The sequence below is a fragment of the Phaseolus vulgaris genome, chromosome 1 (assembly GCF_000499845.2).
Source record: "Phaseolus vulgaris cultivar G19833 chromosome 1, P. vulgaris v2.0, whole genome shotgun sequence".
NCBI lineage: Eukaryota > Viridiplantae > Streptophyta > Magnoliopsida > Fabales > Fabaceae > Phaseolus > Phaseolus vulgaris.
In genome coordinates, this window is record NC_023759.2 from 48,651,587 (window position 1) to 48,716,400 (window position 64,814).

Here is a 64,814-nt window from a genome sequence, read left to right on the forward strand (position 1 = left end):
TTAAGCCATGATAAAAATCAAAATGAAGAAGAGGAATAAGATAGTATTTGTGTAACAAAAGGAAAAGATGTATATAGTTTGAAGTTTGTACGTTTCTCCAACATAGACCAAAGTTAAGGAAAACGTGATGAACCAGGTTCCTTGTTTTAGATTACTTGAATATAGTCAATAATAATCATAAATAGCAGTAATATTTATCTATAATTTATAACAATAATAATAACAATGAAAATAATATGTAACGGATATATACATTATATTTGTATTATTAATTTTAAAATTTGGTAGCAGGAGTGTTCATGAAATTTCATAATAAAAATATAATGTTATGTAAAATTTAAATTTAATTTTGTTGGAGATCCCACTTTAACTAAAGATGAAGACATTTCTTTGTATATAAGTGAGTGCAAACCTCAATCTCATGATACGGTCTTATAAAATTAAGTTAGACTTAAAGTTCATCTCGTAACTACACTTGTAATAAGTGAATCAATAAATACTAATATGTATGTTTTATTTAAAAATTAAAATGTAAGTTATTTAATTTAAAAGTATATAAAATTAAAATAATAATTTTTTTTTATATTTTAACTTATTAAAATAAATAACAGGATAAAAAATTATAAAATGGCAATATAGATAATGTAAGAGAGTTTATATTATATTAGAAGATGAGAATAAGATGAAAGAAGTAAGAAGAAAGAAACAGAAACCAATGACCCATCGAAAAACCCGAACCCGTCACCGATTGTTATGCGTGGCCGAGAGGTCATTGAGGAATTGACACATTTGGAACAATAAAAGACAGTGGGACCCACTGTCCTTGGTGAAGAAAGTGATGTGAATGAGTCACAACACAGATAAGATAAAGTAATAAAACAAAAAATGTTAATACCTGCCAACATACTTTAACACCAAAATGTTATCCTTCAATTATTATTATTATTATTCAATGGTATGTATGGATAAATAACTCTTTCTTCCTCTTCTTTTTCCCACCACATAATCTAATCCAATTTTACAACCATTCATTTCCTTTGTTAATTTTTAAATTTGTTGTTAACTCTATACACATAAAGTATATTATCACCAACTAAAATCATAATTTTGGTGAAATCATAAAAATAAAAAATATTTTATAATACATAAGTGAATATAATTTTTTATAAATTAATTTTATAAATAATAACAATATTATTTAAAATTATTTTTATTAAACTTACTAGATCACTTACTAATTATGGATAATATATAAATGATTACAAATTTAATTTTTGAGTTAATTTTTTAAGATTTAGTTATTAAGTTTTCCAATAAAATTTTTTTCTTTATTTTCATAGAAGAAATCATTCACGAGAAATAATTGGTATTCTCAAAATTTAATTACACTGTTTTTAAGATCACTTAATTGTTTATTGATCATTTGAATCTGAAATCCTGCTGGTAATTTCGAAGATGCAGGAGGTGGCTGTTTCTTTAAGTTTAATGTAAGATTTACTATTGAGCCTTAGATAGAAGAGAATAAATAAATAAATAAATGAATTTGGACATTCTTAATTAATTGTAAAAGCATGATAAGATATCTTTTAAGACATAATTAAGGAATGCAGATAAACTTTTCAATTATATATCACCTTAATTACTCAATTAAAGAATTAATAATACCAAGCAATAATGACAATGACAATTTTTTATTTTTCAATAAGTTTATTACTAACAAAATATTTACAAAAATTTAAAATCAATTTATAATCTTTGTATAACACGTGTGGATTAAGATGTAAGTCAGTTCAACTATTACATATGTTATAACATTAAATATTTGGAAAAAAGATTTTAATATTTATTATAATTTTATCTTACTCAAAAATATTTATTTTCCAAATAAGATACATATGTCCTTAAAAAAACTTTGTTTTTATTTATTAAAGTTGTTAAAATTTGGGATAATACTCAACCCATGCAATGTCTTTTTTGTTCTTAATTTACCTATAATAAGTTTTTTTATGTGATATATTTTTCTATTTTTTTTACTCTAACAGTGATGTCGCTTAAAAATAAAAAAGAAACGTCAACTTTGTACTAAAAAAGTAAGATTTTAATTTAAAAAAACTGATTTTAAGTGTAAACTATTCCTACATTAAAACTTTCAACTGATTTTTACTATTATAAGCAAATTCCAATTAGTTTAATAGTGTAAGTGTAACCACTTAGATCCGCAATAAAAATATTTAATAATTTACCGTGAATCTCAAAGTAGTAAAAATTTAATTATTCAAGTACCATTGGATCTAATGCTATTTAACCCCGAAAAACTAAATGATTTTAATGAAATAATTTATTTTATTTTTCGTGAAATTCTCTTATGCTTGCATGTTGTGCTTCTCCAACTCTCTTTATTGGTGTACTTTATTTAGTACTTTCAAACTTGAGCACTGAAAAGAGCAAACTAGGCATTATTATTTTTTCTTTCATTTAAAACAACACAATACAAAACTGCATTTTTATATTTAACTTAATTAATTTGCAATTTTAATCCTAAAAAATTATATATATATATATAATAAAGTTTACTGAATCAAAGATTAAATCTTTTCATAATATTATTATTTATCTGATGACTTTTTTTACACACCGCATAAAACACGTGCTCGTAATAACAAACTTTAATAAAAAAAAAAGGAACAAAAGATAATTGTAAATATTTGGGACATTCATTTGACATAGTTGAATTTTCAAAAATGAAGTTGACTTAACTAAACACAAAGAGCAAAAGGATATATTAATTAATATAATTGAAAAATAAATAAAAAAAATGCTATATTTGATGAGTTCATAGTGTTGGAGGCTCTGAAAGAATCCATTTGAAGGAAATATAATTTTTGGTATAATTATAATTTTGTACAGAATGAGGAAGGTAGCAGAAACTGCAAAACAAAGTGATGAGTGGCATTGTTTATCTAAAAATTTGGTGATGATGAGGTATGAACACCAAATTATTATCACCATCTACTCAACAAAACAGTACTTGTGTTTATATATATTTTTAAAAAGCCCTTCAGGAAACAGTAATTGGAAAGGGAGCAATAAAAGAACCATAATAACTAAACTGAACCCACAGAAATTCCATTACAATCAGAAATCCATGAACACATAAAAAGAAAAAAAAAAGGAAAAATGGAGAAAGAAAGGACCACAAGAGAAGAGAAGAAGAGATAAAGAATGAAGGTAGTAATAATGGACATGACATTGGAGAGACACTCTCTACCACATCTTCATAGGAAGAGCCAAAACTCCCATGCTTCTTTCTAATCCTGTACAAGGACGAGTGGGGATGACACGTGGCACAAGGTTGAGGCATGAGGGGTTAAGAACGGGTCTAAAGAGGGTTTTTAGGTGGGAGAGATGATCGGTATAGGCGGTAGGATATACCCTTTAACTGGGTGGTCCGGTTGTATGGTCAAAACCATTGGATATAAAGGGTTTAAGGCTACTGTTGCGTGGTTTTTGTTTACGGTATTGGTGGGTTTTTGTCCCGTAAGACTCTTCTATCTAATCTATCTATTATTCTATCCATTGTTTCCTTCCATCTCACAAAAAAAAAAGAAAAAGAAAAAACATAATGAGAATTTCACGTTGTTGAAGGATATAGAGAGAAAGAGAGAGAGAGAGAGACAGAGAAAGTAGAGGACTTAAATGTTTTCAGTTCCTGAATTCCCTTAGATCTCTTGCATTTCCAAACAGTTTTTTCGGGGGTTTTGCTTTGCACGCAAGTTGTACTTTTTCCCCTGTAGGAAATTGAGTTTAATCAGAAACATTGTAACTTGATCGTGGTTTGGTTCCTCGGATCGTTGTTCGAATGTTGTTTTTCCAAGAGGTTAGTTGGTGTGAGAGGTTCTGTTGCATGTCAGAGGTTTTGAATTTCGGTTTTTTGTGTTTTTTTTTTCTCGTCATGTTTCTCGGTGCGATCTAATCATGATTTAGCGGTGGAGATTATTTTTTAACTCTCTCTCTCTCTCTCCCTCTTGTTGAATTTCGGAGATGGGAGAACGGAATTGTGGTGGGTTATACGCAATTTTGTTCTTACTTCTGAAGATTCGGTTTCTTTTTTGGGGAAAAAATATGGGTGTTGTTGATTTGAGAATTGAAGATCCGATCGTGGAAGTTTGGTTGTGTTTGATGTATGCAACTGGTTCTTCTTTTGTTTCTATGAAAAATTTGAGTTTTTTTTTGTGGGTGGGGGGTTGTTGGACTTTCTAGTGGTTCAGGTTCTTTGATTTGGATACAAGTGCGGCAGATTCTTGGAAATTGCTTGATTTGTGTTGATCTCGCGCAATTAGAGCTTAGCAACTGATTGCAGCGTGCTTTTTCTTTTACGATGATGTTGATTTTTTATGATCCTTCCATGTGTTTGTGTTTCTTTGGCTTTTTGACTCTTTGATCATGGATTCATATGCAATTCTTTAATTTGCTGACATCTCGGGAATGATTGTGAAATTGGGAATTTTTTTTCCCGCAGTTTATTGAAATTCTTCCGAATCCATGTTGGCATTAGGATTTCGTGCGATCAATTTCCTGTTTCCGTGATTACCATGATGTGGATTCACCGATTCAACTTTTTACCCCTTTTATGTGTTGTTTATAGCATGTTCTATTCGATGAAATTGAATCCGAAAGTCAAATGGGTCTTTTCTGGATTTCCCTTAAATCTGATCTTGTTTATTCCGCAAGTATTCATGTGGGACATAAATGGTACTTTATTGTAACAATTAGATGCATTTTGTGTCAGATTTGGTTTCTCTGATCTTGTTCTTTAATTTGCTGGGCCAAATTAATATTGTGAATTTTCCTTTTGCCTTCATGCTGTACATGGTCTTAATTATCTTCCATATAAGTTCATGTAGAATAGGAATTGTCGTTGTCGTTAAACCTTAGATTATTCAAGTTGCTTTCCTTGGTCTGGTAGAATGTGAATAATCGGTAACTGTTGTTGGGATATATGTATTTTTTATTAAGGCAACCATTGAATCGAAATAGCTGCAAATTACTTATTGCAGTGCTATTGTGACATTGCTTTTTTAATTTGCACAGAGTAGCAAAATGTGAAAATTAACCTGATATGTTTCTTCCTTCAATACTATGGCAGTGAAAAGGATCTGGTGTATTTACGCTTCTGGTTATTTGATGAGCTGTATATGTTTTAACTATGGTGTTGAAGAAGAGGATAGATTATGGATTTAATGGCTTTCGAGTTCCTATTATACCTAAAGCTCCTAGATCTGTAAGGGTAAGTACTGTGTATTTTTTGCAATTGTGGCAATTGTTTTTATGTATTCCATTTTTTGTGCATTGAACTCTATTTTGATCCTTTTTTGTGATTGTTCAGAGGAGGGGTCCTTTCAACAAAGCAACTGAGGATGGTCGAGTTTGTGCTATTGAACTACTGGCATCTTTAGCTGGTCAATTGCTGCAGGAGAGTGAAAGTTCTGCTTCCAGCAACGCATCTGAAGGAAATCGTCAACCAGCCTTTAGCCAAGGTGTCATTGAGCAAGACAGACAAGGTGAAGTTAAACCATTAAAAAAGGAGGAAATTCACCAGGGAAGCTGTGCTGAGAGTACTTTTAAGACTGAGGTAGGGTCACAAAACAGTAGCCAGAAACCTCTTCCACATGCCAAGACTGATTTTTCACAAGGACATGTTTCAGTTAATAATGATTCTGACATTTGGGAGAAAGTTCAAGCTGATGTGAAGTCTGAAATTTTCAAATGGGATAATAAATTTGGGAATTATTCTAATAGATTAGTAGAACCATCTGAAAAGTTTAGGGAGTCTAGTGATGGTAAGATGAAGATTGGATTTAAACAGGAAAAGAAAGCTGGCAGTTCATGCTTTAGGGGATCAAATTTGGCTGATAAATGTAGTTTGAAAGACCACATAGAATTGTATGTATCTCCTACACTAATTAACTCAAAAAGTAATATTAAATCTCCATTTCATAGGAAATCTTCTCCCAGTGCTTCCTTTTCCAGGCATGGGAATGTTTTTAAATTAGGTTCTAGAGATGATGACGAAAACTTTTTAAGGTGCAAAAGAGTTTGCACAAAGTCAAAGGCTTTTAGGTCTCCAAGGCGCATTGCACACAGAAGAATCAGGAATTTGATGTCTTCTAAATACTGGAAGACAGCTCCAAAGCTGAAAGACTGTGAACTTTCTAGATCTGGTAATGTGGCTTATAAATGAGCAACCAAATGCTTTATTGTCTGATGCATGCTATATCTACGAGTTTGATTGTCTGTCACTGAAAGTAATATGAAATTTGCAGATTTAGGAGTACCTCATTATCATAAGAGGAAGACTTGCTATGGTTTTGAAAGATCCCAGCACAACACTATTATTAAGAAGAGGAAAATCGTTGATCGGGTTTCAGGAGTAACTTCTGATGGAGGATTCAGCAGTGAGAGTGTGTCCAATTCACCTCAGAAAGGGACGGATGGAGACAAGCCTAGCTCATCTGCAAAACTGCATCTAGCTAAGGCTAAGGATTCCCATGGTAAATAAGTCTTATATTCATTCTTTCTGCTTATGTTGATTGTTCACTACTCTCAATCGTAACATATTTGTTCTTTATACCTTGTGAACAGTAAAGTTTAGCATTAAGTCGATAAGGATACCAGAGCTTTATATTGAGGTTCCTGAAACTGCAACTGTTGCTTCGCTAAAGGTATAAATAGAGATAGCAAATAGATAGCCTCACTTTTATTTTATTGTAGTCAAAGCTTCCCACACGCATTTGCTGTCTTGTCTGGCTCTAACCTTTGCATTGCATATTCTTACAAATTTTTGTAGAGGACAATCATGGAGGCGGTGATGGCTATACTTGGAGGGGGCGCGCATGTTGGTGTTCTTCATCATGGGAAAAAAGTTAGAGATGACAGTAGGACACTTGTGCAGACTGGTATATCTTGCAACGAAAATTTGGATACCCTGAGTTTCATGTTGGAGCCCGTTTCTCTTCAAGCTTCTCCAACCGTTTGTGTTGGTGATCCTTCTTCTCAATGTGATACATCCCAGCTCACCAGGTGAGTCAAACTCCATAGCATAGTTTATTTTAATCAGCATAGCTGATTTAGGAAGGGAAATGGCCAAGAATAATTTATTGGGTAGAAATGGTGATTCGGTTTTATTTAGTGGATTTTTTATGTTTATACTATACCTAATACCATTATCTGATTTTTCTAGGCCCATAGAAACTCCTGCCTTAGATTCAGGGATTACTGATACCTTGCATGACTCACCCTTGGTGACATATCCGGGCAACCTAATTGAAAGTAACCATGATTCTACTTATTCACTCGCCGCCACTACAATTGACAAAATAACACCTGATTCCAGAGCGCTGGTTCCTGTTCCAGCTAGCACAGAAGCATTAGCTGTGGTTCCTGTGAGTCAGAAAATCAAGCGCTCTGAGTTTGTACAGCGTCGAACCAGGAGACCATTCTCTGTGTCTGAGGTAGAAGCACTTGTTCACGCAGTTGAGGAACTTGGAACTGGGAGGTACGATGTTATCAATAATATCCGCTTACCTGTGGATAGACTGCAAAACTGGCTTGCTGATAATGTTTATGCCATGCAGGTGGCGTGATGTTAAGTTGCGAGCTTTTGAGAATGCAGACCATAGGACTTATGTAGACTTAAAGGTATGTTATTCTTTTGGTTCCCGCTCTCTGCACTAAGCACTCTTTAACGTGTGGGGTCACTTTACACGGTTCTACTACTAGAAATATAATACACAACAAAGCACATTTGGGTTTCTTATGGTTAATACGGTTTTCCCTTGTGATTATTTTCATTGGTCACGGTTCCTATTTGTTCGACACTCAGTTGGTACCTAGGATAATATGACCTGTTTATTCAGTCATCTTCTGTTTCATGGATATCATTCTAATGCTTTTTGTATGGGGGCATTATGCTTATTTTCTCAAGTTGAAGAAATCCCTCTTTTATTTGCTTTATAGAAGTGTGCAAAAACTTCTATACATTTTGTGATCCAATGATAAATAATAAAGGTATAATATTTTAACTAGTTTGTGAAAGACAAGCAACTTACTATGTTTATCAAATTGTGAGTAGATGACTGTACAATTACACTCCCAATGCATAAACTATGCACTCTTTTAAAGTATAAATGTTGAAGAAGAAAGATTAACACAATTGTACTGATTGAATCCATTTTATGGTTATAAAGCTACTACAATTTTGCTTAATTGCCACTTGATGTGCACAGGATAAATGGAAAACATTGGTGCACACTGCAACCATCTCCCCTCAACAAAGGAGAGGAGAGCCAGTGCCTCAGGAGCTCTTGGACAGAGTTTTGGCTGCTCATGCTTTCTGGTCTCAGCACCAAGCCAAGCAGCATGGAAAGCATCAAGCTGGATCTGGAACCTTGAAGATTACAGAAGCCTCAGCTGAAGGACCGTGTGTTTGTTGAAGGTGTCCAGTCCAATCACTTGTGATGATGGTGTAGAAAGGAGTGGTGGTGTTGACAGGACAAGAGGAAGACAAACTTGTACATTTTGATTCAAATTCATGTAATATTCTTACACCAAATTCTTTGCCTGCCATTAATTGCATGCAGGTTGGCATTTGTAAATGATTTGATGCAATAAGATTGTTCTAACAGGAACTTATACTGTTCTTTGATTTTTACTTTATTCTTTTTACATTTATGAATGTATGTAGAAGTGTAAAAAGAACATAGAACATGACAGACAGCACAAAGGAAAGGTGAAACTGTTCTTATTATCTTTCATTTCACATATGGAAGTTACTCTTTCCACTTGTTTGATTATCTCTCTATTTACTGAATTGGTACCTTTTTACTATTCTGTTTGTTTAGTTTTGGTTTTCATGGTGAAGATGTACTACAAGCAAGATTGATGAAAAAATATATTTTTTGAAAGTAATCAATGATGAAATTTGAGTCCTTGATTTTGTTTTTGGTGAAAGAAAAATTGAAAGCGTATCTTAGAGTACAAAATAGTTGAATATATAATTTGAGGGGCAGGGTCCACCATTAGTATGTGGTGTGGCTATGATTTCTCTTTATAAAAGTAGATGAAGACAAAGTGGTCTTGTGGATACAGTGGTTGTAAGGACGAATATTCCACCTCCTTGGGGATCCTTATCCACACTTTCCGAATATTCCACCTCCTTCGGGATCCTTATCCAGTCTTATGTAGTTTTTTTTCTTTTCTTAATTTTATTATTATAACAAAGATTGTTGTTGATAGCTGTCAATTTTTTTTTATAGTTATTGGATGTGGACTAATTAGAAAACAGGCTGTGTAATTTTATAAGTATACATGAATTTCACTTTCATAGAATAATAATAATAATAATAATAATTTCAAATATTTTAATAACAGTTGACTGTAACAAGAGAGTTAGTAACAACCTATGACATACAAATACATCTTCAATTATAATGTGAAAATGATTAATTAACGCACGCCCATATATACATGTATATATCATATAGTCTTCAATGTTATAATTAACAAAAAAAGAATCCTCAAAAAAATATAACATTTTTAATAATTTTAAAAATATTAAAAAATCATATATAATAATAAAGTGTTGAAGTTATATAAATAGGAATTTGAATCCTCAGTATAATCCTGTTTTGTAAATCTTTACAATTTATTATGTTTGTTATTAAATCTAACTATTAAAATAAAAATTAAGTTAGTTAGTTTTTGTTTTTGGTATGTATATAAATAATTAAAATATTTTTAAACAGGATTATACTGCTATTGTGAACAGGGAATGGTCCAAATTCTATAAGTATTAGTGGAAATATGGTCGCATGTGTATCTGCAATCTATTATATTAAAATGCTATAATTTTTAAAAGTAAAAAATAATAATTTTGTAAAAATAAGAATGGAGAAATTATATGATTTTTTTAGTTGAAGTATTATATGGTTGTTCTTTAAGCTGAAGAGTTACGTGGTTATTTTGAAGTTAAAAGAATTAGACTGTTACTTTTGAATAGAAAGACTGTCTGATTAATTTTTTTCATTAAATAATAAAATTATTTTAAGTAAATAAAAGATAAAGTAATATAACTATAAATGACACCAAAACAGTTAAAAGACATCATTTATATAATAGTATAAATATAATAAAAGTACTAATTTTCAAGGATGAAAAACTTACAAATTACCACAACCATTTAATAGGTACTTTTATTCAACTAGGAAAAAAATATCAAACTTTAGTGATAATTAATATTTGATATGTAAAGGAAATTTTAATATACAAAAATTTAGAAGCAATGAGAGTTGAGGTTTGACTCATAAAAGAAATCTTAATATAATAAATATTAATTAAAAATAAAATATAGAAATAATTAATTATTTGGTCAATAAAAATAAAAATAAATTAATGAAGTTACATAAAAAATAAATATAATAATAGTTATTGATCTGAAAACTGTTTTTTTTTTTCAAGTTATAGTTGAGATTTGTTTTGTTGAATGATGTGATTGATGTGTGTAAGATAAAATAAAATGAAATGGACCATGATGCCTGTTCGAGCCTGCAGGACCTTTTGCATCTCTTTTTGTTGAAAAAATAGGGCCCAAGCCTGACACTGATGTTTTATTCATTTAAAAAATTCTATTAATTCTTACTCTTTAAATTCTTGTTTTAATGGCATATCTTTAAGAAATATAAATCATTTTATTATCTTATTATAATTAATTCATTTTAACAAAATTTTGATACAGATAAAACAATTATAATTCAATAGTTTGATGTATAAAATTAACCTTTTTTACTTAAAATTTTGGTAATGTAATATTTGTAATTATATATATAATATTTAAACTTCAAAGTCAATACAAAATGATTGTTTCGATAGATGAATAGGAAGAATAACCATTATGAGATTATTTAAGTAGTGCATGGTTGATTGGGTGACCTAACATACCCATTATGAGATTATTTAAGTGGTGCATGGTTAATTCATTAATTTTAATTTATTTTTTTTGCAACTATTAGGGGATAGTGACTGCACTTATTTTCCTTGAGCTCCCTCTAAAAAGTGGGGATGAAAACTTGTAAAATGTGAAGGAGATTGTAAAACTGATGGCAAAATTTCTCATGATAAACATTGGGGATGCAGAATTTACAGCGTTTGATTTATGTGGCAAGCTTGTGAATTATTCAAATTTACAATGAATTGTGAACTACTGAATTAGATGCAGACTTTCTACTTTGTGAGTTCTTCGTGTTTGATGATATGACAGCATTATATTGTTCATATACAGATATTAATTACAAAATATTGAGATAGCTTTGATTCCTCTTCAACGAATTTGAGTGCGCCCCAGTGACCAAAGGCCTGTATCTTTAACAGGGGCCTGGAAAAGAAAACAACATCATGAAACATAGGGCAAAGAATTTGAAGAGAAAAAGAAGCATTACTGAAATTGGTCACATGACATGCTTACAGGTGCTTTCATTGATGGGAAAATATTCCAGAACCGGAGAGTCTCATCCCCTGCTCCAGTTACTATTGTCTGCAATTGTTCCAATAAAATTAAAATGTATACAAAAAATGAATAATTTATTTTCAACACAACACATAATGGAACTATGTTATGTGGGGACATTCAGTACCTGACCATCAGGAGACATTGCAAGGTACAACACTCTCATGCTATGGCCGGTTAGAGTTGCAACCTGATCAAAATTTGTCCATAAGTTTAAGCATATAGTTTTATGATTGTAGTTTCTCTATAATATGTAGAATTGTCAAAGCAAAGTACCTTTGCCAATGATGGATACTTCCACACCATAATCTGATTTTGGGAGTATCCATGAGTACTTACTAGCTCATTCACATTTTTACTCCAAACAAGGTTGCAGACCTGCATATCATGCATTAAAGAAGTTGAGATGTTCTCTTGTTTGAGTATGGACCAAATGTCTCAGTGGAAAAAGATGGGAAAGAAATAAACCTGGCTCCCAGTGTCAACACTGTTCAATTGATGGCCATTTGTAGTGTTCCAAAAACGAATGCACCTATCAGCAGTTCCACCTCCAGACACAAGGAGACCGCTTTGGTGAGGTGACCAAGCAATGGCCTTAACTGCAGCAGTATGCTCTGTAAGTCTCAAAGTTGGTTGCTGAGAGTGTTGATTCCATACCAGGAGCTGATCATATAAAGAGCAAATAAAAAAACTAAACAAAGTATAGAATAAAGAACTTTTTCTGGGCTTGGAGGATGCCAAGGAAAGAAAGGAAAGTATACCTGATTATCATTACCACCAGAAGCAAGTTCCCTGTCGTCACAGGACCATTTCAATCCACATACCTGTCACAAATTAAGGGATAACAATTGTTATCAATTTCTCAGAATCCAGCAGGTCTTTAGCACTGCAAGTTCAATGGATATTCCTCAAAATATTTTTACCTCTGACTTGTGGCCAACAAGCTTGCTAATAAAGTCACCTGAAACCCTCATGTCATGCTGAAGTATGTTCCTATCCCTGCTCCCTGAAGCCAGAATGCGAGAGTTCCATGCCAACACACCAGTTCTTGTTTGATGTCCACCCATGGTTCTGACCTTCTTACACTGAGTTCCATCCCAAACCTGTATAGTATAAGGCAAAGTGTATTGTCTTTATTCATAATCATGAAATGAAACAATTCAAGGATGGATAAACAAAAATCTAAAGTATGCTAACAAAGTACCTGAACTTGGCCAAGATTTGTACCAATTGATATAAAAGAGCCCTCTCGGGTCCACTGGACAGAACATACACCATCATAGGGCCCCAAGTCACATAGCTTAGTCACCTGAAAGCCACATTAATATATTTCACTTTAGATTCATCGTGAGAGGGGTTTTTTATCAATGTGAAATTGTTGGTAGCTCACTTTACTGTTTGAAGCGCTCCAAAGATAAACGCAAGTGCCTAGTCCCACAGCAAGAACATTCTGTGAGGACCAGTCCACTAGATTCAAGTAAAAGTCATCCTGAAGTGATGGAGCATCCAGCACCTGCAAAACCTTTCCCATTTTAGCAATCAACAATAAAGTTCAATAATCCAATAAGTTCACAAGAGGTTTTAGTTTTTTCAAGCTGTATTAAGGACCAATATATAACTCAAAAGCTCCAGTTTGGCATGTGCAACAGAGAACAAAAGCATGGTTACTTTTCAGAGCTGAAATTCAACTTCATTGAAGAAGAACAAGGGCAATTAAGGATGTACCTCTTGTCAAAGAGGCTCCCAATATGAAATGAATGATCATCTATTCCCAAAGATTAAATTGTCGGTAAAATAAAAGGCTATGTAACGTATTGGTAGTGATTGACACACAAATGCAACATCCTATATTCTAGATCTCCCTCCAATACAAGAAAATCTTACACCGTCCAAAATCATCACACGTATCCTAATAAATATCCACATTACCCAAAATTTTCAAATTACTAGAATGACTGGATAAAATTGATAAAATTCAGGAGATTAATAAGAACCACAGACACATGGCGGTCTCGGAAAATACAATAATTTTCCCATCGCAAGTTTGTCAAATCATAATCTTTTTCATGCATAGAAAAGCATTATTCCAAATCTTCTTAAGATAGGTGTAATTGGCCACAATAATTTCAATGCACTACTTTTATTTGTAAACTCAGGTATTCCTGTCGGCATTTCTACCATCAAGAAATAGATCAAAAGTTAATCCGAGAGAACTTAAGGTATATAGACCCTTGCAAGGAATTGACTTTTCCCATCAATTTTTGTTTTCATACACACTATCCCGAGGATCAAAATCCCTAATCACACCTATCAAAGCTCAGGGTTATCTCCACAACCAGTCAATGTGTAACAAGTTTACCCATTGCCACAGTTGTCTCGAAAACAGGAGCAAAAAAAAGTCTTTTTTATTCAAAATCACAATTTTGCATGCCAAGAAGCAAAAAACAAAAGAGCAGACACATTGAAATGAAAAAAGAAAAAGAAAAAAAGGAGCTTACCTTGTGGGGGGTCTTGGGGACTTTCCGGGGAGGTTTGGGAGGGGGAGTGGAGGAATCAGAAGCGAAGTTACTCTGCTGCCCCAAGATGGAGGGCGAGTAAGGAGAGGAAGGAGTAGTGGAGTGATCGGTCTTGAAGCGGAGCATGTTTTTACTGGGGCTGATCTGGGAAGGAGGAGCACCTGCAGAAGGAGAAGAAAGAGAAGAAGGAGAAGCAAAGTCAGATCCAAAGAGTTCGCATTTCAACAACCTGGAATACGCCTCGTTACTCCCTTCCTTCACCGGCGATGGCCTGTCTACAAGGCCAAACGTGTGCAGGCGCGAGGAGGACCGACAGGGGATGAACCTGTCACTGCATGTGCTTGATTTCGAAGGTGAAGTGAGGTTAGAGATGGAACGGAGAGAAGAGGGAGAAGTGAGGCTCGCGATGGAACGAAAAGATGATGGCGATGAACCAAAAGTGTCAAGACGGAGTGAGGTTCCGGACATCCCAGCTGGGAGGTTGAGACCAGATTTCTTAGTTTGAGGAGATTCCATTTTGAGGTTGTACTGTTGGATGGATGAAGAACAGAAGAAAGAGACAACAAACAATGGCAGAGAATGAAGAAGACGAAGGACCCTTTCTCTCTGTTTCTGTGAGAGAAAACAACAGAACAATAGAGAGAGAGGGTTTTGGTTTTGGTTTTGGTTTTAGTGATGATGGAAATGAAGAATAGTGAGTTATTATAAGTTCAACGGTCGAATTCTGGGAGCGTGGGAAGAGGAAAGGAAAGATAAAACAGGTAGGTTTTGCTAAGCTCATAACTTTATTTCCTTATGAGAGATTCCAACGGTCATTTACCCATCTACTGATACTGCATAACACTGATGTTTTCTTTTTTTATATCATGTTTTTTTATTTTTAATAAACTATTATTTTAGTGTATGGAATACTATATTTTCTTTCAGAATGTTTTTTTAATATTATTTTTAGATATTTTTAATAGTTTTCAAGTGTTAGATTCGTTAGGAGGATCTCACGCAATCATGGTAATTGTGTGATTATGTATTTGCAAATGTTTAAGAAATAATAGGAATATTTGAAAAATTATGCAGAAAAAAACACCAAGTTTTATGTTTGCAGATTTTTAAATTTTTTAAAAACAATTATCAGAATACATTGGAGTGATTTTAGACACAATATTAAAAGGATTTCTTGTCATAAGCATGACTTGGTATCTTTTCCATTTATTGCACTTTTTATTTGTGGCATGTAAAAACTCTTTTATTAGACTTAAATAATATAATTACCTAGAAAAACTTATTTTAAATAAAAATTAACTTTTTTAAAAATATTTTTATTGAAATGCAATATATATAAACAATTTTTCATGTTCATTTCTAATTATTTTATGTTTCAAGCTCATATATGCATTTATATCTAAGTAAAACATTTTTTTTTTCATGTTTTTGTTTCCTTCTTACATACTTTCAAAGGTTCTATGCTTGTAACCTTCTTTTTTGTCTCTAAATATTTGATTTCGTTTTTCTTATATTTCAATAATAGGTTTGACAATACACAATATAACATCGTTATAAGATCAATTATATCCCATCATAAATGAATTTGGATTAAATATCTTATTGTTTTTGTTTTTATTTTTTAACTTATTTTGTGAGTAATTAAATATTTGTTGATTCTATAATTTGAGATGAGTCTTTCTTTTAATTAGTTTATCTCTTGAATGAAGTTTGATTTATTTGGTAATATTTTTCTAGATTTCTTGAAACACAAGTAACTGGAAATAGGAGAAACTAGTTTAAATTGTGATCAATTTCTTGATTTGAGTAGGAAAGTAATTGTTATTTAATTTGTAATGCACGTAATTGGATAACATTGTTTGAGTTTATTTATTTTTATTGATTACGAATTACATATTTGGTTAAAGGAGTTAAACTAAAATGTAATATTTATGATAGATAAATATTATGCTAGATGATGTTAAATGTAAGTTTTAAACTGTTTGTTACAACAGACATAATTGGTTTAAAGAACTTGTTTTAAAGATTATGAAGAATTTGTAAAATATATTTAATACGAGTTTTTACATAATGATTAGTTATTTTTATTCTTTATTCTATTTGAACTTTGATCCAAATTTCACATGTTTTATTCTAAGTATTTTGAAATGAAAAAAATGAAGGGCTAAATAGACTCGGTTGGATTTGAAAATATATTTGTATTATGACTATTTGGTATATTGATTTTGTTCTTATTAAATTACTCTTTTTGTTCTTAACCATTTGATATATAATAATAATAATAATAATAATAATAATAATAATAATAATAATAATAATAATAATAATAATAATAATAATAATAATAAAAAACTACTTTATACATGTTAATATCGGAGGGTGTTACATCAAACCATCATTAACTCTGAATCACTTATAAATTTAGATAATAATTAAACCTACTAAAGTGTTGGTTTAATCACTTATAAATTTAGATAATAAGTTAAACCTACTAGAGTGTTTGTTCTATAAAAAAAAAAAATTCAAACACCAAGCATTCCTTACTTTTAAATAATTTAAACAAAGATGCTTTAACTAATTAAAACTAGTTTCTAATTTATCAACATAAAAAAAATCAATAAAGTAAATAAAATAATTTGATTATAGTCCTAATCATATGAATTATTAACTATCACATCAAGAAATATTTGATTTATGCTAACAACTGAATTCTTAATTAACACACGTGACGAAATTCAATTTGTAAAAGTTAAGTATTTTCAAGGATTTTCGAATTAAGTGCAAATTAAATCGAGTTATTCATTTTTTTAATATAGATAATTTAGATATTCATATTTTTTTTATTAAAACTGATATCATATTTATATATATAGTTATTTGCTTAAGGTAAAATTCAGCTTCAGAATGTTATGAATTGTATCAAAGTTATGTTTAAACATGATGCTGAGAAATTTTGAAACATATCATTATAACACGATAAATGTTTCTTTGTATATATTTTTTATGTTTATTTAATATATATGTATATTTTATCTGTCCATCTGGATTGGGATTTGAGTATAAGAATTTTAGAGGAAGAATATTTTATGACGTCTGTTATAAAATATTTGAAAACTCTTAAAGTACAATAAAGAAGTCAATTACAATTTTTTTTTCTCTTGCATACAAATAATTGATATAATTGTTAGTTTATTTGTATTATTACATCGGTAAAATATTTAATTAATGAGTGGTATTATAATTATAAATTTTAATATTATATGTTGTTGTTTTTGTAAAGTTTGAAAAGGTCTTCATATATTTTCAATTTTCAGTTTTAGGTCTTGTTCTCCTTCTTTGATCTTGATTATTATGGGTATTTGTAGAATGTCTTACACCCAAGTCATTTTTTAGTATTTGAAGTTTGGGGATAATTAATTGTTAGTTTATTTGTATTGTTAGATCTACAACATTTAATTAGTGAGTTTATTATAATTATAAATTTTAATATTACATGTTGGTGTTCTTGTAAAGATTGAAAAGGTTTTGATATATCTCCAATCTTTAGTTTTAGGTTTCGTTGTCCGTCTTTGGTCTTGGTTATCAGGGGGTATTTGTAGAATGTCCTACGCTCAAGTCAGTTTTTGGTATTTAGAGGTTGGAGATAATTAATGCTATTAAATACGTATCTTAGACTTATGTGTTGTCAACTTATTTATAGAGTGAAGTTGAACTTTCAAGATGTTGTTAGTGATTAACATGACTATTGATGTTAATATTGTGTAAATTAAGTGATGCTTTGATTTGATTATTAGACCTGCGATTGGATCTATATATAGAGATGTTTGGTCAGGTTGTAATGTATTATGTTATAAATCATATTATAATGACAAGTATTAAAGAGATTAAAAAAAGTCTAGAATGTGATTATGTGAAATTTCTTGTGAGTGATTTTAAAAGATTATTAAAAAATTGATTTTATTAACATCTATTATACTATTATGTTTATTTATTTATTTATTATTTTTAAAAAGTTATAATGAGTTAATTATTTCTGATTTTTACCTAACTAGATTAAGGGAAGAAGAGGTATTTATAACTTGACAATCTCATGATTTTTTATAACTATATCAAATTTTTGAAACTTACATGTCTTACACGTTTTGAGTTGTCTATTGAAAGTGAAATATTCATAATGTAAACTATGATTTAAATTAGTTTTTAATTCTATGTAAATTTATAATTTTTTTTTTTACAATTAACTTTGGTTTATTTGCATAATCTACCAAATAGTGAAGTTAATAAAGAAGGTGTTTCAATATTATTATAGCAATAATAACAATAACAATGGTATATCGATTACAATTTTGAATAAATTGTATCAAGTTATTAACAAAAAATGGTATTTAGAATAATAACAATAATTATTGTGCATTTTATCAAATAACTGTGGTGTTAATTCATTCTGAACTGAAATAGGTGAAATTACCAAGAACAAGCAGTATTTGGTAAGCATTGTAGAATGAACAAGTGCAATCAGATCTATTCAATGATTTTGATTCAAATCAATTTCATAATTTAGGAGCTGTTGACTCAAACTGATATTTGTGGTGAAAATTGCATGAATCATTCATGCATAGAATGATCAAAGTTGTGGTAGTGTCAAACAGTGAAGTGCAAGGAAAATTTGTTTGGTGGCTTTTGAGCTAAAATTTTCTGAAGTGATGTAATGATTAGAGTCAATCAGTGGAAAATTGGAAAAACAGGTTAATTTGTGACTTTCAATTGAAGCAAAAGTGATGGCATGGTTCTTTCTTTTTCTCTTCCTCCACTGATATACAAAAGCTTTGAATTACAACAAGGAGATTGAAATAGTTTACAATTTTAAACACTTTTTTATCTTTAACTAAACTAAATTAGAAATCATTTAAGTGTTACTAACCACTAACCATCCCTTTGTTAGATGAAGGTGCCAACAAAATTACACTTCAAAAACTCATTTACATAAAAATTCTATTAGATATCTATCAGCCATCACTCCCATTTTTTTTTCTGGAAACAATTTAGGTATTTCTTCAATTTGATATGATTATGCCTAATGGGCAAAGGTCCACTAGATTGTCATGAAAAGTTGTGTATTACATCCAAAAATATTCAACCAAAATCATAACTTCTTTAAAAACTTTTTAAGAAAAATGGATAATCATTCATCTTGTTAATTACACATAATAATGGAGTAGGCATATTTAAAATTATTTAAATATAATAGATTATGTAACCCTACACAATCAATTATTTTGCAAAAATTCAAGGCAAATTGCTAGATCAAGAAGACACAAATATAAAAAATCATCTTTAGAATTATTCTTCGGAGGGACTCCCATTTCTTTTTTCCAATTTCTCAAAAAAGAATTCAAAAAAGACAAATTAATTCAGGTTTTTAAATGTATTGTGCAAGTGTACATACAAAATTCACATTCTTCCAGTTCCTTTCATCTCAAACAAACTATGTAAAATTTTAAATATAAAGCTCATTGATTTTCACACTCACCTTGAAATTAAATATTTTCAGTTTCCAATGAGATTTGCATTATATTACATGTTGTATTCAATCTTTATTATTATTCCTATACAAATTAATTTGAGCTTTTATAGATATAAAAATTACAAAACACATGAAAAATCGAAGATAAAAACATATCAATCCATACATTCAAAAACCAAACAATCATTTTATTGTAGTTTTACAAAGATACACATCCAAGTTTGAACACCAATTCAATTTAGCAAGCACCAGTATCATCAATACCAATACCAATGTTATATCAATGTATAGGTAAATAAGAAAAAATACTAATTCCTTTTGTCCAAGAGCAATGATAAAGAAAAAAGCTAAGACATTGCATGGGGAAGGAGAAGGAAGACTGCTGTTATACCTTTGTGATTTGTAAGAATCATCACACAAAAGAAGAAAATTAACAGCTTCTGTCCAAGAATAATACAAAGAAGGTAAAAGCAAAAGTCTTGCACATAGAAGGAGAAATAGTGTTGTGTCTTACTTTGCAATGTAAAAGAAACTCGTGAGTAAACAAAATAGGATGTGTTTTATCAGTAAATTTGTTAGCCTAAAAATAGTTTAAATTGTTTTGCTTGGCAATTGAAAATCAAAAGCACACTGCTTATAGCTTATGCAGCAAGATGAGCAACAAGTTAGCTGAAGGGATAAGATTGTGTAAATTAAGGTATGATGTTGAAGACAAGAAGTGTCGTGTTATTAATTCATTTACAATGAATATTTGAGTTGATAACTCCGGAGCCAGTCTTCACCCTTTTCAAAATAGTCCATCCTACTGAAGGTTTGGGTATGGAATAGTGGGGTTGTTGCATATGCAGCAGCCCCACGCCATGCATCCATAACAGGATCCAATGCTCTAACTACTTTAATGGGTGATCCACATGGTCGAATCATCCTAATTCCGGCTTCAAGGCGTTCAATGATGCCGGGGAAAATAGAACTTCCACCAGTCACAAGTATGGAGTTAGTGAGTCTCTCTTCTAGGCCTTCATCCTTACATGATAATCTTCTTATTGAGACCCCAGCCATCTCATCTAACCCTGCTTGATCAACTGCGATCCAGTTTGGATTGAACAAGATTTCAGGGCATCTAAACCTTTCAACACCAAAAGCAATTTGAAAATCTTCTTTGGTTAGAGGACGGGGACGTGATGCCTCAGCAGATTGAGAGCTACCAGTTTCTGACTTGGGCACAAAAGTTGGATCCAACTCCTGCACCAATGCAACAATTCAACAACACTTTTGTGAGTCATCAGGAGCTTCTAAGCAACACAACCATGCAAATGCTGATTGCAATCCACAGAACATGTTAACATTGCTATGAAGCTAACCTGTAGCTTGGAAGAGATGCGAGCTAGCTCAGTGTCATTCTCATCTGCTCCCTCGTCACCATCATCATCTTTGCTCATCAATTTGTACAGTTGCCAATCTTCATCTTTGGCACCAAATGTATCTTCGCCCTTACCACGATCGAAGGCAGCAGTAGTTAAGAGGCGCATTCTCTCCCTCTGAGCAGCATGGAGTCTCTCCCCACGACCAATGCCACCAGACAAGTTATTTCCATTAGAATGATCTCCATTTGTCTTGAGCCGTTTTCGCTGCTCAACTTTCTCTGAGAGGTCTTTGTACTTGGCACGCAATTGTTCCAAGTAAAGCTCTGGGTTCTCTCTATAGTAAGAAGGGGAAAAATCAATCCAAAAGGTTTTAATCACAATAGAGAACAACAATTTATAAGTACTCAAACCTTGGCAAGACTTAAGATTTTATTCATGTTTTGTACATAAGTCATGTCCTAATCTTTCTTTCCCTTGACAAGAGACTAAGTAAAGAAGCTTTTCTTTTTCTTTTTTTCCATTTTACCAAGTAGAGATGATGATAAGCTTTTTCAGTCGCATAAATATTCAACAAAGCACTCTTAATAAAACTGAATAAACTGACTCGCATATAAACATACAGGCGTTTTTCCTCCTCTAACTGTTGTTTCCTTTCTCGCTCCAATTCCTCTTGATAACGCTTCTGCTTCAATCGTTGTCGTCCATCTGACATGGATTTCAGTGACAACTGTTTCTTTTTTTCAGCTAGCTATCAACAAAGCACACCCACAAATACATGGTCAACATCACAGAGCACAGAGAACAACTTGAAAAACTTATTTGGATATTGAAGTGCGCAAAAAATTTACGTGTAGATTTATGAGGTGGAAAGACTGTAAATTGAATCTAAAGATGAATTTGATAAGCTATTTGATATGATATAAAACTGACCTGTTCAGGGGAGAGCATGTCATCAGGGATGTTTATAAGAGAATACTTTTCATTAGTGGCAGAGTCAGCCTTCTCACTTTCAGCTTGTTCACTCTTTCGTTCACCTTTTGCTTTACGTAAAGATTGAGTAACTTTAGTGCGGGCAGATTCTATCTCCTGCCTAGAGACATAACCAGTCTCTGCTAGGAAAGATGGAATATCATTGTCTTCAACTTGTTCAAGCTGTTTTAGAAGAAATTCCAAACCATGCAATTCATTTTCGAATTCGTTTATTCTAGAGGACCTCTTTGCCTCAGCCATTTCTCGTAATCTTTGACCCTGTCTCTCTCTTATTGCTGCCTTTCTAGCAATCTCTTCCTCAGAAGGAGGCTCCTCAGTAGGGGGTGGAACCCAAGGGAGCTGCCAACATCTGGTTTTTTCTTTAGCCTCATTAGATTTTTTCTGTCAAACCATTAATGAAGTAAAATCTTAGAAACAGATAAACAGTTCATAAACTTAGACTGAAAAGAAGAGCCTTTTCTTACCTGAAACAGTCGAGCTTCAGAAGCATAATCTGGTGCAATATAACAATGCTCCATCTTCAGGTCGTCAACCTTTTCCCATGTAAATCTAGCCCTGCATTGAGAATTTTTAAAAAGAGTAAGAAATACTATGTATTTAACACACAGGTTAATATGATAGCAGAGGAAGGATGATTTGTACTCACATATGATAAGGATATTTAAGTGAAAGAAGTTGCTTTAAATAGTCAGTCACATGGAACCCACCAACATTGGTTCGGCAACATCCTTTATATATTGGCTCCCCATCTACAAACTGGAAATATAGAGATGTGAAAAAATTATTATTAAGAGTTATAACACTTGATACACCTGATAATGTTATCTAAATCCTGTCAGCAACTATGCAATAAAGCAGAATGGCCATTGAATTTATTTAAATATTTTAATGAATACTTTTCCAATTTATTCAATGGTATTCTTATACTTAATTTTTCCCCCATAGCAAAACAGCCTTCATAAAGAAAGGTGGGAACATATTTTAGCTTCAAAACCGTTCACACCTCTTTATAAACAGATGCAAAATTGTGTTAAGCCATTTCTCTTTCTAATTTTAAATATTATTTTAGAAGTGGAATAGAAGGAGATTATTGATTCCTAAATCTTCTTGAAAATAATTATACAGATTAGCAATATTAATGACAGAGAACAGAAAGTCTGATATAGCAACACAACAAATGAGGTATACCAATTTAAGAAAATGCAACTGTTACTTGACAAAAGGCACACATGTCCGCAAAAACAAGAGAATTTTTTCATCATATTACACCCCTCCTACATAGAGGTTCAACGAATACTCAAAAGTAAGCAATCGGACTAAACAACTATGATATGTATGTGATCTACAACTTTAACAATGCGTGTAACAACAAACAAAAATGGCAAGTTATTTCCTTTGCATAAAAATCCGTAAATATCACATAAAGCATACCGGAATCACATGAGTTGTATTGAATCCAGGACACAAAGCAAGACCATCTTTATCACAAACACCATGTTGTTGATTATATTTATAGCTGAATGCTGCATCAACACCAAAGGCTGCATAACAGAGAAGCATAAATATTATTGTCAAATAAATTATGGTCTAGCAAAACTAGTATAGAGTAGCAAAAAATATGTGCCCGTGATTAGGTCCAAACAAGTAACAACTAAGTGACGAGATGTCAAACACAGTCTTGATGGGTCTCATTTGAAATTCGTTTTTCACTAAAGACTTGCCCTGGCGGAAAGATTGGGCATTCGACAACAGGCAAGCCAACATTCCGGTTCCTTCAAAGGCTACTTGAAGAAAAAGAGTTTTTTTTTTTTTTGTTAGGATTAATAAAGTATTGATACCTATAGAAGGAACTCCATATGTCTCAAAAAGAAGTTCTGCCATTTTACTACGAGACTGAATTGGGTTGCATACACATTCTGTGATCAGGACAGGATGATCAATCTGCTCCAACATTAAACATAAAGATAGAAAAGAGTGAGTTAAATAATTTAAATTGTCAAAGTTCAAAAAGAGAAAAATTTGTATACATCAAGTCAAGGAATTGCTAGGTAAACTACAGAGGCCAAGAAGTTTACTAACATATCAAAAGTAGTAGTAGTGGTGGTCTATTGGAGTTTAAAATGTCATCATAAAAAAGATAACAAATAAAATGCCATGAGAAGAAAAATGAAAAATCATATTCCAGTAATGGGCATACCTCTGAGCCTGTTGCTCCCAACCGATCAAATCCAAAGTCCAAAATCTATAAATGAAAGAAAATTTTAGTAACGCTTCCCCATCATATGTTCTTTATAATTATTAGACGAATACACTAGTATACATGCATGATCCTATTTCCATGATGTTTATATTTAATATGGTACACATCCCTTCCAATTAGTTATAAAAATCTTATAATTCCATATTCAACTTATGACCTTTAACTTGTGACCCTATCAAAATCCCATTGTCACATGTCAATTTATCTATTCTCATACAAGGAAACTAGTTCCTCTACATAATATATGCTATAAAAAGGAACCTTGGTATTGCCCAGTGCAAGGCACCACTGTGCATGAGATAGTGCCAGCTTATTATCAATATGTAATTGTAAGACCTTGAAATGCTGAGGTTCATATTCTAGGCAACAAAAAAAATGAATTTTGGCCATGTCCAAACAATATTTAATTTAAGCAATGTCATCACAATTCAAAAGCTAGAATCCATGCAGAGGAAAACAGAGTATATTTTTGAATTTGGATACTTTCACTAAACATTTAAGAATAGAGTATCCCAAGGTTTGAATACATTAATCCTTAGGAGTTACTGCTTATTCTGGTGTCCAATTTGGACAAATCAACAACAAGAGAAAGATATCTCATCAGTCTTCATAAAGCAATAACAAAAGTATAAACTATGATTCTAACATGCAGCCACCCAAATAGACCATTTCCTGAATTAGAAATGCAACTTCACATGCATATAACACACATGGAAGAACCAACACAGATCACAGGCTAGAATAAGATAATCGGAACTGAATTCTAAACGTTTAATATAATTCACATTGAAATGACTCAAAAAAACAAGTTCTTTATATACTCACAGGATTGCCATGAGGAAAAAACTTACATATTCCATCATTTCAAATTGGTAAACTACATTGCTGTCAAACGCTGAGCGGGGTCCAGAGCGACTACAGTCAAAGTATTTCATTAATGCTGGATCATGGTCACCAACAACAGTGACAATTTCTCCTGTGTAACAAGAGAGTGTTCCAAATAATTATTCAACATGTGACAAATTGCCTTTTGTTGGCTCATTATCAATAGCTCATAAGAAAGGTTCCTCTTAAATATAAGAGACCATTAACTCACAATAACAAATATATCTCGGTCCCATTTTATGTTTTTTACGAAATGAAATAAACTAACGAAAATGCACCAAGACAAAAAAGAAAAATTGGCGTAACAAGTTAACAACTATAATAACATTAACTACACAGTTTCACCAACATTTTCGACAAACACAAACAACAAAACAAATACGTAACACAGCAACTAAGATGGAGAAGAACAAGAAAACATGGTGAAAATGTAGAATGTATGATACCAGTGGCTTTGTGGCGTGGCCTTTGGACAATGTTGCGGAAAACAACACGTGGTTGAGTCTCTCCTGCCCATCTGACAATTCACCAAAAGGAACCAGCTTTAACGTTAAAATCAACAACCCCGTCAGCTGATGCGAAAAATACATAAACCAAAAAATAAAGTTTCAATTTTGAGGCGAAATTAGGGTTTAGGAAAATACCCAATACGGAAGTAGGAAGCACCATTGTCGATGACAATGGGAGTGGCAGAGCTGAAAAGGGTGTAATCAGATTGGCGCTGAATTTTGGAGATGAAGGGCATTGTGTAAGTGACATAGAAGAAGAAGAAGTGACCTCGATTCTGAGTGTTCTTGCAACTTGAAAAACTTTGCAAATGGTGAACAACATAAGTAACAGACATGGTGAGCTCCTCCGACCGATCCGGCTAACCCGAACCACAAAATGGGTCGGGCGTAGTAGAAACGGGCCATTGAAGTTAAAAAGTGCTCTTTTTCTTCTATTTTTGTTAAGCCATGCAATACTGCAGTATTCCTCTAACTCTGCAATCTTGCCAATATGTAAAATTTATCATTATAATTAATTGTCATGAATGCAAAAAAGTACTCATATAATGTAATAGATCAAATAAATATTAAATCATCTAAATAAATTTTAATAATTATTTTTTTGAAATGATTTTTTTATAAATATTTTTTAATAAAATATTTATATTTTACAAAACCAATAATAAAATCATTCTTAAGAAAAAGACAAATAAAAAAGAATAAGAATGATGGAAAATATATAGAAAAATACCTTGAAGTATAAGGTTGTGCAATAGTACGTACAATCAAATGTGAAGGTTAAAAAAAGTAACATCACTTTTAAAACAATGGTTAACGAGAAAATTTAAGACTATATTTATTATTGATTATTAATTTTAATTGGCATACTTCGTAATTAATTTTAAGACAATAATAAGTATATTGTTATTTTTATATAAACTATTTATTTGGTTTATAAATTTAGTTTTTAAGAATATTAAATTATAATAAATAAAATATATTTTCTTTCTTCGATAATAAATAAAAATATATTTCTCTCTTAATATAAGTACTGATCAATAGGTATATTAAAATTATGATACACACTAAAGACTATTGTATTAAAGAAAATTTCAATAAGACTTTTACTCTTATTCAATCCACCCACTAGGTAGAAAATTTATCTTTATTTATGACAAGGATGGTATATTTTTACACAAATCTCTAAGAAAAAGATCACAATTTGGGAATTCAAGTACCGTATTTATTATAAGTTCTAAATCTTGTAAAGTTAATGTTGTCAATATCCTCATTTTATTATTATTAAATGTATATTACTTATTGTTAAATAGTGTTGCATATTGAATATTAAAACCATCTTAATATTATGTTGTATACTAATTCTTAAGTATTTTGTTAATTTCAAAAGTTAACTTGTAGATTAAAAAGATTAATAAAACATGATAGGTAAGATTTAGGGTTTTCTTTTTACAAACAATCTCAAAAAATCAATCATGCATACAACTATAAATAAGTTTATTTTAATAAACCAAAATTCATAATCAAATTACAAAACTATTCAAATATTAATTTTTAAAATAGTTAAACCCAAATTAATTAATAAAAACATAGCAAAATTTGAAAAACTAAAAAAATCAAAAACAATTTGTGCTTCCAAACACAAATTTAGTTAAAAAAATAGAAATAGTCTCTACAAATACACTTCAGTGTAAAATTGAAAAAAAAATTGAGATTCGTCTGTTTGAACATGACTTCAGTGTAGGAATTGAAAAAAAAAAACGAAACATTTTTTTGGAAGAAAAATATGGTGAAAACGTACTTCAAATCACGATTTGTGTAAAAAAATATCAATTAAAAGTCGTGTTTTGATATACAATTTCTGATTTTCAAAACAATTTTTTCATCAAAAATAAGATTTGTTTATCTAATTATAATTTCTTCAAATTAAAATCGTCTTCCTTTCTGTATTAGTTACCTATTTTTGTGATTTTTTAAAAATTTTATCATTTTCATAAAAATAAAGAAAAATTGCACCGGTTTTTTCCTTGAAATATAAGTGGGAGTGTTGTAGAGGAAAAGTTAATATTTCGATGTATGAGGTCGAGGTTTTCGTAGTTATCGTTTTTATATTGTATTAAAAGTAACATTAAAAAAATAAAAATGTGACTTAAAATATAATATCCACATTTTTAGTAAGTGTGGTCTATAATTCTCAACATTTTATTAATTGTTGCTTTAAAAAAGAATAGGCAATATTGCACGTTTTGTTTCTAAAGAAAATAAAAGTTATTATATAAAAATAATTAAAAACTATTGGTTATCTCTATTTTAGATAATTATTTTTTTACCATTGACTGTTGACATGTATATGTGTGGTTTAAGAAAAAAAATAGTGTAGTGGGATGAGCTGGCAAACTTATTACTAAGCAAAAATCGACAAGGTTATTGAAGAACAAAATTATCCATTTTCAGTAAAAAAAAGTGCTTATAAAAAAATGAAATGCAAATTCTGAAGAAAATATGACTAAATGATATAATTACTAGAGATAACATCAGGGAAATTGTGGTGAATTGCAAGTTATGTTCATTTTGTAAAAAAAAAAATGTCCAACACTTATTTTTAAATGGTAAGATGGTTTGAATTTTAGGTAACAAATGGATTAGTTTCACATCAACTTCACCTATAATAATATTACCAACATTTCCATGAATTTTACATGTTTGACCTAAATAACAATGGAAACATAATATAGAAATATAAAAATAATGTGATTTTTAGAAATGTTGTAAACAGAGGAAAAAATATTAAAAAATGCTTAGTTAAAAGCTGAAGTATGGATTAAAAATAACACTAAACAAACCAAGTTTTTCCTTCTTATTGCGTATCATGTATCAAAAGTATATAATAGTAAACTCTACCAAGTAGGTCAAATGTAAGAAATAGTAATATTAGGACTTTAATTTATTTTTGTATAGTTGTTTTGTTTAGAAGGGTTAGAGTTTTTTTTCTCAATATAAAAAAACTTGAGGTGATTAAATGGTAGAACAACCACCTATAAAGAATAATAGTTATCGTAATTTAATTGGAACAAAAAGATACAAATTTATAATAAATATTATTATAAGAGAATATTGAACATAAAAATACTTGAGTTACTTTAATATGAATGAAAAATACGGAGTAGAAATATTATTATTGCAGCAGTCTCGTACAAATAGAATAATGAGCAAAAATAATAATAATAAATTGGTTTGCGTGCCTTATTTTTCAAACAGTGTGAACATTCTCCACTGTTATTGTCAATTTTAATTTTCTACATGACTCAATTGCACGAACACAGTTCTTTTAATCCTTATTATTTCATATTTCGCATATATGTTTATATTTTCATAATATTAAAATAATATAACTTTAAAAAAATTAATAAAAATAAAAATTGAAAAATTATAGAATACTTTTAATTAAAAAAATTATGTAACTATATAAGTAGTATATGTTTATCTGTTTTGTATATATAATATATTATCAAATAGATAAAAATAGGGATGTTTTTAATAACGTTAAAATTATGAAGAATCAGCCGTATTCTGTATTTCCTTTTCATTTCTAAACATAACCATTCCTTGCCCTCTTTAAATTTGTTGCATTTTATCTTATTTTCTTTTTGCTAATTTACTGATTTTCATTTTGTTATTCCCACCCCAACTGTTGCTAAGTTCATCGTTACACTTTTGAATTTTTTTAACGAAAAAGTGATCCATTCTGATATACAGGTGTTGCGTACAATAATATGACGAAGTCATTTCAAATAAGACTAAAAAATAAATGTTGGCAAAAATATTGAAAAATGGTGATCCAATATTAAGATTAAATTTATAAAGTCAATTATATTTGTAATTTTTTAACTATTTATATTTCTCAAATTTAGTTTTATCATGATGGCCTATAAAGTTGACGTTCATTATTATAATTAATCTATCACGTAAGCTACCATATTAGTTTATTCCGACAGTAATTTTTCTATTTTCTTTAATATAAAGCCTCCCTTGAATTCAAAAGATGTAGTAAATAGTCAACTAAATAGAAAAATCACCGCCAAAAAAAAAAAAAACACTCAAAAAAACATTCAATAAAATATATTCAATACCTTATTTCTGAGCTTAATTACTTATATAAGCTAGGTCAGCAACACTCTCAGCCTAATTCATTCTTCTAGTTTTCAACCAGTTACATTGAATACATATATCATCACATCCATGGTTGTGGAACTTCCACTTTCTTCGGCTAATGAACTTTGAATTCATTAGAAAAGAAAACGTAAACCAGAAAATATAAACCAGACATGGTGTATTATATATGAATATTATTGGAAGCATACTGCATGATAAAACAAATGAAAGCGTAAAGGGACTCATTCCAAAAGGTTTATTATTTTTTTTTTCCATGACATCCATATAAGATTTAAAGTGTGGTGTTCTACACTCGTTCATTGTAACAATGGCTATCAGCCAAAGTATACTATGCTTCATCACTTTCACTTGTTTCATGCACGTAACGAAACCTTCAAACTTGAACACAGACGAGTTACTACAGGGTCATGAGTTCACAACAAGTGACCGTTTGATTTCACCTACAGGTTGGTATACAATGAGTTTCTTTCAGAATAAAGGCTCTGAAGATTTCTACCTTGGAATTGGAAAATCAGCTGAAAATTCAACTGATCAGAATTTCTGGATTGCTAATAGAGACATGCCAATCCAGGATCCTGCAACGTTTCTCATAATTGATGAATTTGGTAACTTGAAAATTATTTCCAACCGGGAAAGAAATTCCAGTATCATGCTCTATTCTTCTGATGCTGGAAGAGAAGTTAACAGCAATACTACCTTCAACGCCATATTGCAAGATACTGGCAACCTTATGCTTCGTGAAGTGAACCAAAATGGATCTCTGAAGAGGATATTATGGCAAAGCTTTGATCATCTCTCACACGTTCTTATGATGGGGATGAGACTAGGGTTTAACAGAAAAACAGGTCAAAATTGGTCTATAACATCACGGAGAAGTGAAAAGACTCTTTTGTCAGGGTCTTTCACCCTTGGCCTTGAGCCCAAAACGAAGCAATTGATGATATGGTGGCGGGGGAACATTTTTTGGAGTAGTGGGCAATGGAGCAATGGAAGCTTTGCCAATCTAAAGTCTCCACTTTATGAGAAGGACTTCGAATTCGATTACTGCTCAAATGAAAATGAAACCTATGTGTCATATCTTCCTAGTTATATCTACTTAGAGCCTTCAGGTTCAATATATGGCGGCATATCTGGTGTTTCTTACTCATGCGTCAATAACTACTTTCTATCTGGTTGTTCAATGCCAAGTGTTCCCAAATGTAGAGATCATGAAAGTTTGTACCGGGGTAGCAGGAATAGCTATGGAGTAATGCAAGGGACAGGTTTCAAATTTGATGAAAGTGAGAACCTGACAAGTTTTGATTGCTGGATGAAGTGCTTGAACAATTGCAGTTGTGAGGCCTACTCTTACGTTAACGAGGATGAAACTGGGTGTGAGATATGGAGCAGGGACTCAGCAAACTTTGTGGCCACTACTAATTTGACTGCTGGAGGGCGTCAGATATACTTCCTTGTTGGTAGAAAAAAAGGTAAAAAGTGCATAAACTATGATACTCCTCTTACTTCTATGATTACTGTGCTAATTAATATATATAGCAGTGCTATAAATGTATATGGACATTTGTTTCTGAAAAGTGTATAGATATAAGAGATTCAAATTTCAAATCATTGTTGAAAGTGTAGCAGCAGCCGCAGCTCCACCGGGGCTACATAAGGCTACATAATACTAATGGTTCCAATTTCAATGCAGGCAACACTCAGATATGGATCATAAGCAAAATAGTTGGAAGTCTCTCCCTAATCATCTTATGCTTCACATGCAATAAGTTGTGGAAAAAACTAAAACTAAAAGGTAATTATATTAACAACATATCAGGTTTGGTCTCTTATTTATTTTATCCTAAAAGAAATCTTAAATATAAGCCAATTGGTAATAATATACTAAAACTATTATGATTTTATTTGAAATTTAAGGATATCTTTAGGTGGTGACTTTATTCAACCAAAGATATAACATAAATCAATGACTTTAGTTAAGCTTCATGCATGATATTGAAATATGCAGCTGATGATCGCAAGAAGCGAACAAAATTATTGTCTGAAATCGGAGGAAATACTGCAATTTCCATTGCTTACAATGAAAGAAACGAACAAAAGAAAAAGGGAAAGACCAGTGATGATATGTATATTTTCAATTTTCAAACTATTCTTGAGGCAACTGCCAATTTTTCTTCCACAAATAAGATAGGAGAGGGTGGTTTTGGACCTGTCTACAAGGTAATTCTTATGATGATTTCTTTAGCTAATAGAAAATTTGCAAGTTTGTATTCAGAACTGAATATGAAGTTTTAATGTTTTCTAAAAGGGGAAGTTACCAAGTGGACAAGAAGTAGCCATAAAGAGACTTTCAAAAAGCTCGGGACAAGGGCTGATAGAGTTTAAGAATGAAGCGATGCTAATTATCAAACTCCAACACACCAACTTGGTGAAACTGCTTGGTTTTTGTATTGACAAAGAAGAAAGGATATTAGTTTATGAGTACCTTCCCAACAAAAGTTTGAATTTGTACCTCTTTGGTATGCAATTTCATACATTAGATCGTTTAACACATTTACTTTATATTTGAAAAATGTTTTTCTACTCTATTTACTAATTCTTACTTTGAAGTAGGTTCTAACCAAGACACTACAATGGAATGGAACACACGATGCAAAATTATTGAAGGAGTTGCACAAGGACTTGTATATTTACATCAATATTCAAGATTAAAAGTGGTACATAGAGACTTGAAAGCGAGCAACATTTTATTAGACAATCAATTAAATCCAAAAATATCTGATTTTGGTACGGCTAGAATATTTGGATTGACAGAATCTGAAGAACGAACTAACAGAATTGTTGGAACATTGTAAGTATATATTATTTTTTAAATATATTAATAATTTTTATAATTAAATTCTTTATCTTTAATTAGTATTATCATTTCAGTGGTTATATGTCTCCGGAATATGCTATGATGGGTGTTATCTCAACTAAATTAGACGTTTACAGCTTTGGCATCCTTCTGTTAGAGATTTTAAGTGGAAAGAAGAATAGTACTGATTATCCATTTAATCTTGTTTTTAATGTAAGTGTTTTCAAATCTTTCAACATGTGAATGCTAAAATTGTGTGTCATTGGTTTTACATTTAACAAAGTGTGTTTACTTTAGGCATGGAAATTATGGAATGAAGGTGAAGCTCTAAATCTAATGGACTCAAACATGAATGGATCATACTCCCCTACACAAGTGTTAAGATACATTCATATTGGTCTATTGTGCACACAAGATCAAGCAAGAAACAGACCCACTATGCTTGAGGTTGTTTCTTTTCTTTCAAATGAAATTACACATTTACCTCAACCTACACAACCAGGATTTTGTGTCACTGGAGGAGTGGAAAATAGAGATGTGCACTACACTTGTTCCATAAAGGAGACAACACATTCATTGACTTCAGGTAGATAATTAAAATACTCTTGGAAAAATTCAAAATCTGTAATAATTGTAAATAACTATAAATTAGTGATGACAAGTGCTCAAGTCTCCAATGTATTGATGTTGAGGTTGGAAGTGACAAGATTTATTAGAAAGCTAAGATCTATAAATGGAAAACAAATAAGCTGCTTAATATTTCAAATGATACCGACAACTAAATTTATGGGCTTATGAAATAGGCCTTACACAATGTCACTTAGGTTTTTTCTTTATGCACCCCGTACTGCATTACATATTTTTTAAAATGATTATTTTAGTCTTTGTAAAAGTGATTTTCGAATTCTCTATAATGAAAATCTTCTGGAACAAACTTTCTTAAATTTCCAGAACATGATTTGTAGAATAAAATTTCTTGAACGGGATTTTTGGAATAATATTTTCAAAACAAGCTTTCCATAAAACATGAAATATATTTCAGAACGAACTTTTCAAACATAATTTTTGGAATTTTTTTTCTAGAACATAGATACCTTCCAAAAGAAGCTTTCAAGAATGAGTTTTTCATAACAATTTTGGCTTAGTGAGTTTGAGGCTGAGAACACCCCCAAAACTGCATTTCAAATTCGTTTAGTGTAGAAAAATTTTGTTGAGTAAATTTGAGATTGAGACTCCCCTAACTCTGCATGTAAAATCTACTTAAGCACAGATGAAAAATATTGGGCGGTTTTGGGGTCGAGAACATCCCAAATATGCATGTCCAAATCTACTTATCACATGAATATTCTACTGAGCAAAGTTGAGACTGAGAGCCTGTATACTTCCTTTTAAAACTCAATTTGTTAAGTAAAAACCAAGATTAAACTTCATATCATAATCAATTTAAATCATTAACCACTTATCATTTTCATAAATTTACATTCATTTCAGTAAACAAATCACACCCTGCAATAAAACTTTGGGATTTGTGACCATGTTACCTTCACATCCAGGTCTTGAGAACAATAACTTCCCTCACCTGAAATTTCTTATTTCAAAGCAACCTTCCAAAAATCTAAGTCAAAAATGTTATACAAAAAATCTAATTTTGTGAAGCAAGTTATTCAAACATCTCCAATTTTAATATAGGATTTATCATGTTGAGATGAACACTTTTCTCAACTGATCCACCCAAATTAATGACAAAATTATGTGATAAAACAAATAAGAATAAATCTTTAGAGTAAAAAGGAGGTTAATTGTTTTAAATTCTTATCGAATATGATTAATCTATGATTCTTCACCTATTGCGAATTACAATCGGATTCTAAAATATATATGAGATTTAGAGAAGAAAATTTAGAGACGGGTGAGGAGATATATAGAGAGAGGAAAGATTAGGCAAAGAAAGAAAATGGGAGAGGCTGGCTTTTGGTGTTACAAATTTTAGTTTAAAAATATGGATATAACGAGTTTCCATCCGTGAACCTGATAATGCAATCTAACTCAACTATCTTTTAATTGATTTCATCATTGAATTGAGTTTAAATTAGCGTACTTAATATACAGAATCCGAAATTAATCTAATTGTAATTGGATCAACCAAAGTAAACACAGTATAATCAATAACTTATAGCATTTATCGTGCCTACCATAACATGCTCCCTTTTGAAACATTTTTTTTTTTTTAGTTTCTATGTTTATTTATGATTCTAAATCTCATTGACCTTGTCTTCATTGTGTCCCGTGGCTTTCAATGGGTCAAATTCTTGGTAGATATACCAACTACCCACAACACTGTAGTTATAATTTAAGAATCCTGCGTTGGTCACACTAAAGAAAGAAACAAGAAGAAACATATTTTTTTTTTATTAGCAACTAAATAATTAATTAATTCAAATATTTTAGGAATATTTCAACTCTACTACCAATTATCTTTCATCCATATAGAAAAAACACCTATACCGGGATATTATCCCTAACACATAACTTCTTTTCTAATAATAATAATGTCAAACATATTAGTGTGTAGATTATAATTTCATCAAAATACAAACTATTTATTAACATTATTTAAGTTCGAATATAACATTTCGTTGTATTATGTCTTAACGATGTCTTATACAATTGTTACAACATTACTTCGTCAAATTACTTTCATTTGTATTTTATGTTGTTGTATCTCTTGTTTTCTTTTCACTTTTCATCATTTGTGTAATGAATTTCATCATCGTTATAAAATCGATAAAATGAATGAGTATAAAAAAGAGGTTTCCAAGTACAATTTTTAAGTAGACAAGTACTATGATTCATCCAACCTCTCTCATAAATATTTTTATAAAAGAAAAAAAAAGAATAAATATGTTTGCAATTAAAATTAATTATACTCTGTGGATTTTTGACCCGTCTATCTATATATATGTGGTAAATTCAGATAGTGTTAAGTGCAACTTTCTACAAAAATGGTTCTCACTTTGAGCAAGAGAGTGCTATGCTTCATCGTCACTTTGACCTGTCTCTTGCAGCTTACAAAGCCTTCAAACTTGAGGGAAAACACGTTGGTCCAAGGCCATCCCCTTGCAGCAACGAACCGTTTGATTTCGCCTTCAGGTTTATACACACTGCATTTCTTTCAGCTTGATGGTGGCTCTGAAGCTAACACCAAATTCTACCTTGGCATATCAGATAATAACATCTCTTACTATGTTTGGCTTGCCAACAGGGACAATCCAATCCATGATGACCCTGGAGTTCTCACAATTGATGAATATGGCAACCTTAAAATTGTGTCAAGTTCTACCACTATGATACTATATTCAGTTGAAGCAGAAAGTAACAAAAGTGTTAGAGCCTCTTTGCTAGATACAGGAAACTTTGTGCTTCATGAATTGAACTCAGATGGATCTGTGAAGAGGGTGTTATGGCAGAGCTTTGATTACCCCACAGACACAATTTTATCACGGATGAAAATTGGCTATGACAAGCACAGTGGCCACAGGTGGTCTCTAACAGCAAGGAGAAGTTACAGAACTCTTTGGTCAGGATCTTTCTCCTTAAGCCTTGACCCCAAAACTAACCAATTGATTACTAGATGGAGAGGGGCCATTATTTGGAGCAGTGGAGAGTGGAGAAATGGAAGTTTTTGCAATCTGAATTCTTCATCACTTGAGCGAGAGAACTTCAATTTCACTTTCTTTTCAAATGAAAGTTTGACGTACTATGAATATGCTTCAGTTTCTGGTTTTCTCATCATGGGACCATTGGGTATAATCAATGCTAGTGGTGTCCCTTACTCATGTACTGGTAGTGAGATTGTGCATGGTTGTGCAATGCCACAGCCTCCCAAATGTAGGAAAGATAGTGATTTGTACTTGCCAAGTTGGAATAGCTTTGGAGAAATGTCAAGGAAAGGATACATCTTTGATGAAACAGAGAACTTGACCATTTCTGATTGCTGGATGAGGTGCTTGAAAAATTGCTCCTGTGAGGCTTACACTTATGCATTCAAGGATGCAACTGGCTGTGAAATATGGAGCAGAGACACATCAGACTTTCTTGAGAGTAATTCCGGTGTTGGTCGTCCAATTTTCTTCTTTCCCAGCCAAACCAAAACCAGTAAGTTCATACACACAACAGAACATTTTCTTCTTTATAACCTAAAATTTAGCTCTATCTAAGAAAAAACTAGTTTTACCAAGAACTTTAAATCATTGAAGTTATTCAAAAAGTTTATTATATTTTACTGTATACAAAATTAGATTTTTGTGTACAGCATGTGTTGATTAATTTACAACAACTTACTTCTAAATTTGAATATAATTTGCATGCATGGATGTTAAAGAATTATTTTTGTTATAGTATGTATGTATGAATTAGCACTCTTCTTCTCATGCAGAAGGCAAGAAGAGGAGAATATGGATTGAAGGTGCTGCGGTTGGAGTTCTTCTTCTGATAATCTCATTCATTGCATCCTTTATCATGTTGTGGAGAAAACAAAAAGAAAGAGGTTAATCTACATCATTTGGAAATTCAGAAGTTTAAGCATAATTCTTTCAAGACATTAGTTTGACTAAATAATACAAATAAAACAGTACACCTGAGATTCAAAATGGAGCTATTATCTTATATTTATCTTTGAAAGTTCTTATGATTTTTTTATGTATGATCATATATGCAGTTGAAAAGCGTAAGAAGCGAGCAAATATATTCTCTGACATTGGAGAAAATACTGAAATTTCTGATGCATGCGATGAGGGAAGAGAACAATGGAATGAGAAGACAGGCAATGATACACATAAATTCGAGTTTATAACCATTCTTGAGGCAACAGACAATTTCTCTTCCACAAATAAGATTGGAGAGGGTGGCTTTGGACCTGTTTACAAGGTAATAAATTCTTATTAATATATATTTTTATTTTGGATTAACTGCATATTCACAAATAAATAAGGAGAATTATGTTTTTAGGGTAAATTGCCAAATGGTCAAGAAATAGCTATAAAAAGACTTTCAAAAAGCTCAGGACAAGGATTGGTAGAGTTCAGAAATGAAGCTATGCTGATTGTGAAACTGCAGCACACTAACCTAGTGAGGCTTTTAGGATTTTGCATTGACAGAGAAGAAAGAATATTAGTCTATGAATACATGGCCAACAAAAGTTTGAATTTATACCTTTTCGGTATGAAAATATTCTCATCTAATATGCTTACTTGTTAAATATTTCATCTATATATTCAAGACTTGGTCATTTTAATTAATTTTCATTGTCCTTTTCTTCTAAATAGATGCCACCAATAGAACTGAGTTAGATTGGAAGATAAGGTACAAAATTATCCAAGGAATTGCTCAGGGACTTGTATATTTACATCATTATTCAAGGTTAAAAGTTTTACACAGAGATTTGAAGGCTAGCAACATTTTATTAGACAATGAGTTAAATCCAAAAATATCAGATTTTGGAATGGCTCGGATACTTACATTGGCACTAGTGGAAGAAAAAACAAATAAAATTGTTGGAACATAGTAAGTATTTATATGATAAAATTTTAGATGATAATATTAGGTTCAGTGCAACAAATTTTAGTTTTGTTTGAATTTCATTAATGTACAATTAATCTTGAAGGAACTACAAATTAAAAAACAAAAAACAAAGAGTAGAAGACCTCCTTCAAGATTAATTGCATATTAATATTAGTTTTTCTTTTAATAAATACATGTGACAATTACTAAAGAGCAAAAACATGTTCAATTACGTTAACCACAAAGAGAGTTCAACCAAAATTAATCAAATTAAAGTTTTTGTACTAATTCTATACTTATTTTTCTTATTATATTAAAAGCAAAATATGTCAATATTTACTTTAAAAATTTCTATGTATACTCTTTTAAGTATTTAATATTTGTGCAGTGGTTATATGTCTCCAGAGTATGTTATGAGTGGAGTTATCTCAAGCAAAATTGATGTATACAGCTTTGGCGTGCTACTCTTAGAGATTGTGAGTGGAAAGAAGAATATTAGTGATAGTTTTTCACTCAATCTTATAGGATATGTAAGTTACCTTAAATGAAGAAAAATAAATTAAAATTCAATTGATGTTATCAAAACTAAGTGAATGTATTAATTTGTTTCAGGCATGGCAATTATGGATTCAAGGGGAAGCTCTAAAGCTAATTGACACATTGTTGAATGGTTCATGCCCCCACATCCAAGTTATAAGATGCATTCATATAGGTCTCTTGTGCACTCAAGACAAAGCAAATGATAGACCCACTATGCTTGAGGTCATTTCTTTTCTTTCAAATGAAAATACCCAATTGCCTTCTCCTCTACAACCTTCACTTTATACCATCAAAAGTGTGAAGGAGGAATCTTGCTCTAACAATGAGTTAACATTGTCAGTGACATCGGGCAGATAACTTAATGACACATTGTGAGACTCAAACTTCTATCTATAATTTGTCATTGTCATATGTTGATATTGTCATTTTCATACAATGTGATCACATTACAGGAATGTTAGGCACATTAAAGTTCATGTGAAACAAACTCCTTCACATTATACTTTATTTTGTATTTAACATCTCAAATTATATTACTATCCACTTTCAACGTATAGGTTTATTAATCATTTACCTATTAAAAACTATCATATCTAACATAGAGTTTATGAAAAATAATTATCTCTAAATTTACATAAAGCATATATATTTATATATGTATATTGTTCAAACATTAGGTGTTTTAGAATATTTTCAGGAAGATACAACATATTCTCCTCCTATAATAAGTGTAGAATACCACATAACAATTATAAAAAAGGTAAGCTAGAAAATAATTTTGTATTATATTAACATATTGCAACCACATTTCATTAATTCAATATATACTTATTTCAATGATATGATCATGTACAATAAGATATTATCTCAAACCAAAAACCACTCAAGTCATGTTTATTCAATCCACATATTAACACACTAAATTTACAGATGAATCTAATTCAAAATTGGATACAAGATACAAGTCTATTCAATCCACATATTAACATGTTAAAATTACAAATGAATCTAATTCAAAATTGGATACAAGATATTAAGTATTACGCATACACGTTTCATAAGACTTATAAAAAATATGTCCTATCAGAGATTTACACATGACCTAATACAATATTGATCAAAATGTGGATCACAAAATAAAGAATCAAGGTAAGTTCATTGCATCCAAAGTTCGTGCATCAATAAATATCAGGATGGGCAAAAATATCCCCTTAACTTTTCACTTATATCAGCGATGCAAGGGGATCTTTGTTAATCATAGGTTCACATACTCAATCCTTGCAAATCACAAATTGGCTCAACATTTTGGGTGCAAAACAGGTTAGGTCACCAACTCGCCAATAAATTTGTAAGACAAGATTGGTAATTTTATCCTACCAACCTGTTTTAACCTAGCTCATGTCGCCTCACCCACAAACCTAGTAAGTGGGATGGGAGGAGGAGTTTATTGTCAACCCATTTTGTCACCCTACTTAATGTATTATCCTAGGTATGAATAATTCAATTTAATATAAAACTCATCATACCATTCACACTTATAACCTATTATTATTAATCGAATCAATTTGTCCACTCAAACGCTTAACATGTTCTTAGAATAAAATATTTAAATTTATATAACATACATGAACTATACTTATACATATGTATGCATTTTAAACTAATTTAAAACATGTTTTCTGAAAGTAGGGAATGTCGCTTGAGTAAGGATTACCTAACAGGTAATATTCTCAAATAATGGATCTCCCTAACTTAAGCGTATATATATCAATTTGGGGCTTAACTACTATTCTAGAGTTTTACTTAAAACATTAGGACTTAAGTAATGCAAACTGAATGGAGAGAAAATGAATTTTCCATCTCTTGCTCAAGTGTCCAATAGTCCAATATTTTATTTTCTATATTTTAAGTTGGAAATTTTTTTATCATTTTAGTTTAACAAACATATAACAATACAACAGAAATATATATATATATATAATTGACCATTTCCCACCATCTTTAATTGATACATATAGCTGTTTTTTAAAGCATTAATCCCTAGTGCACTCACATTCAAGCAATTTGACATTTGGAAACATCAAACTGTTCTACGAAAATTCTATGTGACAGAATAAAAATAATAATCGAAGACAGTAGCAATTTAATATAGTTGGCATGATGGCAGTTGAACATTAAGAAGGTTATTGAAAAACGGGACATATAACTAGAATAGGGTAGTTATTATTAAATCAAAAATTGGTTGAACCATGATCATCATGCATCCATTTTCTGTCTCCCCATCACCTCCATCGTTTCAATCACAGTAACTTGACTAAAAATGTGGATCAACTTCTCTCAAATAATGTTAAAAAATAAATAAATAAGGTAAAATAGTTTTTATAAATTAAAACTAATTTCTATACAAGTTAAAAAATTATAATTGTTACATAAAAAAATTAAAAATTAATTCTTATACAAAATACTAATTTATAAATAAGTTAATTTAAATTTTATTTATTTTTTATATATGTTTATAAGAAGAATTGTGAAAACATATTAATATGCAAAATTTGGGTAAACTTAACACATGCCTAAATAACTAGTTCAGAAAATCGTTGAACGACTTATGTCATACTTAATTTAAGATTAATATTGATAGTTGTGTTAATTAAAAACAATACCTCAAAAGCTTAATTTCATTCCATAAATAATATGATAATAAAATCATTAAAAATAACTATTTTAGATATTAATAAATAAATAAAATTTAAAATTATATCTAATTTAAATAATATAATAGTTAATTATTTTTTTCTAAACAAATACTACCTTTTTCTAACCCGTCTAAATATATATAATTTAATTGGATTGAGGTGGTTGGAATTTTAACATCTTAAACAAATGCATTAACTTCATTCCAAGTCAACCCATCAAAATGCATTTCGCAGTCAAATTATTACTACTACTACTTCATCTCATGCCTTTGATCCTTTAATATATAATACATGTTTTCTTTAAGTTATCAGTTACACAAATTATTAGACACTAATTTGAATACATTCACTTTTTTCAAATATATATTTATTAGAAGAGTTAAAATAAGGCTAAAGTCCTCAAAAGTATCCTTAGCATTACTAGTCCACTTCACCATGATTTTATTGCATATCCAACATAATATTTGATAAAATATTTCTATTGATAGTTATTCAATTAGTATTATGCTAATTACTTGTAAATAAAGATAGATGTATATTGTTAAGGAGGTGAAGTGGTATTTAAAAAAATTTATTCATGAATAAATTTTTAGAAATTTTGTTTTCCAACACTTGATTGAGGGGTTTAAAATATATTAAAAAAATCACATATAAAAAGGTCAAACTAGAAAGAGTAAAGAAGAAAAAGTTAATCATATATTTTTTAGATTATTTTATTATCTTCAAAATTTGATTAGAAGCATACTTCACATGTATAATATGAGTGAATGACATTAACTATGTTGGAACTTGTGAAAGAAATAATTAGAACACTAAAAAAATTATTAAATAAAAATTAATTTTAGATATAATATTACAAGAAAATCATGAAATAAAACTAATTTTTAGTGACAAAAAATAATTAGTTGTTATAATGACTAAATTAGAGATCATCTTAGTAACTAATTTTTTTTTCTAAATTAGTTTATATTATTGTTAAATGGTTTTTAAATTGATATCTAATTAGTAACCAAGGTTTTTGCTACTAAATTTAAAAACTAAATAATTGGTTGTTAATTAGATATCAATTTAGAAACCACAATTTCAAAGACTAAAGAAATTATTGTTTTCTAAATTAGTTTCTATTACTGATAAATAGTTTATAAATTGGTTTCTAATTAGCTATCAAGGTTTTTGCTACCAAATTTAAAATATAAATAATTGGTAGTTAAAACATTGGTAACTAATTATTATATTGATTAAATTATATATTATTTTAAAAAATTAAAAAATTATTGATATATGAATTAGTTGTTATTACTAGTAAATAGTTTTAAAATTCGTATTTAACTAACTACCAACTTTAAAATCTAAATAAGTAATAATTAAAATCTTAATAATTAACTAGATATAATTTAAAAATTATTTATTAATAATATAAATTAATTTAGATATTAATAAACAAATTCTTTTTAAATTAGTATTTAATTTAATTAATATAAAAATTAATTATTTTTAATCTTTAAAATTGATTTTTATTGAATAATTATGTAGTAGTGGATTGGAAGAATTTTAAAATGGTTATTGTAAAAGAATTGAATATCAATACAGTATTAGAGATTTTAATTGTCTTTTTCACTTATTGGGCGTGAAAGTCTCGTGGATTTAACATGCTGGTGTTGGTTTTCATTAGTGTCATATTTCTATTAAATTTTTCAGTTTTATAGTCAAATTTCATGTTATCTTTCTTTTGCTTTATTCTTCTCTCTTTCTTTCTTTCTTTGTTTTTATTTTATTTTATTTCTTATTGTGACTTACTTCATCATTTGTACGGGTAATGAAAGAGATTGATCAATTAAACAAAAAAGTTACAAGTGGTTGAAATTAAGAGACATGATATTCATGATATAATAACAAAGAACAAGGAGAAATTCAACAAAACAAAAACACAAGTAGTGTGACTATTGGTGGAGATTCATGGTATAATAAATAACAAGGAGAAATTAAAAAAAAAAGTATTATGTTTTCAACCTTTTGAAATATGAAGTGAATTTTTTTTTTTATAGTTGTCATATTACTTTGTTATTAGTGATCTTGTAAACTTGAACATTTCTAAGTGTGAACTTGTAAAAAAAATTTGAAAAATGGAAAGATATATTAGTAGAATACAAATTTTATTTTTGGCCCATCAAATATTGTAACTGTGTGATTTTAATTTCTTAAATTTCAATAATTTTAACTAGGTCTTCGAAATATTATAAATATGCTATTTTAAAATATCATAAATATATAGTTATAATCTCTCAAAAAAGTTAATTAACATCAATTAGATTCTATTGCACTGATTCAATTTTAATCTCCTAATACGTCAGTATATTCCAACCGTTGGAAGGATTAAATCACATGTGATAAAACTAAAAATCACAAGTTTATCATAAATGAGACTAAAATCTCAAATTGCAATAAATTATAAACAATAGATGAACTTAGTAAAAAGAGGTGTGTAAATATCAGTTCCTTGTAAATACCAATCTCAGGTATGTGTTTTAGTGTGGTCTGGGCCAATACTTGTAGGCCTTTTTTTGTTGCTTGGGCCGATATCAATGATATTGTCGGCTTCGTAATATTTGGGTTTATTTGAAAAATTGTAGACATGTAGGTATTAATATTTGAATAAAAATATTAAAAAAATTAACATATTGGCAAAAATAGTGGATAAAAATAATTTCTAACTTATCCAAAATATAAAAGTCGGAATATTAAAATTAATGATGTAATTTGTGTTCCATAGATCACTACAAGAAAATCATGAAATAGAAACCAATTTTTAGAGACCAAAATAATTAGTTACAATAGAAACTAAAATAGAGATCATTTTAGAAACTAAAAAAAAAATTGGTTTCTAAATTAGTTTCTATTGTTTTTTACTATTGTTAAATAGTTTCTAAATTGGTATCTAATTAGCAACTAAGGTTTTAACTACCAATTATTTAGTTTTTAAATTTGGTAGAAAAAACCTTGGTTGCTAATTAGATATCAATTTAGAAACTATTTAACAATAATAGAAAATAATATAAACTAGTTTAGAAACCAAATTTCTTTTTAGTTTCTAAAATGGTATCTAATTTAGTTACTATTGCAACTAATTATTTTAGTTTCAACAAATTGGTTTCTATTTCATGATTTTCTTGTAGTGGATGTAATTTGTGTTTCATAGCTGTAAATTTTAAATAAATTTAACTACCTAAATCATGATAATATTTGTATATTAGAAGAAAAAAAATATTATTACATTAACTAAAAATAAATATTATTTTATAAATTAAACAATTATTAATATTTAAAGTATTTTTTTATTAATAAAAAAATTGTAAACTAATTTTTAAATTAGGTACCAAAATTTTATTATTAATTATTTTAAATTCTAAATTAGTAATATATTTTTAAATTCTTCCTATTAAATTCTAAAGAGAGATCATAAATTTAGTTTTAAAGACTTCCACCAATAATTAAGAATTTAAAGTAGCTCTTTTCATGGTCATGGAAGTTCAAATTGTTTGTCTTCTCCAACTTACTGAAGAAGAAAACACAAGATACTAATAGACCAGTCTCTTACCTTAATTTTTATAAACAAAAATAGAGGAGAAAATAAGGTTTACTTACAGTTCTTCACCAACAAATAAACAAGAAAAACTAGAAAATAAATGTATCTAAGAAAAACTATTTATGATATTTCCAAATAATAAGTTTTTTTGTCATCATTCAATCTATTGAAATAAACCTGAAGCATGAGCTCCTTCTTTGGTGTGAATGGAGAGACCAAGTAATAATTAATTTTTAAAGTTCATTGACCATTCATCCCAATGGCTAGATATGTCAAAATCTATCTACAAGAAAAAGAAAACGGAATAAAAAGTATGAATACACAGAATATTCATTGTTACATCATTGTAACAACCATGCTGGCAAAATTTTAAGTGAGAATGGAGTTGACTTGTGATATACCTTTTTTATTAAATTGTTATAGTTTTATTTAAGTGACTATAATTAAGTATATTTCTGTACAAAAGTGTAGAAGGTGACTTTTAATATACCTTTTTGATTAAATTGTTGTATTTTTTATTTAAATAAAAAGAAGTATAATAACTATCATTTTAGATTTTGGTATTTTATTTATATATTATAATTATCATTTTATCAGTAATAAATAAATAAATATAGAAATACTTGAGTTATATAAAAAGAAATATTTAAAATTATACATACCAAAAAACAAAACAAAAACTAGTAAAAATCTTTTCTGTACTTTTTTTTTATAGTTTGTTAATATAGATATGCCAACCTATACTTTCCAAGAACTAGTTAGATATAGTTAGACTTTCAGGAAATTCTACTCATAATATGAAATACTTTCAGTTTCATATTTATAAATGGAGTCATTCACAATTGTTGTAAATTAGGGGTTCGAACAAATTTTTATGGTTAAGAAGATATTATTCGAAAAAGGATAAAAAAGTAAAACTCTAAATACACATACAAATTTAACTATAGCTATTTATTTTTAAAATTAATATATTGTTTCAACTTTTTATAAACCCTTTTTTCTTTTTTTTAGATTTTTAAAACTGTTTATCTTCCTTTTTCAACAAGTATTTGCAATAGTGTGTGATATTGTTTTTTTTATGATTTAGTTGTTATGTAATTAAATTTGATTTTTTAAATAAAAATACAATTATGATAACAAAAATATGTTACATTTGGAGTTTAACAATGGTTAGAATGAATAAAATATAAGAATTCAATTTTGAGTATTTTTTTATTAAAATATTAAATACTTAAATATTAGTTTATTGTTCAAATAATAAAGAGAGTACGTAGGAATAACAATGCGGGTTGGGTTGGCCCGCTCCATGCAAAGAAGGCGGACTCATTTCACTAACCTGCTCCGATAAAAGAGGTAATTCAGGGGCTTGTCCGCAAAAGGAAAATACTTTTTAAAATAAAATAAAATTTTATTAATTATGAAAAACAATTTCTCTTGCTAAAAAATTAAAATTAGAATTTTATCCATGTTTTCAATTCATTTAACTAAGATAAAAACATGAATTCAAGTACGAGGGTTGTCAATAGGCTTGATTAAAAATAATTAAAGTTTTTTTTACATCTATTTTTTCTTTATATGTATGTAAATATATCAGTATCTTATCAAAATTTTACTACAAAATATTTTAATGAAAATGACTAATTTTTTAAAGTGTATCTTATTGAAATCTATTCTTTATATTGTTTTTTATTAACAAATTTTAAATAGAAGACTTTACTTACAACTAAATTTGTTGTCACTTTTAATATTAACTCTTTTAGATTATTAAAATAAAATATTTCATTTTTAGTAAATTAAATTCAATTTTTTTAAAATAAAATAAAATAAATATCACAAATATCACACTGCAATAATGAGTAAGTGGGATATATTGCTTTTTTTCACAAAAAACTAAATAATTATTTTTTATTTATGCAAGTCAGCGGACCAACCTGCGTCATCTTGTTGTTGACCCACAGATTGCATGTTATGCAGAACGAACAAAAACAAGTCAACAAAATAAATTAGTAAATTCACCTCATATTTTCTAGTAGCGGATTACAGATCAATCCACATAATCCGTGTTTCACGTTGTGATCTTTAATATTATATTCAAACTTTTGAGATGTTATTTCTATATATAGCATGTTTAGTATTTTTTTTAATAGTAAAAGGCAAAAATAGTTTCCTCTGTATTTCTTACTCCGCTCCACAACGTGTTTTGTTTATACTTTAATATCTTTGGTAAATTGGAAAATAATAGTATTTTTAAATCCACACTTAAATAGAATAAAAAAATTAATCGAAAAGGCCAGAAAGGGTTGATTTGTATTTTGAAATTAGAAGTAAAAAGTAGTAGAAGCAACAAATCAAAAAATAGTTGAAGCATTTCCATGAAAATAAAATGATTTGTTTTTGTGAGTAAGAAAGAAAAGAAAAGAAAAGAAAAGAAAAAGTATGGTGGGAAGAGAAAGTAGAAGTTGAATTATTGTACGAGAAGAGGAGAGGAGGGGTACCATAAGTCAGTGATTAAAGATTGTGCGGCGTACTAGTTGTCCTTCTTCCCTACTGCTCTCACCTTCCATGCGGACATTGCCTCCTACTTTATTCTTTCAACAATCTTCATATCTTTACAACATCTTCTACTAAGGAACATCTATTCAACCTCAACATTTCATTTAATCTCTTTCTAGTTATATTTTAAAACTGATCATCATTATCCTAGATATTCAGTCAATTTTCAAATCATCATCCTCATTTTCAATGAGAAGTAAATAAATTTTTTTATTTTATTTTCACAAATCTGAATCAAAACCATTTTACCGTATAAGTATATTCAGTCCATTATCTCACGATCCTTCTGTTTCAGGCATGAGACAACAAGATTAATAAGTTCATTAAGTATTTGGTTCTAACGTGTTTTTGAAGATCGGCCTTAAAACTATATATGTCATGTATTTGGACTCGATCCATGACTTCACACAATTTCTAAAATGTTTCAGATTACAACGGTTAAAAATAGAGAAAAAAATAATCTTTTATTAAAATGTAAGTCATGTAAAAGAAATGATTTTTTTTGAAAGATTATAAATCAATGGTAAAAATAACATTTTTTCTTCTTAGATATTTATATATTTAATATAAATAAGTTTTGGTGTGTTTCAGTTTGAAGTTTTTGGCTTTCATAGTTTTTTTGGAGGTTTAGTTTGATATTTATGGCTCTTGGATGTTTTGCTTACTTCTGTTTGTTGGTAAACATCCGGTTGTTGGAGAAGGGTTTAGGATGATATTTATTTTGTATTCTTTTGTAAGAATGTGTCTCCTTTAGAGGGATGATGTAATTGTATTTTGATGTGATCATAACTATATCAATCTTGTTATGTCTATGCCACTCTGATTGATGTTTTGTAGAACCTATAGAATCACCAATTGGGTAGATATTAAGAAGTTTGATTTGAGTTTTTTTATAAAAGTTGAGACATCCCTAAAATATTTCATTTTATTTTATTTATTCTTTGGTCATAAAAATAAAAATTTCCCCTCAAACTTTCTTAACCTCCCTAATCATAACATACCTAAACTAAATCCACACTTTATTATTTATAATATCTTAAATTTAAGCTAAACACATGGAGGATCATGTTTAGCATTTGTAGTTTTGAGGAGATAGTTAATGGAGATTGATAAGGTGGAAAAGAAATGGAGGTGGGAACGCATATATGTAGGATATGACGCATCATGCTTTGGTGTGGGTCACACAGAAACTAATGGAATCCATCAAATATTCTACCTTCTCATATGTTGCTCTATCATTCATACCACCTTTTATTTCTTTAATACTAGCAAATTCAATTCTCACTCTTTTTTTTTAATGGAAATTTCAAGTTTTAACATATCTTCACCACTAAAATAACTTGGAACGTATTTAACTTATATTTCATTATTTTATATTAGTTCAATCCAAACTTAATAATATACATTCTGAAAAGTTACTTTTTAATTTTCACTTTCCTATCTTTTTTCTATTAAGCATTTTTAATATTATTTTTCTTCTTTCATTAGTTCTATTCTAATCAACTAAAAAAATTGTACAATTTTACCCTTTTTTCACGAAGTATATATCATGAGTGGGTTTGTTGAATTCTAATGTCTTGCCTAAGAAACTGAATCCAGGATTATTTAGAGTAATAACTTATTCATAATTATCTCAATCATCATAAAACACCGTGATCTTTTCAAGAATTTCTTTTTTAATGTATTAATATTTATTTTTAATTTTAATAATTTAAAGAATAGATAAAAATAACTTTACGTCATAACCTAAATGATTATTATAAATTTTAAATATAACTAACACATTCAAGTATATTTCTTTATAATAAAAATTAATTATAAAAACGAGCATTTACCCTTTACAGTGAACACTACAGTATTAGTTTACCCAAATTTGAAACAAACAGGCCTTTAAAGAATTTTTTTTTAAAAAATAAGAGGAGATTATTTTTTTTTAAATGATAATTGACAGACTTAACAATAAAATCAATAGTAAAAAACTTTTGCAGAAGATATTATTGCATTGCCAATCAAATATTATCAAAGAACGCAAAATGTAAATATTTGTTCATTTATTTTGCATGATTAAATCTCTTTCCGCGTTTCAATTTTGAATGTTGATCCTCCATACATTTAGCTATTGTTATCAATAAAGCTTTTAGATTTACAAATTATAACAATAAGTATAAAAACAAATGATATTAAAAAAAATGGTGTTTTATGGGTTAATAATTATTTCTGAAGGCAACATTTGGCTAAAAGCAGAATATGGATTAATAAACCAACACTACATGAAATATTTATCTTCAAAAAATAAAATAAAATATCTATCTTCTGAGGAAAGTAACTTTGTATCGATCATACAATTCGAGACTGTGATCATGTGTAAGATATTTTGAAAATGTATCATGTAAAATTTAACAGCATTAGTTTTGAACAAGTTGCTTAAGTTTGCTTGTTTTTTTATTTTCAGTTTTTCAAGTTTTTTTTTTTTTTAATGATGGATGATAGAAATGGAACAACTATGTACAAGAGACTTGCATAAAGTGACGTTGAACCACAAGAGAGATCCACTTAGTTTCAAATAATGTTAATTGCAAATGAATTATTTTTCAATATATTTTAATTTTTGGTGTTATTAAAAAATTAATATGGTTAGTGAAGAGAAAAATAAATATGAAACATATACCTTTAGCATCATATGCATGGTACGACGCCAACATCATTCATTCGATTAAGGGGACAGTACGCAGCATAATGGAAGTGTGCACTCGTCTTTAGTGAAAGAATATAAGTGCAAAATACCAGAAAAAAAGTGCAAAGGTTTAATTTACAATGCCTTTTTAGTTTAAATTAATGCATGAGTTTTAACTAGGATTCAAGTTTTGTAATTACACATTGCCAACTATCACTCTTAAAAGCAAAACAATTCAAATATAATGTGTTACGTTACCATTGCTTTTTCAGAAGGAGTTTTATTCACTACTGCAATATTTCATAATATAACATAGGAAACAAACAACTCAGCTTAAAAAAGTAATCGCAAATTAGAGGTTTCAGTTTTCAACATCTGAATTGAACTTAACAAAGTAAATGTATTGTTGATCTAAAAGTTATTAGAAGAATATTTAGATCGTTTAATGACCTAAAGCTCAATCCTGTGCTTTATATATATCCCATGAGTTAAACTTTTACTAGCATATTGTTCTCAAAAACAAATAAAGCGTTTTAACAACATTAAGAAAAAAGAGCAAACCCAAAAATAGAGATGATTAGATGCTACTTTATGAAGAAAGCAGACACTGCACCAGATATCCTGTTAATTAAGAGGATAATTATATGCATTCTGATAAGAAACTAATTAATCTGCTTTCTTTCCATGGCAATATCACCAGCACTGAAAGTGCAACCTACATATGTGCAATATTAATGACATTAATATTCCAAACACATCGTGGAAAAGAAAAAGATGCTTGCCCAAACTCAATACATATGTATGAGATGTATATATATATATATATATATATATATATATATATATTATATATTATTTATGTATGACTGAAGAAGAGAAAAGATAAATAGTGTTACCCCAAATGTCCATGAAGTAAAAGCATTGAATGATCCATGGTAGTACACAATGCTCCATCAACGTACAGACATACCTACTGAGCTTTGCAGGTGGTAAGGGGTTCTGCAGTACTGCAAATTCCATAAAGGTAGTAAGAGCACTCAACTCCATCGTTACTGAATATTAAACCTCAAAATGGCACAAGAAAGGATTACAGAGTGCATTACCAGACAGGCCAATGGCATCATTATCTATGCTGTCTCAATCAACCAATGGTCTCAACTGCACTTGATTGAAAACTTCCACAAAAACCTGAGGTACTTCACCATTCATGTTCAACATGACTCAACAGCCACTGGAGTTAATAAAGGTAAATCCAAAAAGTGGCTAGTAACTGGGACATGATCTAATTAACTTCTTAGATATTAGAAAACTAATTAGCATGATACCTATTGAGTTAATTAAAAACCTCCTTTGCTCTGAGCGTTGTAGAACAGTTGTGTAGTGGTGAGATCCTCAAGCAATACCTGTAGTATTAGTCATTTATTGCTGCTGCAGCATCATCAAGATTCCCATCGCAAAGGCTAATTGGTTTGGAGTAATAAGGGACCACCTCAAACAAATTAATGCCCCTAAAGCTTGTGAATCTTGATGATGCTCCACCGGCAAACAGTGACTGGTTTCTTTTGTTCATTCACGGCTTCATAATTGAACCCTCTCTGTGCTACCAACATCAAGATCGCTAGGCAGTGAAAAAGGAAAACTTCAAATACGAGGAAGTGGAAAAGGAGGCGAGAATAGAACAGCCCTAACCCTAACCCTAAATCTAATCTAACTCAATATATGAGGCAAAAGTAAAGGCAAGAAAAAGAGGGAGAAGCAATATAAGGCATAAAAGGGTGCTCAGTCCCATGTGTATGTGTAGGCCAACATAACAAACACAAGACCCACTTAGTAGTATCATTCATTGATAAGTCTCTATACAAAAGAAAAGCTACCAAAGTACCTACCATCTATAGTGATTAACGTGTAGAAAGCACAGAATTACTGTGGAAAAGTTAAGAAGAAGGCAAAGAGAAAAGAAAAGCAAGAGGCGAAGGAAGAAACACTGAAATGAGAAGAGGAAGGAAGGTAGGTTGAAGAGAAAGAAGTTAACTGAGAAAGAAGAAAGGGTTTAGTGGTGTATATATAGAGAGAGTGGTGAAGTAGGGAAGGAAGTAATAAATGAGGAGGAGATTGGTTGGTGCTTAAGATGTGTGTGTGAGAGAGAGAAAGAGAGGGGATGTAACACGTACAACAGTTATACATCGTAATCTTAGGCACCAAATTTACCAAAAACTTAAAACCAGTGTGACCAAGTCCATGGTCCAGAGATGGAAGCGGAATAATAGGTAGGATGTGTGAGATATGGAAAATGAAAACTTACCCAGTAGAGGAACGAGGTGGCGTTTGGGATTGGAGCAAGTGTTTGCGTCCTCTACAAGCGTTTTCAAAGTGGGGGCCGGAATTGACAGCCCCTGCACCCCTTTCTCCTTCCCTAGGGTTTCCTCCTTTTCCCTCATCCCCCTTTTGGACTATTCTTTAGTTTCATTTTCACATTTCTCTTAATAATCTCCTTTTCTCTTAATCACTCTCTTTCACATCATTTATTTCATCTCTCTTCCCTCCAACAAAAAATTCTATTCATCTCTTCTCAACACTCCTCACTTTTCTTACAATCTTCATTACTTCTATCCAGAACTACCAAGGTGGACAATTTCCATCTCTTCCATATATACTGTTACTCATCCTCTAATCTCTACATATTATATATATATATATATATATATATATATATATATATTGACAAATAAAAAGTAGTATGCATTATTAAAGCAAAATAATGCACATATATAATGGAAAGAACCCAATTGCATTGGTTTATTTATTAATTATTATACATAAATTTATCTTATAGAGTTTATTCTCAGATTGAAAATTTTGCTTTCACATACATATACTAATTCAGTTAAAATAATTATTCCTTGACTTCATCTTTTATGGTCCTTTATTTTTAATTTAAAAATTCAAGGGGAATTACCAATTAAAACTGTTAAACTTGTAAAAATAAAAATACTGTAACTCTTCAAAATTATTCTTAGAACAACTTAATATAAATAGAAAATGCAGTAGCTCTTTCAAATTAATCTTGAAGCAACTTTTTTTTTAATCAGCAATCTTGAAGCAACTTATAATTTTTCATCTTTATATATAGAGTTGATAGGTTAGTATGTGTTTAGAGATTGAATCTTTGTAACTGTGTGTCTAGAAAATATGTGTATTTGGGTTTGTGTAATAAATTGAACAGAATGTGGGAAATTTGGTGGGATATTAAGCTGATCTTGCTACCTTTACTTCAAGTAGTAGTTATTTTTACATATTGTAGCTTCTTTTATAAGGGTTGGGAACCCTAATATCTCTTTCATTTAATATCTTTTTTTTTTAGAAAAAGAATCTCTCAATCAAGATATACGATAAACATAAAAACAAAGTATTATACATATATTTATTTATTTATTGAACACACGCACAAGATTTAAAAATCTAATCAAATTATAAGATTGGTTTTTTTTTTTTAATTGTAAGAAAATCCAGAAAATCTTTCAAGCGATTAAATCGAATCGTAAAAAAAAAAAAACTTAAGTATATAAATATATTAATTTGACTCTTATTATCTCTTGGACAAGAAGAGGAGCCAAAGTTTGTTTTAGTTTATGCTTTTCCAATCATAGGAAAGGGATCTTAAATCACTCATTTTCAGAATAATGTTAATTGTCCTTTGGTTTTGAGGTGGCACGATTAAAAGTGATAGAACACCCCTAGAGTCTCATAATAATATATGTTTAGTTTTTATATAGACACTTTATACAAAAACAAAATGAAATGAATATATTGCAAAAAACAAATATTATTGAATATGCATAACATGTTATTCTGTCATAGTCAGTGATCACCGACCATGTTCCCGCGACAAAATAATACTACAGCATCCCTTGTCATGGTAACAGCCATACATATATAACTCTGTTCACCACGGGACTTTTATGTTTACAAATTAAAGTAAGCGCACACAGTTTTAACTATTGTCAAATTAAAATATTTAAAAGATTACTGTCATTTAGAGTTTAAAGAATTTATATAATGAAATTATGAGATTTATAAGAATTTTAAGGATTATGTTTTAAAGTATATATAATATACCTTATCTGTATTTTTACCATTTTACAAATGAGTTGAATCACATCTGAAGTGATTTTTTTTACATATTAATTGTTGATAAAAAAAATAATTAAATATCTCTTTAATCACTACAAGAAAATCATGATATAGAAACCAATTTTTAGAGACTAAAATAATTAGTTGCAATAGTAACTAAATTAGATACCATTTTAGAAACTAAATAAAAAATTGGTTGCTAAATTAGTTTATATTATTGTTTAATAGTTTCTAAATTGGTATTTAATTAGCAACCAAGGTTTTAACTACCAATTATTTAGTTTCTAATTTAGAAACTATTTAACAATAATATAAACTAATTTAGAAACCATTTTTTTTTGTTAGTTTCTAAAATGGTCTCTAATTTAGTTACTATTGGAACTAATTATTTTGATATCTAAAAATTGGTTTTTATTTCATGATTTTCTTGTAATGAATTATTATTTTACTCTTTGAAATTATGCAATCAATGTGCATTTTAGTGATAGAATTGATAATATTATGATAAATCATTCCATATACAAATAATATTATTTGATATTAGACTACTTATTAAACATTTAACTAAAGAAACGCATAGTATTTTTTTAAGTAACGGATACTCTAATCCTTTTACAAAATACTATCATGAGACTATATTGCATCTATATATTATAATAAATTATGACTCTTTCATTCTAAACATAATTAGAAGTGTCGTTCCTCATTCTCTATCTTGTATGATGTATGAATCTAATAGTATATTATTTTAAAATTTGGCCAAATTTAGGAGATTGAATTTTCCATTAGCTAGCTCTGGATTGAATTTGTAAGTAGGTCAATTTGCTTGGGGGTGGTGATGTCTAACTTGGAAGCTTCGAGGCTCGGTTCATCTCTCAGATTGTTTGACTTTTGGTTTACCCAAGTGATGGATGTGAGATTAGTTATGCTTTACAATACATTTTGAACTTCATATTTGTTTTGCACTCCAAACATTTTTGTTCTCTTTTAGCACACGATTTTGCGAGTCTTTGGCATCTTGCAACTTATACAGAGGATAACACACAACAAATAACCTAAGATAGAGGGTTCTTTGTCCCTCTTCTTACCATTAGTTTAGAGAATTTTCTTGAAATTTTACCATGCTAAAAGAAACCATTGCACACTTTCAAAATTTCATTATTACCCGAAATTATAAGATTTTCAAAATAGAGTATATTCCAGTAATAGAAAATCATTAAATAAAAACTAATTTAGAGGAAAAAAATAATTAGTTACTATATCAACTAAATTAGATACTAACAAAATTATTGGTATTAAAATAGTTTTTATTATTAATAAATAATTTATAAATTGATATCTAATCATCTACCAAAGTTTTAGCTATACTAACTAATTAGATTTTAAAGTTGGTAGCTAAAATTTTGTTGACATTCCAAGTTCCTCTCTCCACTTTATGTGCATAAGACTTTCATTTTTGTATGATACTTATACATGTCCTTGGCTGAGGCACCAATGTAAGTAGAAAAAGTTTGATATTCTTACTTTATTTGTAATTCATGCAGAAGATTTTAGTTGTACATTTGCAAAATTTTCCTCCCATCAACTATTGCAGTTCTATGTATGACATTATTTCAATGTTTCTATATTCCTCTCATTATAGTCATCTACATGGTTTTTCAAATTTTATTTCCATATTTTCTTAGACATAATATATTGAATTGATAAAAATTATTTACTACACTGTTTGGGGACATATGATATTTACCCACTTTGTCACATAAATTACATGTCATTGTAGCTATCTTGCATTAAAAAAGAGGCGATTTATACTTTTTATATGATTATTACATAACACACATTTATTATTAATTATCTGCGTTCGCCTTCTTAATAGATTATCTGTAGTTTCAATCCTATTCAAACCCGTTCTTCAGAAAAAAATGTTTTACATTTGGAATATAATTAGTTTTTCATATGGTTTTAAAGAACTTTTATTTTTCTCCACTTGCATTTGCACTGTGTTGCAGTACCTTACATGCAATTTTAATTGTATGACTCATTTTTTCTTTACTTTCAATTTCCACTTGTCCTTTCCAACTCAACTGTCGTTATTAAAAGATTTGAATTTGGGTATTTCCCAATCAAAATAATTCCTTCTCCGATGTTATTAATAATTTTTTTAATTTCTAAATAATATTTATTTTAATTAATATAAAAACTACTTATTTCTTATTTTTAAAATTTATTTCTATTTAATAATTTCTTATTAGTCTTTATTTATTTGTTTGTTTAGTATTATATACGGTTTTTCTCGTACGTAAAGATGATAAAACTTAAGATTGAGATAAGAGATTTAATTCGCATTAATGTCTAAAAAATCTTTTAAAAAAAGCCTATATATAGTAAGTTTAGTTAAATCGTATGAAGTTGGAGTCATTGCTTTAAAAATATCATAAGCGCATTGATTTTAAAATGTCTTAAGTTGTACGAATTGAAACAGCATAAAACTACTGCCAACAAAAAAAAATTATTTAAACTTCATTCAGATATCAATAAATATGGTTTATCCATATATTATGTTTTAGACATTATTTTTTCATCAAAAAATAAATAAATTAATTAATAAAAATATTTTAAGAATGTGGTGTACAGATGATTGTTGAAACAACTTTGAGATGTGAATCTAATTGAAATGTAATGATTCATAATAATGCATTATAATTTTTTATATAAAAAAAATAAACATAAACTCAGTTACCAAATTAATATCAAAGTCATATAAAAAAATGTACTAACGATATTAGTTAAAGCTATTGTATCACTGTCGAATTATGTACAAAGTATTCAATTTCACCTTTTGAGATATTGATTGCTTGGATTGGTTTTGTGAAATTCAGTTATACACTAATACAAAAAAATCATTAATAAAACTATTAATAGAAACCAACTTTATAAATAAAAAATAATTAATTACTATATGTACTAAATTAAAAACCATTTTAGAGACTAAAAAAATGATTTCTAGATTAATTTTTATTATTGATAATAGTTTCTAAATTAGTATCTACTTAGCTACCAAGGTTTTCTAGTAAATTTAGAAATTTAAATAATTGGTAGTTAAAACCTTGATAGTTAATTAGATATCAATCTAGAAACTATTTATCAATAATATAAACTAATTTAAAAATCAATAATTTTTTTAGTCTCCGATATAGTTTCTAATTTAGTCACTATATCAACTAATTATTTTTTATATCTAAAATGAATTTTTAGTGATTTTTTTATAGATAAAAAAATATAGGATAAATCAATTATATTTGGTGGAATTGTAGATGTTAAAGAAATAATATTTTTTGTTTTTATTATTATGGGTAAATATTAGAAAGAGAAATAGATTAGTATAGGGTTGTATAATGTATGAAGAAGGCAAAGGGAAGGAATTGTGCAGAAGTTGAAATGGTACTTGTTGACCTAGAAAAGTCGAAAATGATAAGGAATATATAGGCTTTAACCATGTTATACCTAAAAGAAAGTTGATGGATAAATGATAGGAAAAAAGGTAGATATTATGATACAGAGTTCATAGTGGAGTAAGATGTTAAATAAATTACGCAACGAAATGCCGCACTAGCTAGTTAAGATTCTGAGTGCGTGTTTCCTTCTGGATTTATCTCTTCTATCAACTCATTCTTCAACACATTTTTTATTTATACAGAAGCTATCTTTTTTCACTTCTTTTCACACTGTTAGTTAAAGTGGTCGCTTTTCTAAACAATAAAAAATGGTTTCCATCATTAAGCAAAAAGATTATACCATATCAAACACTCTTGGCATGTTTTTGTTCTTACGAATATCTTCTTTTAAAGATAAGCATGGTCTAAACATAGTAAAAAATAATTATGAATATCTCTTTCAACAGATATTCAAATTTCCTATCACATGATCAACTAAATCCTTTCTTTAAATTTAGAGGTGTCAAAAGCGTACCGGGTGAATTGGCACGTCACTTTTTCAATTTCTTTTTTTCATCTTTTTTATTTCAAATATATTTATTTGATTTTAATATTTGATATAATCTTTTAAACAATAAAAATTAAAGAAAAGCAATAAAATTAAATCAAACTTTAATATTTTAATAAAAAAATTAATATCTAACAAAATAAAATAAATATTAACAATGCTTCAATAAATTAAATAACTTATAAATAAAATTTTATATAAAAATTTGATCATCATCGATTTTAATTTTTAAAACATAATATTTCTCTTTAAATGTAGGCTAACCTTATTTTAAATACAACTTTCATTGCTACTTTTGCCATGTTTTATCAGTATTATAACGTCGGATGACCTTTTCTCTTCCTAAATAGTTTTTTTGCATAAAAAATTCCCTATGTAACCTTTAAAATGTATTGATAATTTAATTTGGTTTAAATTTATTTAATTTTTTACTTGAATATTTAAATTTGATTTTGGAAAATATAATTTGATTTTAGATTGTATATATAATAATAAAAATTTATAATTCTAGCCATAACTTTTATGATTATTTTAAAATTCAATTAATCCCGTTTTATATTTTAATATGAAAAGTCCAAATGATTCATTCCTTAAAAAATATATATATCATATAAAAAATATAAAAGATTAGCGGGGCTAGTTAGAGCAAGACATATGACTTTATAATCTCTTATTTTTTTAAAATGCGGTAGATTTTGAAAAATACCACCATGCATAATTATTGTTATTATTATATTTCCTTTCCTATAATTTTCTTGATATTTTCTTAGTTCTTTTGGAATTTCCTTCAATATTTTCACTATCTTTTGGAATATTTATTGTAACGTTGCCTATGACCTAACATAATCGATTTTTTTATTTACATTAATGTACATTATGTGAATTATGTACATTAGATTTCTGGGGAAGGTATAAGTCAATTATGTCAAATGCAATTCAAAATTAATGACTCAACACGATGAAAAAAATGCCATTAAGTCCAAATAATAAAGAAAAGGAGGCAAATAATGCCATTAAGTCCAAATAACAAAGAAAAAGGAATGAATAGTGATGGTATCATAAAGAAGTCGTTAAATATGAATGTTTACATCTTTGCACACATCTCAATGAATGAAACGTGAAATAAAAGATTTGGTAGATTTTTCAACTGTTTTACAAATGAAAAATATTTGAATACAAAAATTATATCCATCTTACAACCCATTTTAATAATATAATAATGTATATTAAAATTTCAAATAAAAAATCTAAATAAATATTATTAATTTAACTTATTAAATGTGTGTTAAAATATGAGCATACTTTACAAATACCCTAAACAAGCCCTTTTTACAAAATAATAAAACTTAATTCTTGATTAATTAGTTCATTTTCTGCTGTAAAAGTTAAAGAAAAAAGTTTTTTTTAGGGTTATGGACCGAGTTTGTTAGGTATCTATAAAGCGAATGTTCCCAATAGCTTTTAAGCTTCATTTACTTTCGTTAGAGGCTGAGAGGTTGACATGTCAAGCCTATTAGTACTTATGGACATATCATTTCTGATCACGATATTTATAGAAGATGATGAGAAATTCATGCAATTAACAATTATGCGAGATTACAAAAATAGGAAAAAAAATCATACATAATGAATAGTGGAGACTGATGATTAAGAATACAACACTCTAAAACTATTTTGTTTATATGTTTACTCATTTTTATGAAGAAATTGCGGTGTGGCCAAATAAAGCATACCCCACCGAAAGTAGTGTTCAGGACTAATAATGCATTTTTAACTCAACTGGGTTCCACAACCCTCAACCCTCAATCTTTTATCATTTCATGCTACGTATCTCTTCCACAAAATAATTTCAAAATATTTTATAACCCTCAATATATATTATTTTTACTCGATGTGTGCTACTAGTTTGCATCACATACGAGTGTGATTTTGACTTAATCGAAGGATCAAAACTTATAAAAATACTTATAAATATTATAAAGTTAAAAAGTGATTATTTTTATAAGATTAGTTTGTTTTGTATTAAAACATGTCTATATCATATAACGAGGGATTTGAGGTTGAAATGACTTTAATTTAGGCTCAAAAGTTACTAGTAAAAGTGATTCGCCAGAAGGGATTCGCTGCATGTCCTTATTCACATCACTGGTCAAAGCAGTGTGTCTATCTATGATTTATGACTAATTGCAATTTGTTACTTAAACAGAGCATAGCAAAATTTCATCACATCAATATTTTTTTGCCTGTTAGGGAATGATATGCTGAATAAATAAGCGATTGTGAGCGGCAAGAGAGTGACCCTGCTTTCTGCTTTTCCAAAAGTTGCTATTACATGTCTCTGCACTTTTTTCATGTGATTTTTTTTCTTCTTTTTTTCAAATTTCAATCTTAACCTCTGCGATAAAATCTTCCCTCTGTTAAAACTGCATCGAATCGATCAACTATAAAACAAATCCTAAACAAAAACTATTTAAAACAATGTGTGAATTGTTTGATTTTTAAAACAAGTGTAAATAGTGTAGTGTTGGAAGAAGTAGTAAATGGAAGATAAGAAACATAAGTTGAATAGGTGAGAATTTGTGTTGAGAGATAGTGAGAATGTTGTGGTTGAGTATTTTATTTTGCGTAGGCAATGACAATCTGCAACAGTGAAGTAACCCCCACAGCTTTCATCCCAGGACGTGACTTTGATGTGACCAGATTTGTACGGAACCAAAGCATTCCTATTCTCCCACACGCTCTCCTCTTCCTCTACACACCTACTTTTACTTCTCACGAATCTTAACCAAATTATTATCATTTTAATTCAACAATGCATTTTCCACAATTTTGTATATATCTAAAATATAATTGTTCTAATCAACAATATAGAATCGGATTTGGGAGGTGATATCCGATTAATTCTTCGTTATGGTAGTCTTTGAGTGCTTGAAAATCACCGTGTGACGAGAAAGATTTCACTTGTTGACAAAATTTCAACGATCAAGTTAGTAAAAATATTAAATATTAATTTTAGTGTAATATGTATTGTACTGAATAATACTTACATTTATTTGGGTACTTAGAATTTTTATATAACACTCATAGATCCTTCTTTAGGAAATTGTAACGACATTTTAAATTGTGAGTATCTTTGTGTCATTCAGAGGTGATGTTATATATAGTATCGTTTCTTGTTATGTTTTTGCTAAATTTGTATTGAAAAAAGTATCTATAATTAACTGATGTGGATGTATTAAATATCAAGCATCTTCTTTGGATTTTTAGTGACACGACTCAATTTGACCCTAAAAATCCTATCCACACGATCAGGTTCCAACTTGATCGTGACCGAACAGTACAATAATAATAGAAGATTAAATTTGTAAATTTACATTTTATATATTTTAATAAAATAAAATTCATAATTATCACATCATTCAAAAACTTCAATAACTTTTTTTCACAAATTCATAGGTTAATATGAACATTTTCTTCAAACTTTCCTTGCAAATTTTCACAAATCTACTTTTTAAATCCTTACAAATTCAATCTCCAACAATTAAAAAAAACATAAAAAATACAAGTAAAAAAAACATAAAAAATGACAAGTAAAGTCTAAATGAAACTATTCCAATTCCCTGCTGTTACACCAATTTCTTTGACTTTCAACTCTGAATCACCTTTTCGTTCTCTCTAGTGACCTCATTGCTCATTTGTTACTCTCTTTTTTATTAATTCAACTTTGCCCTTTAAGAAGTTTTTAATTTGAAGAAGGACAAATGACATTAAAATACTGTATTGCATCTGATAGAGAATTGCCCACCCCCGGTTTCAAATGGCCACTTTGCATCTGATTTTGGACCAATTTTTTTTTTTACATTTTCATTTTATTTGTATGTTTGTGAGAAATTAAAAAGAAGAAAAAGATTGTGTTGTCTTTACAATTGTGTCTTTGTAATGCAAAAAAAAAAAAGTAAAGAAAAAGGAGAGAGAGAAAATGCAAATAAAGAAAAAGGATAGGATGAACTAAAGTTTGAAAGATGAACAAATTATACAAAAACTAGGGGTTGGATATTATTTAAAACAGACAAACTTTAATGATAGAGGATTTATGTCCATCAACAACCTCTCAAGCACCAAGAGTTTAAACAAATATTGATGTAAACACTTTTATTTAAATGAAGTTTTATGTTAGACATTTTGTTATTATATAAAAAAAATATAATTAAACAAGAAAAAAAAATAAGTATAGAAAACTAGGCCAAAATTTATAATAAATAAGAAAGAACTATAAATTTAAACCAATCAAAATATAGATTTTTAACACCTTGTAAAAAAAATCCTAAAAACAATGACTCTTATTTCTTATTAGTAAACATTTAAAATATTTTTTAAGACTTTTAAGTTTCTTAATAGTTTTAACAACATCATATCTATTATCACGAGGTTCTTCTATATCAACCTCATTATTCAAAAACTTAATCACAATTTTATATTTTTTTAAGAATAAAATAGTATTTAAATATATGATCGCATTAGAGGCAAAAGAAAAAACTTTTGAATGCTAAACTTTTAAATATAATACACTTTTTGTCAAATAAAATGTTTATGATGATGTGTAACATTTTTATTTATTTTTTAATAAAATTATTGTTGTCTCCATACTTATATCTCTTCATATTTGAAGTTACTAAAAATCCTTTAGTCTATGTGATATTTTATTTTATTTTATTTTATTTTTAATTATAATTTGTTTATTGATAGTTTGTATTGAAGAGAAGACTTTGTGTACTATTTTAACAAGATATTGATAATATCATATTTTTAACTTTATTTTCTATTTTTTTGTAAAACAATATCCAATCAATATTTGAGCAAGTATGAGTATATATGTTTCTGAATGGCGATGAAGAGGAAAGATAAATTTTATATTCTTCAAATATCAAAGATAGATGGAGATGGAGATGCATATAATTTTTTCATTCAAAGATAGAGACAATGCAATATAAAAGAATGGACACTTAGTGTTGACTAAAAGTTGATGGTAATTAGTCAATACTGTTGAATTTGTGTTGCATGAGTAGTGAACTCTAAAATTATATATGTTAATTCATTATTGTTGCCTTTTGAGAGTTGAGTCTAAACAACATCGTTAATTTATCACTAATTTTTAAATTATTTTTTTTATTAGAGTAGTTTAAAATTTGTCAAGCTTATGCTAATGCGCTTTTATTTTAAATTTATTTTCATTTAGTATCGTTTAAGCCAACACTAAAAAAATAAAATTTTAATATTAATTTAATTTGCAATACCTTCATTTTCAACAAAAAAAAATATTAAAAAAAATGATGAAAATGAGTGTGGACGAAAGCCATGAATGTAAATGAAAAAATTGATGTGAGTGAAGGAGATGAGTGTAGATTAAGGAAATGAGTGTGGATGAAGATGAGTATGATGATATTTATATAGAAAGTGAGAAAAAAATTATAAGTGAGTAGATTTGTCATCTTTAAATCCAAACCTTTGAATTAAAAATAATTTACGATTCCTATTCGTTCTCACAAAAATACACATATTCATAACATATAAATTAGTGTCAACTTAGTTGATGTTAACTTAAATAAATATTAAAAATAGATTATATTAGAACCAACTTTATGAATTCTAACTTAAATAAATAATAACATAGATAAAATTATTTGATGTTAACTAAAATAAATATATACTAAAAATAAATAAGGTTAACATAAAGAACAATGCTAATTTTATTTATTTTAGCTAGCTTTTGACGAAACCGAAACTAGTTTAACATTAACATAAATATTTGAATTTATTAAGAAAAATTAAAAATAGTTAGTTTTGTCTTAGAATTAACTAAATATACTCTATTACCTATTAGCCTAATCCGACACAAACATTAATATTTATTTATTAAAAATAGTTAATATTGACTTAAAATTGATTAAACTGACTTTATCAACAATTAAATTATTTAAAAATAATTCTATATTTTTGAACTTTTTAGAATTAACTTTTTATTTTTATTTTGTGATATTTTTAGCTAACTCTTAATATTTAAGGAAACTTATCACAAAAAAAAGGATTTTACCTTTAACAAAAATATGTAGGTAACACTAAAAAATTTATAAGTATTATTGAGGGACTTATATTACGTCCAAATAACCTTCAAGCACTACACAATACAAACTTCATGATTATACTTATTATTAATTCTTAATATCATTATTAAAATTATAAATTCTTATAATAAAAAATATTTTTATTAAAAATATTAATATTATGCTTAGTTTTATTATTATTATTATTATTATTATTATTATTATTATTATTATTATTATTATATGCCTTTTAATATTCTTAATATTATGAATATTTTTAGTAATATTAATTATATTTTATATGATTTTTTTTTAAAATATTATCAATATTATAATTATTAAT

General features: G+C 29.0%; 5 protein-coding genes and 1 long non-coding RNA gene across 7 annotated transcripts; 3 read left to right on the top strand and 3 right to left on the bottom strand.

Annotated features, from left to right (window-relative positions):
• The first annotated feature begins 3,224 nt into the window (after positions 1–3,224).
• On the top strand, positions 3,225–8,852 carry LOC137814982 (telomere repeat-binding protein 3-like). 2 transcript variants are annotated; one of them, XM_068617972.1, is made up of 9 exons: positions 3,225–3,537; positions 5,147–5,287; positions 5,387–6,221; positions 6,324–6,551; positions 6,643–6,722; positions 6,848–7,080; positions 7,241–7,555; positions 7,635–7,698; positions 8,286–8,852. In XM_068617972.1, the coding sequence occupies exons 2-9, from the start codon at positions 5,207–5,209 to the stop codon at positions 8,490–8,492; spliced, it is 2,043 nt and encodes a 680-aa protein (XP_068474073.1). In that variant the 5' UTR covers positions 3,225–3,537; positions 5,147–5,206; the 3' UTR covers positions 8,493–8,852. The 2 variants fall into 2 exon arrangements, with proteins under 2 accessions (XP_068474073.1, XP_068474072.1); XM_068617971.1 differs by having other exon boundaries at positions 3,244–3,877.
• A 2,299-nt stretch (positions 8,853–11,151) lies between these two features.
• On the bottom strand, positions 11,152–14,908 carry LOC137814981 (B-type cell cycle switch protein ccs52B). The gene is made up of 10 exons (XM_068617970.1): positions 14,059–14,908; positions 12,951–13,073; positions 12,765–12,869; positions 12,484–12,663; positions 12,322–12,384; positions 12,029–12,223; positions 11,837–11,938; positions 11,688–11,750; positions 11,519–11,587; positions 11,152–11,428 (listed from the first exon to the last, which is right to left on the bottom strand). Exons 1-10 carry the CDS (start codon positions 14,590–14,592, stop codon positions 11,375–11,377), a joined length of 1,488 nt encoding a protein of 495 aa, XP_068474071.1. The 5' UTR covers positions 14,593–14,908; the 3' UTR covers positions 11,152–11,374.
• A 5,232-nt stretch (positions 14,909–20,140) lies between these two features.
• LOC137814984 (actin-related protein 5-like) lies at positions 20,141–26,086 on the bottom strand. The gene is made up of 12 exons (XM_068617973.1): positions 25,744–26,086; positions 25,546–25,616; positions 25,066–25,190; positions 24,152–24,196; positions 23,793–23,895; positions 23,386–23,495; positions 22,601–22,710; positions 22,419–22,509; positions 21,895–22,335; positions 21,585–21,712; positions 20,962–21,298; positions 20,141–20,842 (listed from the first exon to the last, which is right to left on the bottom strand). The coding sequence occupies exons 1-12, from the start codon at positions 25,941–25,943 to the stop codon at positions 20,339–20,341; spliced, it is 2,265 nt and encodes a 754-aa protein (XP_068474074.1). The 5' UTR covers positions 25,944–26,086; the 3' UTR covers positions 20,141–20,338.
• Positions 26,087–30,085: 3,999 nt separating this feature from the next.
• Positions 30,086–33,260, top strand: LOC137816107 (G-type lectin S-receptor-like serine/threonine-protein kinase CES101). The gene is made up of 6 exons (XM_068619201.1): positions 30,086–31,247; positions 31,784–31,995; positions 32,084–32,294; positions 32,389–32,626; positions 32,707–32,845; positions 32,930–33,260. The coding sequence occupies exons 1-6, from the start codon at positions 30,086–30,088 to the stop codon at positions 33,224–33,226; spliced, it is 2,259 nt and encodes a 752-aa protein (XP_068475302.1). The 3' UTR covers positions 33,227–33,260.
• A 2,374-nt stretch (positions 33,261–35,634) lies between these two features.
• On the top strand, positions 35,635–39,103 carry LOC137816255 (G-type lectin S-receptor-like serine/threonine-protein kinase CES101). Its single transcript, XM_068619332.1, has 7 exons — positions 35,635–36,787; positions 37,068–37,178; positions 37,350–37,558; positions 37,640–37,850; positions 37,957–38,194; positions 38,580–38,721; positions 38,804–39,103. The coding sequence occupies exons 1-7, from the start codon at positions 35,635–35,637 to the stop codon at positions 39,086–39,088; spliced, it is 2,349 nt and encodes a 782-aa protein (XP_068475433.1). The 3' UTR covers positions 39,089–39,103.
• An 11,692-nt stretch (positions 39,104–50,795) lies between these two features.
• Positions 50,796–52,858, bottom strand: LOC137814985 (uncharacterized). The gene is made up of 3 exons (XR_011081705.1): positions 51,341–52,858; positions 51,134–51,244; positions 50,796–50,952 (listed from the first exon to the last, which is right to left on the bottom strand). It is a non-coding gene; the product is annotated as an uncharacterized lncRNA (long non-coding RNA).
• Between the last annotated feature and the right edge of the window lie 11,956 nt (positions 52,859–64,814).

What these genes read in the sequence shown, in the direction of transcription:
- LOC137814982 (XM_068617972.1), top strand. Translation starts at nt 5,207, where the DNA reads ATGGTGTTGAAGAAGAGGATAGATTATGGATTTAATGGCTTTCGAGTT. An exon ending in CTGTGAACTTTCTAGATCTG is followed by an intron (nt 6,222 to 6,323) that starts GTAATGTGGCTT and finishes TGAAATTTGCAG; the next exon opens with ATTTAGGAGTACCTCATTAT. An exon ending in GAGGAACTTGGAACTGGGAG is followed by an intron (nt 7,556 to 7,634) that starts GTACGATGTTAT and finishes TATGCCATGCAG; the next exon opens with GTGGCGTGATGTTAAGTTGC.
- LOC137814981 (XM_068617970.1), bottom strand. Translation starts at nt 14,592, where the DNA reads ATGGAATCTCCTCAAACTAAGAAATCTGGTCTCAACCTCCCAGCTGGG. An exon ending in CAAATCTTGGCCAAGTTCAG is followed by an intron (nt 12,664 to 12,764) that starts GTACTTTGTTAG and finishes TATACTATACAG; the next exon opens with GTTTGGGATGGAACTCAGTG. An exon ending in GTGTTGACACTGGGAGCCAG is followed by an intron (nt 11,939 to 12,028) that starts GTTTATTTCTTT and finishes CATGATATGCAG; the next exon opens with GTCTGCAACCTTGTTTGGAG.
- LOC137814984 (XM_068617973.1), bottom strand. Translation starts at nt 25,943, where the DNA reads ATGTCTGTTACTTATGTTGTTCACCATTTGCAAAGTTTTTCAAGTTGC. An exon ending in GCTTCCTACTTCCGTATTGG is followed by an intron (nt 25,617 to 25,743) that starts GTATTTTCCTAA and finishes GTGAATTGTCAG; the next exon opens with ATGGGCAGGAGAGACTCAAC. An exon ending in GCATCTCTTCCAAGCTACAG is followed by an intron (nt 20,843 to 20,961) that starts GTTAGCTTCATA and finishes GCATTGGTGCAG; the next exon opens with GAGTTGGATCCAACTTTTGT.
- LOC137816107 (XM_068619201.1), top strand. Translation starts at nt 30,086, where the DNA reads ATGGCTATCAGCCAAAGTATACTATGCTTCATCACTTTCACTTGTTTC. An exon ending in GTTTTGGACCTGTCTACAAG is followed by an intron (nt 31,996 to 32,083) that starts GTAATTCTTATG and finishes GTTTTCTAAAAG; the next exon opens with GGGAAGTTACCAAGTGGACA. An exon ending in TTTGAATTTGTACCTCTTTG is followed by an intron (nt 32,295 to 32,388) that starts GTATGCAATTTC and finishes ACTTTGAAGTAG; the next exon opens with GTTCTAACCAAGACACTACA.
- LOC137816255 (XM_068619332.1), top strand. Translation starts at nt 35,635, where the DNA reads ATGGTTCTCACTTTGAGCAAGAGAGTGCTATGCTTCATCGTCACTTTG. An exon ending in TCCCAGCCAAACCAAAACCA is followed by an intron (nt 36,788 to 37,067) that starts GTAAGTTCATAC and finishes CTTCTCATGCAG; the next exon opens with AAGGCAAGAAGAGGAGAATA. An exon ending in TTTGAATTTATACCTTTTCG is followed by an intron (nt 37,851 to 37,956) that starts GTATGAAAATAT and finishes TCTTCTAAATAG; the next exon opens with ATGCCACCAATAGAACTGAG.